General features: G+C 39.7%; 2 protein-coding genes across 2 annotated transcripts in view; both read right to left on the bottom strand.

Moving 5' to 3' along the window:
• Positions 1 to 47,938: 47,938 nt before the first annotated feature.
• On the bottom strand, positions 47,939 to 61,006 carry MAT2B (methionine adenosyltransferase 2 non-catalytic beta subunit). Its single transcript, XM_080353557.1, has 7 exons — positions 60,873 to 61,006; positions 56,838 to 57,032; positions 55,862 to 55,976; positions 55,422 to 55,574; positions 52,581 to 52,774; positions 51,501 to 51,614; positions 47,939 to 50,447 (listed from the first exon to the last, which is right to left on the bottom strand). The coding sequence occupies exons 1-7, from the start codon at positions 60,933 to 60,935 to the stop codon at positions 50,277 to 50,279; spliced, it is 1,005 nt and encodes a 334-aa protein (XP_080209683.1). The 5' UTR covers positions 60,936 to 61,006; the 3' UTR covers positions 47,939 to 50,276.
• A 5,183-nt stretch (positions 61,007 to 66,189) lies between these two features.
• HMMR (hyaluronan mediated motility receptor) overlaps positions 66,190 to 72,089 on the bottom strand; it is a 13,837-nt gene continuing 7,937 nt past the window's right edge. The window contains exons 11-18 of the mRNA XM_080353252.1: positions 71,587 to 71,801; positions 70,870 to 70,986; positions 69,954 to 70,112; positions 68,190 to 68,342; positions 67,986 to 68,085; positions 67,567 to 67,743; positions 66,879 to 67,041; positions 66,190 to 66,312 (exon numbers count right to left, since the gene is read on the bottom strand). Of these exons, the coding sequence (XP_080209378.1) occupies positions 66,293 to 66,312; positions 66,879 to 67,041; positions 67,567 to 67,743; positions 67,986 to 68,085; positions 68,190 to 68,342; positions 69,954 to 70,112; positions 70,870 to 70,986; positions 71,587 to 71,801 (1,104 nt within the window). The 3' untranslated portion in view covers positions 66,190 to 66,292. The remainder of the gene's footprint in view (positions 66,313 to 66,878; positions 67,042 to 67,566; positions 67,744 to 67,985; positions 68,086 to 68,189; positions 68,343 to 69,953; positions 70,113 to 70,869; positions 70,987 to 71,586; positions 71,802 to 72,089) is intronic.

The following is a 72,089-nucleotide window of genomic DNA, read 5'->3' as shown; positions in this document are numbered from 1 at the left end:
CTTTCATAATAAATAGAGTTCATAATAATCAGTGTTTATTTCATAAATAAAAACGAAACTTATTTTCCTTTTTTCAGTAATTCCTCTGAGTGAGCTAACATAGAGTACTGTATTTACACCCAAGAAAGCAATATGGTATTTCCCACAAAATGTACCCAGAAATAAACTACTGTCACAAGCAGAAAGCCTTGCACAAACCCTACGTTCTTAAAGTCTTCTTCAGTTAGCCCTCGACAGATGTCACCAGACATATTTCACACTGGCATCAGTGGCTCTGTTTGGCCAAGCTCCTCCTGCAGGCACAGAGCCCTGTGATCGATGCTCTGGGCACTGGACAGGACAACACACTCTTCACTCCCTTGCACAGATCCTGGCTGTTTCCCAGCTTCCCAGCACACCAATTGCACTTCAGCACTGGCAACATTTGGCTGTTCATGTAGCAAAACAAGCAGCTCTCTTGGGCCAAACACAATCAAATGCCTCCTGAACTAGCACCTTAGAAGACAAACTCTTATCAGTGCTGCCACTTGACAGTTACAGCAAGAAGCAAGGACCACAGTGACACCTCCGCTGCTCCCGTTCTTCTGGAGCAGTGAGATGGGCAAGGCTGACCATCAGGGCTTCCCTCATCTTCCCAGAACAAGCGTGTCTGTGTCCCATATCCTCTGTGTGTTGAGACAGACACAGTTACTGCTCAGCTGTGATTTGGCTCTGGGTTAACTCTTCTTGTACAAATGTATCTGGATGCAAATACCCGAGAAACACAAACTGCAAATAAATAACTCCCCCAAATGTTCATATGCAGTATGTTCCACTCTGCCTGTAAAGCACTGCTCCAGTAAAAGAAAGCACATCTTTTGATCGACAGCTGTACGTACAAGCAAGAAAAAAAAATCTCCATGAAAAGCAAAGCCATCTGTTCCTTTCAGAGGGACTTTACATTTGCTTTAAAAGGACAGAGATAATCTGTAATTTAGTAAAAGTTTAGTCGGTTGGGATTAAAAAAAAAAAAAATTTGGTTTTTAGAGAAGAATTAGAGGTAGTTTTATGTACTATATTTGCCCTTGGGTCTTCCTGATGGGTTCTCCATTCGCTGCTTTATATTTTTTTCTAAATATTTCTGACTCCCATGACACCATGTGAAAAATACATGAAAAAAATCACACCCAGGGCTTACTGACATAAAGGAGAAATAGCACCACTGCCTATGAACTGAATGCTGTCAAACACAAAAAGTGAAAATGTAGTAGAAAAAGTGTTTTCCAGATGCAATGAACCTCAAGCACTTCCTGATTAAGGAAGTGCACTACTTATAAATGTGGAAGTAGAACTGTTCAGAGATGGAGAGGTAAGAGGAAAAGTGGCAATGAACAAAGATAACACTCGGGGCAATTTAACTATTTTGGGTAGTAACTGCAGAAAAAAACAACATATCTATCTCACAATTTATAATATACAGACTCTCTCCCAAAATGCACAAGGTGTTTAAATATTTTGCAACATGAGAAATGCAGTTAGCAGAAGGGACTTGAAACAACCAAATGTCAGCTCTCATAAGACTTGAAAATATTTCCATTTTTAGTAGAAGCATTTGGAGACAAGGGAGTGGAAGTAGGTTTTTTTGGTGGAAAGAAATATGTGAAACAGAACACTTCACAATTGTTTTTGCTTTTCCAAACTGTTTTTACTCAAAACAATTTTTTCAGTCTGATTTTACAATTTAATCTCATTGATTTTAAGCTGAGTTTTAGAGCTCTTCCTTCTAGATTCCACCCTGTACCAGGAAAAGAGGCTGATCTGCATCAAGGTAACACTTAATCCCAGGTAAATGTTCTGTTTCCCCCAAAAGTCCCATTAAACAGAAAAAATATAGATCAACAAATGTAAGTGCTCTCCATAATGAAAAAGGATCACAAAATATAGCCTTGTGTGCAGAGGACCACACACAAAGTAATGGTACTGAAATTTTTTCAACTGTATTGATATCTATGCCACTTATAGCGATAAACTAAAAATTAAAAGAAAAAAAAAATGCTTTTCATATAGACTAAACATTAGGGTATATGCACCATAATGATGACATGAAACTCTTCCAGGGCTAAAAGGTTATGAAACCTCAAGGAAGGGGATTTCACAGGTGCTTTAAGAGAAGTGTCCTTGTTCTGTTGGTGCCCTGACTGCAAGACAACTCTCAAGTTCTAAATGCTGTAGCAGAGCTTGTTTGGACATCAACAAAAATAATCCACATGAAAAAGATGCATCTAAAAATACAATCACGTGAGAATATGTGTTTCTGCACTCCCACAGTTGCATCCCAAACTCATTTAATATCAGGTCTGCCAAGTGAGAAGAGGATTCAGTGAGCACCTGCTAATTGTAGGGCAGCCCAAGACCCTTCTCTTGGTACAGGCAAACAGCCCTCAGTGTTCTTTTCAGATGGATGCAACACAGCTAACAAGGAGCCTTGTCATCTTCTTCTGGAAGAAGATTTCCCTGGCATTTACAATCATTCATGTTTTGACCTACTAGAGTTCAGAAGACCTCCCTTCCTCCAGTGCTAAACAAATAATATTTTCTCCTATTAATTAATTAAAATTACATCAGAAAGATGAACCTCCTACAAGCGTTCTGTAATCTCTTAAGACAGACATAGTAACAAGGCAGTCTTAGTGAGGAAATGATCAACTAATGACTAAAGGCCACCTGCCCAGGACTCAGTGTAATATCTAGCATCTTTCTGTTCCTATCTTTAACTTCATTTAAATACAGCATTCATAGAATCACAGACTGTCCTGAGTTGGAAGGGATCCACAAGGATCATCCAGCCTGGCTCCTGCATAACTTCAAGCAAAACACTTAACCCTTCTTTGTCTCAGCTTCCCCATCTGTAAAATAGGAATATTAGTATACTTTGTAGTATACTTTAGTATGCTTTGAGGTGTTATACAGCTTATCTCATTAGCATCTGTGAAGTGCTTTTCACTTCCTTACTCTTTATCAGCTGAGAACAGAAAAAAAATTGTAGTGCAAAGATGAAGATATTTTTACTGACGTCTTTGGAGAGCGGGGACCATGAATGAAAAAAAAAAAAAAAAGCATAAATGTAGATTTAACATAAATTAAAGAATTAAATTAGCATAGATTGAAACACAAACACCTGCCAAATAGACAAATATAGTGTACAGTAGCTACTCAACTACCGCTATTTAAATTCTGCATCCCGGGCACTAGTAATCTACAAAAAACTCTCTCCAGTAAGTAAAAAACCCCACTAGACTCTTAAGGATCAGTCAAATTTTGAAGTCTACCATTTTTCTCAAAATCCTGGCAGTCAGTCTCCCAGTGCAGAAATGATGCATTCCTCAATTGTCTGCAAGTAAAAAGAGCTCTGATGTGGCAACCCATTTGCCAGCACTGCTGTTATTCCAAGTGAAGACAAGGCAAGTGGGACTTAGTGCAAATTGAACTAATCAGCAACACTTGATCAACTCAATTAGCTCAAATCAACTCAAGTGTTTCTCTGTCTACAGTTACAGCTCAACATGGATGCAGTCAGGCTACAACAGCAAATTACATGCAAAGAAATGCAGATTTGCTCTGCCTGCCCTCCAGGCTGGCCAGAGGTTACGTGGTGGGCAAGTTCCACAGCTGTGTTAGCAAAGCAGCTTGTACTGGTGAGGTGGCCTAGCTAAATTCTTGCCTAGGTCAACAGAAACTGGGAATATTTCCAAGGGATACATTTTGTTCATAATGAAACAAAAATGCAGGAAGAGCACAGTCAATAACAGTACTCTAGGAATAATTTCTGCATAAAACCAGAGTATGCATACCTTATATAGGTTTTAATTATTTTAATGCAACAAGATAGGACTGCTTTGTAGGATGAGACAATCATGTTTTAGGTGACTTTGTTGAATTAGTCCTGAGATTCCACGGTGCCTCCATTTAGAGGAAATGAGAAGAAACAAAAGGAAACCTAAACAGCGCTTGCCCACTTTGCTCTCCTTTCTCTTGGCTGCCAAAAAATCATGCTGCCAACTGAGACATGGACAGATGACTGCACTGAACAGTATTGGTGATTTTATTGATGAGTTTCCATAATAATTTCTAAAACAAAATAAGTTGTTCACTTCTCCTGCAAAAGTCAAATGGCCTGATGACTATTATCTCGAACATGGCTGATGATAAATGAGGCTCTCTTCCCTACTCACGTCCTTGACCCAAATTCACAGTTTGTCCAGTGACTTAGCCAAAACCTTTGAGATAACAGTGTCTAATGATGCTCTACACAACTTACTCCTTGCCAACTCTAGGTGCGCCTCATCCACCAAAACAGATACTCTTCAATAATCAACCCAGCTGCTGAGGCACTCTGGAAGTCAATACTTGCTCTTGCTCTCCTTTGTCTGTCCTCCATAGTTAACATAAAATTCTTTATAGTTCCACTAAGTGCCTCCAACTTTCCTTGTTCAGATGACAGGAAGACAAATTGTGCTACTTCACAGAAACTGTTAAAAAAATTGTTTCAGTTAATTGCTTATAAGAACAACCCAAATGCCTATCTGAAATTACAATTTTACAGTACAAGGCACTGTTCAAAAGTAGAGATGGCAAAAATTCAGATTTTAAAGACACACAAGTTGCACATAAAGCAGGCAAATCACTGCCATTTTTGAGGAGTGACATCAGGGAAACACCAGGAGAAGATTCCTGCCAAAGAGACAAGAGATCTTTATCTACAAAATAAAGTGCTTTCTAGATGTTAAGTCTGGGTACACTGTTGTTCCAGGAGGTAGGAATGTGGGTTTCTTTTTCTCTCTTTTTTTTTTTTTTTTGGTGTTTTGGTTGGTTGGGGCTGTTTTTTGTTGTCTTGGGCTGGTTTTTGGTGGTGATTTTGGTTTGGCTTGGGTTTTTTGTTCCTTTGACAATGAGGGAGGCTTTATGAGGATGTCAGTTCCTTAAAGAATATTTCCTTGTCCAGCTGTGACAGATTGACCTGTGCAGGATTACACACTTGCATAGAAGCACACTTGCGTTCAGCCATTATGGATGGAGACATCAAGTTCCCCTTTTTCCTAACAAAGAAAAACCCAGACAAACAAACCACAAAACAAACAACAAAACAAACAAACCGACCAACCCACAACAAAAACACCAAAACCAAAATATCCATCAGCCTCTAAAATTATATGTCCCTAATTTATAATAATGATCAGATTCCACAACTGCAGCATTTGCATTTTTTCCTTTCTTATTACTGGAGCAGTGCAAACAATCCCCCACCACTAGCAAAAAATTAAATCACATATATCTTCCAGAAGTTACATTTTGGCATTGCCTTTGACAGCAATCATTCAAACTAAACTAGAAACAAAGTTTAACAAAACAAGTTTGGTTAAAGAAAAAAAAAAATAAACAAAACAAACATCAATAACCCTCCACCCACACACAAAAAAACCCCAAAACCACAAAATAACACAAACCTTCAATTACAAATGCAGCATAGTGCTTTAATGTTTATTAATATTCAAGCCACATATTACTATTCTCCACACAGTCACCCAGGCAGAAACAAACAGATATACCTTACAGGGGTGTTATGAGATTAATTCGTTAATAACCATAAAACAATGTGAAGGTGTAAAGCCTTGTTACAGAAATGCTAAGTGCTGTAACATTAGATATGTAGAATGAAGGTGAGCTTGCCAGAAATTCTATGAGACTCACTGCATGCAGAGTAATTACAGGAGCAGTTCAAGTTATTTTCTTGCTTAATATAACAATCCATGTCCCAGCCCATCAAACCATTGTTTCAGAGGAGTGAATATTCAGTGGAATCAACAGCTCACAGTAATGGAACTGTTCTCCAGAGAACACAATACCTATCACTATCTCGTAAGAAATAAAACTGGAACAAAGCAGGCAAACTCAAGATGGGCACAGCAATCAGGCTGATGCCATTCTTTTATCCATGCGAGAACTAGAAGAGAAGCTTGAGAAAGAACATCCCCAAACCCATTTTTAATCCTATCTTCTGTGCCAATGTAGCATCTATTAACCTCACTTTACCTAGGGAGCACAGCACTAATAGTAATGCCCAAAGTGTTTTAGGAAAATCTGCTTATACGCACACAGATACACATGCACACAGTCTGTGACACCAGATTCAGGTCTCAGCTCCAGCAGATTTAACTCAAGGAATGACAGCAATTCCATAGAAGTGACTCCTCACTTGTCAAGAAATGAAACCATCTTCCAAACCACAGAGGTGCAATTCTGAGTTGGGCAGTCTTCGGAGCAGTAGGCATCCCCAGAGTGAGCCAATATTACTGCACCACAGCATTAACCGTCTATGGAGTAACATGCTTAGTTCACTTTACTAAGTGAAAAGTACAATGATGGGGTAAAGTAAAAATGCAAACAAACAAACAAAAAGTAAGTATACTGTCAGTGTTATTTTGAATCGTTGTCCAGCCATTTCTAAGTTACAGATTCCAACGAAGCTGTCCTCTGGTATGTTCCATGACACTACTGTGTAACTGGCCAGTGACATGCTACTTTCCAAATCTCCATACTTAATTAGTCACATTGATCAGCTATCTTACCTTCAAATGTATATATGTGTGTATATATATATATATATATATATGAATTCTTGAAATACTGAGTTTTTTGCCTCTATCAATTTCTCACATACTACAAACCTAAAGACAAGCCTCACAAAATGAGTGTAATTCTGCAAAGTACATGTATGTGAGAACAAACGCCTCACAAAATCAGGTCAGCATCTCCTATACTGAGAGGGTAGATGGTAACTGAATACTCTGTAATCCATCAAAGATGCTGCCTTGGCTCAGCCTTGCATTCGTATTGTTCTCACGTTCCAAGATTGCTGCAGGAAATGGTACAATATCATTTTGTCAAAAGAGATGCAAGAGCCACTGAGATCCAGTGAGATCAGGTCTAGGTGACAACCAGTACCCTACTGGCCACAGCTTTCTTTCTACTAGCCCCAAATTAAGTGTCCATAGAGATGTCTGTGCACATTTAGTCACCATTTCTAAAACTTCACCTGAAACCAATGCTGATTTAAGTGGCAGCAATAGATAAATATCCACACTATATTTTGTTTAGCTTTAACTTTCCTCCATGCCTTCTCAATTGCTTATCACTTGCCTTGCCATTCAGTTTACAGCACTAAGATCAGGGTATTTTCAAACAATCTTTGCAAAGCTTCCTCATATTAACCAGCTTTACCCAGTTCTGCTGCACTAATCTTTTGTCAACTTCATGACGAGTAAGGGAAATGTTCTCTTGAAGCCAAGGACAGCAGAAACTCAACCCATGAAAAAGTTATGGGCAGAAGACAATCTCTCAGAGATTACTTACCATAAAATTGAACATGCAACATCTGCTCAATCTACTGTAGATAAACAGTGAATTATTTTCCAACTCATTAACTCGGAGGATATGATATTAGGCAAACCCCAGGGGCCTCATGCTTTGTTATCACATTTAAGGCTTTTCCCAAGCTGAAATTAGTTGTTCTGTGCAAGAGAGAACCTAAGAATGGAGTTGCAGTTACATGGCTAACACATACCCATTTAAAGCCCTGGATCAACTTAAAAAAAAAAAATGTCCCTGCTTAATCTGACTGTGTTTCTAATTACTAGTCACTTAGCCTAAATTATTAACCGTGTCTTCAGCAGTGATGTATGGTACATGTAAATCTCCAAACAGGATTCTAATAGAATTATCTAATTCTATTAAACCACAAACAACTACCCATTAAATATTTATTAGAAAGCTCGCATTCACTTAAAATAGATTGGAATGTCAGCAAAACACTTTGCTAATCCTTTCTTCATTTCAGCCTTCTATGCTAAGGGTTCAAAATGAGCTAATCAGAATCACACTTACTGATTAAGTATAAACTAGTTGGCTAATCAAAATCAATAAAAATAAAGAGATCTGAAAATAATTTACAAAGCAGACTATGGATTTTTCTAGAAAATACACTCTTAAATAAACAAGTTTGTTAAATTCAAGATCATTTGATTATCTAAAGCTTTTTACCTTACTCTGCCAGAGGACAGAGGTGATAAATGCTAGCTAATTAAATTTTCTTCGTAGCATCAATGAGCTGCACTTCTTAGAGAGAATGGTTTTAAAGCACTTAAAAGATTCAATAGCATTTTAAGTTTTCAGAAGTTGTTAGTTTAGCTTTTTCTACAGTTTACAGACTAATCTGGCACCAGAACAAAAGCAGTATTTCAAAAAAATATAGTGACAAAAGTTCTGACATATTAAAAATCACGCACAACAACCATTCACCTTCCAAAAAAAAGAAGTGCCAAGGATAAGTAGAAAGAACATGACAGACATAACCAAATCCCACGTTCTCACTACTGTGGTTGTAGATGAGTCATGCAAAGCCAGCCCCTACATCTTGTGGTAGATCCCACCTTTGATCAGTGCAGTTTTACACAAATTCTCACACCAACAAAATCCAGGCTGCTTCCTCTTGAAGCACAACCAGCCATCTGTGACATGTCCTCTAGAGACAGCTCCTCAGAAAACACAAATCTACATTAGCTGGAAGAGTAAGGTTTGAAAAATCATCATGCCAGTACCACAAGGTCCCTGTCCCAAGAGCAGACACAACTATGTGCTCTTGAGCCCAGGAATCATATGAAAGAATCATATGAAAGAAGCCAGTCTCTTCTTCCTCTCGTATTTCCATGAAGAGATGTACTTTTCAATCCCTCCCATTCAATTCCTCAATTTTGAACTTTTATCTATATGAATCATCTCTGTGATCAACTCCAAACCACATCTGATGCAAGTGCTATAAGCCCTGCCACCATCCTGCTGGTGACACTGGACACTGCTCAGGATCCAAGTGACTGAGAATGTCAGCCTGAAGGCTCACAGCCCATCTGCACTGTACATCCCAAGTGTCCCGTGATAGTAAAGCAACCCACTGCTGTCTTCTCTTGGGCATTTTGGGACTTTGTTTTAGACACCTGCTCAATGTTCTTGCTGTTTTCACATAATTTTCTATGGGTCTTCGGTATGAAGTACAACTCTCTGGTGCAAAGAAAAGTGGGCCCAATTCTGCACTGCATGCTACTTTTTGAAGTCTTGTAGACAAGACACATGAGATAAAACTATCAGCTCATAAATAGCAGTGATTTACAATCACTTTGCACAGGTGTAATTGGCTGCAGAGAGCACAAAATGGGGAGAATCAGGGCTGATGAGATTTTACAAGTCGGCAAGTCAAGCAGAAATTGGCCTTAATTTTTGTACAATAACCAGCACTTTAGCTCTTCACTTGGAAACTTCACAGCTGTGAAACATTTACAGAAAGGGAAAGCAATTACAGAGCACTGCCACTGGAGGAGCTTAAATAATTTAAGGTTCGCCACATCTCTGATTCATTTTTCTAATTTTTTCCCTCAAGACCAGATGCTGCTCATTTTAATGCCCTTAATTTCTGCATATTGAGCTGAGGTCCTCTTTTCATCTAAATGTGTATAGACTACATATGTCTCCATGAAAATACAGGGTGAATATTTCCAGAATGGGAGGATGTGGATTGCCTTCCATATCTGAACCCTGGAATGAGAACCTTTTTGATATCCAAGCAAGATTTTCAGAACCCATAAACCTGCCCTGCTAGTTTATAGGGAGCTGTTGGCACACCTACGGAGAACTGCAACATCATAATAAAAGTTAAACTAATGCATGTAGGGAAACACACTGTCAACGTAACCTGACTTGAACATGTCTAAGTATGAATTGATGTCAGCCAGAGAGTGTGCAGCCTTTTGTTTGTGCTGTGTCATGCACTTTATGGTCTCATTTTATTAATAATTATAATTTTAAGAGGTAGAATTGGAAGAGACAATACATACGTTCTTTACTAGGCTCTGATCCTTAGAGTATATCCATTAGAACCTTATTCATCCGAACAGTTAAAAAAATCCATGTTATTGCAAGACTGAGATTTTCACCAAAAAGAAAATTTCAACATTAAAAAAAAAAAACCAACTAGCTAATCATACTTGTAAAATAGACTCATTAAAACCCAAGGTGACCAAAGCCAGTGTATGACTGGCCAAGTCGTTTGTGTTCACAAATGGTAAGGTAGCAAGGTTTTCTGTTCCAAAAATCTTTCTCTCCTCAGTTCTGCTCCGAGCCTACTCTCTGATGCAGAATTAGGCTATTAAATCCAGATCTCATTTCATATAAGGTCAGTGCACACAAGTACACAGAGAACTGTCAGCTTTAACAAAGATAAACCTGAAAGTCTAAGCTAAATAGGTGGGTTTGGGGGGGGGGGTTCATTGCTGTTTTTTGTTTTTAAATGTTGTTTGGTTTTAGTTCAAGTCCTTACCAGGGAAAGGGGTAATTTGGTTTGCAGGAGGTGAAAAAGAGTTCAGGGTTCATTTTGTTTTGGTTTGGTTTGGTTTTGTTAATTTGTTTGTTGTTTAATTGGGGGGGGGGGGGGCGGGGAGTGTTGATGTGGGGGGTTGTTTGGTTGGCTTGGGTTTTTTGTTGTTTGTTTGGGGTTTTTGTTGGGTTTTGTTTGTTTGTTTTTCTAAATATGTCAATATTATGTCATTGCTAATTCCAATCAATAATGATCGCAGTATCACAGTATCACAGTATGTTTGGGATTGGAAGGGACCTCAAAAGATCATCTAGTCCAATCCCACTGCTGGAGCAGGAACGCCTAGGTGAGGTTGCACAGGAACATGTCCAGGTGGGTCTTGAATGTCTCCAGAGAAGGAGACTTCACAGCCCCCCTGGGCAGCCTGTTCCAGTGCTCTGTCACCCTTACTGAGAAGAAGTTTTTTCTCAAATTTAAGTGGAACCTCTTGTGTTCCAGCTTGATCCCATTGCCCCTTGTCCTATCATTGTTTGCCAACAAGAAGAGCCTGGCTCCATCCTCATGGCACTCACCCTTTATATATTTATAAACATTAATAAGGTCACCCCTCAGTCTCCTCTTCTCCAAACTAAAGAGACCCAGCTCCCTCAGCCTTTCCTCATAAGGGAGGTGCTCCACTCCCTTAATCATCTTGGTTGCCCTACGCTGGACCCTCTCCAGCAGTTCCCTGTCCTTCTTGAACTGAGAGGCCCAGAACTGGACACAATATTCCAGATGGGGTCTCACCAGGGCAGAGTAGAGGGGAAGGAGGACCTCTCTTGATCTACTAACCACCCCCCTTCTAATACATCCCAGGATGCCATTGGCCTTCCTGGCCACAAGGGCACAGTGCTGGCTCATGGTCATCCTGTTGTCCACCAGGATCCCCAGGTCCCTTTCCCCTACACTGCTCTCTAATATGTAATTTCCCAATCGATACTGGAACCTGGGGTTGTTCCTGCCCAGATGCAGGACTCTACACCTTCCCTTGTTAAATTTCATTAGGTTATTCCCCGCCCAACTCTCCAGCCTGTCCAGGTCTCGCTGGATGGCAGCACAGCCTTCTGGCGTGTCAGCCACTCCTCCCAGCTTAGTGTCATCAGCAAACTTGCTGATAGTACACTCTATTCCCTCGTCTAAGTCGTTAATGAATATATTGAATAATACTGGCCCCAGTACTGACCCCTGAGGTACTCCACTAGATACTGGTCTCCAACTAGACTCCGCACCATTGACTACCACTCTCTGGCTTCTCTCCTTAAGCCAGTTTGTAACCCACCTCACTACTCTATTGTCTAGACCACATCTCTGCAACTTAGCAACTAGGATGCTGTGGGAGACTGTGTCAAAGGCTTTACTAAAGTCAAGGTAGACCACATCCACGGCTCTGCCATCATCCATCCACCTTGTAACATTCTCATAAAAGGCTATGAGGTTGGTCAAGCATGACCTACCCTTGGTAAAGCCATGCTGACTGTCCCTAATAACCTTCTTATCCTTGATATGCCTTGAGATAGCACCAAGGATAAGTTGTTACATTACTTTCCCAGGGACAGAGGTGAGGCTGACCGGTCTATAGTTACCCGGGTCCTCCTTCTTGCCCTTTTTGAAGATTGGAGTGACATTTGCTTTCCTCCAATCCTCGGGCACCTCTCCCGTTTCCCAAGACTTGGCAAAGACGATGGAGAGTGGTCCAGCAATGACCTCAGCCAGCTCCCTCAGCACTCGCGGATGCATCCCATCTGGACCCATGGATTTATGGATGTCCAGTCTATTTAATTGCTCCTTAACCCAGTCCTCATCAACTAAAGCAAGCTCCTCCATTGACCTGGCTTCATCTGGGGTCTCAGGGGTACAGGGCTCCCCAGGACAGCCTCCGGCAGAGTAGACAGAGACAAAGAAGGCATTCAGTAATTCTGCCTTCTCTGTATCTTCCGCCAACAGGGCACCCACCCCATTCCTCAGTGGGCCTACATTGCCTCTGGTATTAGTTTTATCCGCTATGTATTTGAAAAAGTTCTTTTTGCTGTCCTTGACCCCTCTCGCCAGCTGTAATTCTAAAGAGGCCTTGGCTATCCTAGCTGCCTTCCTACATCCTCTAACAGCAGCCTTATATTCTTCCCAAGTGGCCAGCCCCTGCTTCCATGACCTGTAAACTCTCCTCTTCTGCTTGAGCATACTCAATAGATTCCTATTCAACCACGCAGGCCTCCTGGCTTCCTTCCTTGACTTCCTACGTGTGGGGATGCTCTGATCCTGAGCGTGGAAGAAGCAATCTCTGAATGCAATCCAGCTCTCTTGGGCCCCTTTTCCTTCAAGCAGTCTTGCCCATGGGATTTCCCCCAGCAATTGCTTGAAAAGGCCAAAGTTAGCCCTGCTAAAGTCCAGGTTTGCAATTCTACTTGCTATTCTGTTCCTGCCACACAAGATGCTGAACTCCACCATCTCATGGTCACTGCAACCCAGGCAGCCCTCAACCTTTACTGCTTCAACCAGACCCTCCTTGTTAGTGAGGATGAGATCCAGCAGTGCACCTCTCCTAGTCGGCTCCTCCACCATCTGCATGAGAAAGTTATCATCAATGCACTGGAGGAACCTCCTGGACTGTGGCTGGCTGGCTGAATGGTCCTTCCAGCAAACATCAGGGAAGTTAAAGTCACCCACAACAACCAGGGCCTGTGACTGCGAGGCCACTCTCAGCTGCCCATAGAAGGCCTCATCAACTTCCTCAGCCTGATCTGGTGGCCTGTAACAGACGCCCACAACAGTGTCACCCCTGCCAGCCTGCCCCTTGATCCTGACCCATACACTCTCAACTCGCTCATCATCCACTCCTGGGCAGAATTTAGTACATTGTAGTTGCTCTCTCACATAGAGAGCAACTCCACCACCACGCCTGGCTGGCCTGTCTTTTCTGAAAAGGGCATAGCCATCCATGACCACATTCCAGTCATGTGAACTGTCCCACCATGTTTCTGTAATTGCCACCAGGTCATAATCTCCCAGCCGAACATAGGATTCTAACTCCTCCTGCTTATTCCCCATGCTGCGCGCATTGGTGTACAGGCATTTCAGGGAGCGAGCAGAGCACTCCCATTTCTCCCTAGGAGCATAGGAGGCCACCTGGTCCTCATCAGTTTTAGAATGCTGCCCCACTGGGACAAGCCCAGCTACAACCCCATCCCCCTTCGAGCCTAGTTTAAAGCTCTCCAAATGAGCCCAGCTAATTCCTGCCCCAGCATTCTTTTGCCCCTCTGAGATAAACCTTTCCCACGTGACATTGTCCGGACTGGTGTCTTATAGAACCAACCATTATCAAAAAATCCAAAGCCCTGCCTGTAGCACCACTCTTGGAGCCAACCATTTAGAGAATGAATTTTCCTATTCCATCCCACATCGTCACTTGAAGATGGAAGGAGTGAAGAAAAGATCACTTGAGCCCCTGAGTCTTTCACCATCCTTCCCAAGACCTTGAAATCATTCTTCATTGCCCTCAGACTACGGGAAGCAGCTTCCTCCCCATCTGTCTGGAAGACCAGCAGCGGGTAGTAGTCTGTCGGGTGCACCAGTCTTGGGAGCTCTCTAGCAATATCCTTGATTCAGGCTCCAGATAGACTACAAACTTCCCTAAGATGAGGGTCAACTCTGCATATTGGGCCCTCTGTTCCTTTCAGAAGGGAATTTCCTATTACTATCACCCTTCTCTCTTTCTTAACAGAGGCAGTCTTAAGTTGTGGAGTCAACCACCTCTTCCTATGTGATCTTGTAGGCAGGCTTGGCACTGCCTCCTCACCTACCTCTTCTTCAAGATCCAGGGCCTCAAACCTATTACGGAGGGGCACCTGGGGAGGCAAAGTAGGCAGGGAGGGGGGCTGCCTGTGACGCCGAATCGGAATACGCCTCCAACCCTCATCGTCTTTTAGGTCCCCTACCTCTGCCCGACAGCAACAAGGGTGGGGTCGTCTCAGTACTTCCACCTCTGTCCGAGAGGACAGGAGGTCCATCTCTTTTTGGGGGGTACCTCCCTGGGACTTTTCCGACTGGCACGTCAGGGTGTTACTCCACCAGTCAATCTCCCTTTCGCACTCGATGACAACCAAGGAGCAGAAACACAGATGCTGGCTTCTTATACAATATATTAGTTAACCAGTACATAGGCAGGCAACATGATGGTAACCATAAAGATGTTCTGCTGCTGACAATAACAACTACATTGTCTAAGCAACAATATTCATTATGAAAATATAGAGAGTAATGATTCAAGTAGACAGTTGTTGGCAAGATGGTTGAGCTTCTATACAGTCTGTCACTGTATTTCTGGTGCATTTCTCAATATTGTTTACCTGTGTGCCTTCATCAGCACTTTCTAGGGTGTCCTACTTGAGCACTGTAACTGTTTCCTGGATGAGTGTTGTGAAAACAAAAACAAAAACAAAAACAAACCCACACAGTAGCTTCAATAAGCTGATCAGACTCTTTGCTCCTTTTGTATGAAATAGTTGGAGACTTGTCTTTCTACTAAAGAGGACTGGTCTGTTTGAAATATTCTTCCATTTAATAGTTTGTCACAATGGTTCTGTTTTCAGACTGGTAATACGGTGCTCAAATGCTCAAGTATTTTACTGTATTCCCTTAGTCCATGCTATGTAAGCATTGAAGCAGAAAGATACCTAATTAGAGCTTCACAAAGGAAAACACTATAATTGTTCCGGGTGGTTTTGCTGCTAAGTACTTCAGTGTAATCACAGCAGGACCCAGCAGCAATGACACCACAAGCCTCAGACTGCACGCCCCCCTCGCTCACAGAGAAACCTGTCTTGACCAACCTATGGAACACTGCAATTGATCTCAGCTCTGACTCTTACTGATTTTTACTTAATATCAGAAGAGTTTCAGTGTTAACCCCCACCTTCTACCGACTCTTTTGTTAAGCCTCTTCTGGAAGATATTGCGTTACACACTTGCACTAGAGGAAGAGTGGCAAATAAGTCAGAAACGACTACACATATTGACATTAATTTGCCACTCCTATTTTCAAACAAGCAAATAAGCACAGACTTAAAAGAGCGCAACCATTTCAGATGTACAAAGAAAAGCTATTTTACTAATCAAATACTATAATACTACCAGAAATGCTTGCAGAAAAATGCCATAGTGCAAGAAAATTTCTTCAATTAAAGCACATCTTCCTAGCCACAGCTTTTCATAACAGCTGTATCATTACCATTGCAGGGCACAATGCAGACATGAACACTTTGTATTTCTCATTTGGCATAACTATATTATCTCATTTTCTCCTACTGTCTCCTATAGTCTGAGTAAGATCACGAAACTACAAAATTCCTCAGAGAAAAACCTACTTCTGGAAGAGGGGAAGGAAAGCCTGGGCCTTTGTGAGGAAATAAGTCCCATGGGCTCAGTAACGTGCAAATCTGACAGCACTAGGTACTAGCTGGAAGGAGTATTACAGTAAAGAAACAAAGAAAAAATACATAGAAAAATGGAACAAGTGCACTACTACATTTTCAAGTTCAATCCTCTGCAATCACACACAAACACAGGCCATAAAACAGCATCACAAAAAAAACCAAAACAAAACAAAATAACACATTAACCAACAGAACACCATATACACATCTAAGAAAGGCAGAAAGCTATATCCTGTAGTTCACATTCTCACTGTACCTTGTACCATATCCATCTGCTGATTCTTAGATCTCAGCTTTAGATAGCACAGCAAAGGAAGAAAAATCAAGGCTGGGATCCAAGAAGTAATCAACTTCCTTGTGAAATGCCACCTATGCCCTACAGATTAGTTACGGTTCTAACCTTTACTATACTAGCCAAAGTAGTAATAAAACACAGAGGAAATGTTTTTTACTTAAGACAAAGACAATGGTAAAGACAGATTAAAAACTCTGTAAACTGATCACCAAAATAGTTCCACCTGTGTAGCTGTATATACTAGCCAGATTTCAGACATATAGCTGCAGCAATAAGAAATTCCACAAAGAGCAAGCAGAATAATGAAACACGGAAGGACATGATAGAATTGCTGTCATGTCAGCGATAAATGCAAAAAGTATCAGCCACTGACTGCACAAAATTCCATCCTGAAGTATGAGGGCAGTCAAGGATTTGAGTTCTGGTGAGACATCAAAAACAAGTACTGCCAATTTGAATCACCACTTATCAAAAGCAGCTCCCTAATCTGTGAAGTATTCTACAAATTTACCACCTTCAAGAGCAACCTTGCCAACAAAAGCACCATGTTATGAGTTTCTACCAACAATCCTGCCAAAGAAAATGCTATGCAAAGGTCAAACAAACTGAACTGAGAAGACAGCTTGCTCATAAAGCATCATTAACACACTGCGAGCCTCTGTGTCTGAATGTGGTACATCACAGGAGACTTAAAAAGTCTGTAGAGTCATAACTTAAAGATTTTAAACTACAGATTTAAGTGATCCTAATCTGAGTAAAGATGGAAAATGGTTACATGTGATCTAAAAGCAGAAGTCTGGATTGCTCAAGCAAAATCTCCAGCCCCATACCTTCAGGGCCACACATTATCTGACTACTCGCGAGGAAAAGACTGAGACTGTAACTCCTATGAATCATTTGCATAATAAAAGGTACAGTTCTCAAATGTCAAAATCTGAACTATTGCCCGTTACATTTACAGAAGAAAGTTTGAAAAGGTGTAATGTTTTTTGAATGCTCTCTTTTTAAAGGTAGCAAGAACCCCAGATGTCCTAGGGAGCAATGATAAGCAATGCCTTGTACAAAGCCCACCAAGATAAGCAGAAGGGCTCCTAATGACCCACTGGTCACTGCATCCAACTTGTATATTTTTTTACTTCTACTTTATAACAAGATTTGGGTTATCAATGGTTAGCTTTAGCACAATTTTAAATGAGTAATGCGAAACATGCCCATTTCAATTTCTTAGGACATAAAATCATCCAAACATCTATTATCCAGACTGCCTACCCCAGCAACAACTCAGTTAACCCTCTAACACATATCAGCCATCTCACTATTTAAGAGACCTCAGAGGAATTCCATCCCAGTTTTCTTCTAAGGTTTCTTGCTTCTTTCATAAACACTAAAACACTTTCAGACTTAAGATATTCAGTCACCAAGAAAACCTGGTAAAAAGCAAAAGATTTCTATCACCATAAATTAATAATTTGAGAGTAACTGATAAAATAAGCATCATGTATTCCAAAGCACTAACATTTAAAAGGCCTCATGAAGCAGTGGTATATTCTTTAATGTAGCAGTAAGGAAAAGAGAATAATAAAGTATATATAAAGGTATTTAGTTCATTTTAGTAATTAATTTCACGTCACTAATTTCCAACATCCAAAAAACTAGCCCAGGCCCAGCAAAGGCAATCTTGCTCCAAGCAGAACCTAGGAGAGGAGACTCATATGATGATCTCTGTGAACCGAAATGTAATCAAACTCAAAACAGCAGTTGATTTGTCTGAATAAAGGGAAAATGTGCAATATCTTTAATATATGGCTGTTGGGTAGACTAAATGACTGTCACAAAGAAAGCTTATCTGTAAACACTGCAGAAAGCCTTACGATTTTACCACAATAAATGACCAGTTTCAATCAAATACTGCTAAAGCAAAAGACATGGCCCACAGGAGTAATTACCAGTCTCTTGACTGAAACAAAGGGCAATTACAACAAGCTGAAGTATGCTCACAATTGTTGAGTACTTGATTATAGAGTGCTGCAGCAATCAGCAAGAGAGGGATATTGGGGGAGGAGGAGTGGCCGCATGGGCATGTTGGATATTACTGTATAGTGAGGGATGGCCTGACATAGAGGTTAACTTAACTAAAGCTTAAATTTTTACTTTTAAAACATAAGTATTGTAAGCATTTTCAACGAATTTTAAGCATAGAAGAGGGGAAAAAAAACAAAAACAAAACAAAACCCAAAAAACACACATGAGGCAGGAGACTAGGGAGGGAACCCAGAGTGGTCTTGTTCACATGCAGCTGAGACTGTGTAAAAAAATACAGGATTCCTGCAGCAGACACTAATACAAGATTGCGGTATGGCAGCAAAAGCAGTACTCTGCCTACAGTCATTCTGTGCATTATCTTTAGGTTTGTCTCCATGTGACAGAGCTGAAGCAGGGCTAGGAGAACTGTATTTAATACACTGAACCACACAGCTCAACTGCCATGGTACTAAAAGTATTTTCATAAAAGGTAGCTCAGGCTACTTTTAAAGCCAAACAAGTTTTGGCATTGCTCCTTTCAGATTTCAAATCATGAACTCAAAAATTTCTGTCACCTCATTAAAATCTCCACTGAGGCAAGACTAACAGAGTCTAACTAACTTGGCCAACAGAAAAGAGCTCTCCTCTGGGTTGCGTAGTCTGCAATGCAGTACAGCTACCTGGGGAAAGAGACTTCTATTGGCACGTGCCATACACATAGTACAAGGCTTTCCTGGTTTCCCTGCATGCAGAAATGCATGAGTAGCACTATAAAAACAGATATCTCATGGATTTTCTACTTTTACTCCATCTCTTTGCGGTTTTTAGATGCTTCTAGACTCTAGAAAAACTAATGAAACACGGTGGATTCTCCCCAGCCAGAGTACAGGAGCAGAATGGGACAGCTTCCAAAAAAAAGTGATTTACCTTCGTACTTCCATTAGGTTCTAGCTGGATTTTCTGATCTCAGTGCCACAAAACCAGTATGGGAGAATAAGCATGATGTGGTGCAGATGGTTCAATAGGATGTGCACTCATCGTCAGTGATACATCGCAATGTGCCATATCACCACAGCGTTATTTTCACATTCAGCAAACAGACACTGCTGCACTGACATTGGTTTTAGGGATGCAGCAAGACCTCTGTCTTGTACATAGGCCAATGGCAGCTGCTTCTGCCAAGTACCTGCAGACAAGGTGAGGCATGTTTCCTTGGGATTCAAGGGTCCTGTTTGCTCCTCTGCAAAGGAATGACTGACTCTGATAGAAGTTCCATAGAAACTGCATGTTCTCATCTTACAGAGTGCCAAATGGAAGAATACTTCTCTATCCAGTGTATTGCCTATGGAACTAAAACAATTTGAGGAAAAAATCTGTGAAATTAGAGACAATTTAACTTCTACTCTATCTACAATAAAGCAAAGGGATCTGAAGAATTTCCTCACCCCTCATCCACAAATGGGTTTTCAGGTGCATCTCCTTAGCCACTCCCAGAAGCCCTGATGCACTATATAAAAAATATCAAAGCAACTGCATATAAACAACACTATCCCTGGCAATTAGAAGATGTATCTGGAAGAACAGGCTGTGGGGCATGCTCAGGAGTTTAGGCAAGTTGAGTAAAGTCAGTGGTGACCAAAACTCACCTTCCCAAACTCTCATGCTTGGTCAGCCCAGGACATTCTCTCACAAATGTGGGTTCTACTCCTGTGGCAGAGGATATTAATGTAACTCACTTCCCTCTCATATAGGGTGTGAAACACAGCACTCAGGTATTTTTCCCCTTGGCTTCCTCCAACTCCTGCTCATTTTATTTGAAATAACTTACTACGAGCAAGAAATTATTCCATCTCCACCAGAGCAAATGGAGCCACACAGACTGCAGTCCCCTACTCCATAAGCCACTGGCTTTAACTGAGAAACTTTGGGAAAAACAAGAAAAAAAAAAAATCTGATTTATTTATGGTTCCTGGCACGAGACATCAAGCCAATCAAACAAAGCCTACATGGCCAAATCAGGAGAGACCATTGTATTTGATATTATCAACCTCCACAACATTTCATATTTAGATATATTCCCCATAAATCCTATAGTAGTTTGAATTGGTTTAGTTAGTTAATTCATTTTGGAACAGTAACAAAAAATAAGTAGGAATAATTTAAAAAAATAGACAAAATTTAAAACATAGTCAAAGTTTGGTGCCTGTTTTTCCTGAAATTCACTTTGGCCCTGTGAAAAGTTATGGTCTATATTCTGGAAGTGATCCAATTCACATATTTTAGTGCTGTTTTTCTCATGCCATTAGATTTTCAGTGAGATGAGAAAGTGCAGCAAAAAACCCACCAAAGCTATTTTTCCATCAATTATTTAGTGTTAAATCCTACTGTATTAAGAATTTCTGTAATTCCTCCTGTCCCCCCACCTCCAAACAATAGGGTTTGGCTATCCTACCACTTGAGTTCTACATCATTCAGTTGGAATTAGTATAGTTAAAATTTCACAATTATAAAAAAAAAGAGATGTATAGGAGCCACGCTTAAATTAATAATAAGAACAAAATAAGAAAGTCAAGAGTCAAAAAAATAAAAACTCAAGGGAAAAAAGTAGTTTTGTGATGCTGAGTTCAGATTTGTTTATACTTAAGATTACAGAGCAATTAAGCATTGAGCAAGACAGAATATGGCACAATGCAAGTAGCATCCAAGTTGAAGATAAAAATAGCATTCTTCGTTAAACTGCATTATTGTCACTGCATGTGCTGCTCTTCAGCTCATCATCTTAAAAATCTACCCATGTAATCAATACATGCCAACACATCACAAAACAAAACAAGCTAAAAATAAAAGAGCAAGTTACTCACAGGTGGTTCTCAAGCTGTGGCCTATGTTTTTATTTTTCTTTCTTATTATAGACATGCAAATCAGTCACATCTTTTCAAAAGCCATACAAGATATGCACATACACAGCAAAACAACCCAAAATGTCAGCTTCTCAGCTCTTAAAAAAAATCAAACCTGGGCAATGACAGGGCACCTTCTCAGCTTTTTCACTTCACAAAATGCAGGTACACCAAACAAACTCTAGATATAGTTTCATACTGGTTATTTTCCTGAACTCAGTCTATATACTGAAGCTTTTCAGATTTGGTTATCATCTACCACCTTTTTTTTTTTTAATTTCAGTGATTTTCTTGTGCATCAATATAAAGACTTCTAAATTTCCATAAGCATACCATCAACTGGATGCAGCAGACATAGATTCCTTTCTATAATGGGGTAATATCTGTGTGGCTTGGTCACTTGATTGACTTATCTTTGTTTAAAAACACCCAACAGTAGGTTATCTGATCATACTGAACCTGTGACCTTAGTATACGAATGCAGAAGTTCCTGTGCCCAAATTGAGAGACCAGGACAGTTATTTTGAAGCAGTAATAGTCTCTTTCTGGAGTCCAGGAACAAGGTTAATATGGTTAATATGGGTCATATTTATTACGTGAGTAGAGCTGACATTTTCCAAGCTGCCTAAGAGATGTGAATGTCCAATTAATATAATGCAAATAACAATTTTAATAGTAATGCAACATCTGTAGGTTCAATCAATCTTGCTTATTCAGGCAAAACTCCCCATAAAAACAGGAAAACATGAACAGGTTTCCACACAAATCTATCTGTTGAATTAACCTCTGAATAACTTTCAGTGATCCAGCTGTTGATTCATTCTGGTCTTTCAAATGCTTTTGAGTGCTCTGCCTTTCATTTGCGGCTTAATGTCCACCATACCAACCCTTAAGCCAGGCTTACTCTTAACATTCATCTCTTCTTTGAGTACCACACTTCAGTAAGTTCCCCTTATATTTACTGTCACGATCTAGTCTTTCATTTGAACAACACTGTCCTACAGTATTATCATATCTGCATTAAACAGTGGTTCAATACCATTATTTGATCAATCATAGTGAGCTATGAGATAATATAAGTATGCTCTATAAGGTTTTTGGATTTTAAGTACTGGAAAAAAAATCAGGAGCAACAAGAAAAACTGAAATTTCTCCAGTACTCCACAAGATAGTTGCAGCATAGGCAAGGATGGTGTGAGCCTTCAGGTACTGCCCCATCAACAAGTATGGGTACCCAGCTGGATGGGCCACTTACGGAAGAGCAGAGGCTAGTTCAGCATCTGAGTATAGTCAGTTTGAGCTCTGAATCTGCAAACAATACTACTATACAGTATGGATCCAGGATTGGGCATGAATTAAATGTGCTTTTCTTGTGCAACAGAAGAACAGTAGGACAGGCAATATTATCTGGTCTTAATAACACTGACACTCAACTTTAAAGAACTTGACCAGTACTTCCAATTGCCTTCCTTAAGGCTTTTGCGCCTTTTCTCAACATATACAATTGTGTGTGTGTGTGCGTCATTCATGCCTTAGTTTGAAGAGTCACACAGTTTTACCAAGTACATGAGAGAGAGAAAGAGTAACGAACCTTTCACAGAGGAGGATGCTTTCAGGCTAGGGAAAGGGATTAGCTGTTATGGACCATAATTAAATGAAAGGGAGAGGGAGGAAGATATGTCTGGTTTTGTTTCCATCAGACAAGACAACATGCACAGGATTCCAACATCACACACAATTAGTATTGTCACTAGAGCACTAATTAATCACTTCAGACACTTTATCTGTCTCCGACACCTCCCTGTCTCAGTGTCATTTACATTGTATAATGTTACTAAGGGAAAACAACCTAGAGGTTTAATGGCCCACATTGCAAGAAGCTTTAAGTGTTAGTGTTGTTTCCCTGTCCCCTGCCTCTTTTAGGTAACATATAAATAAGGCTATTAAAACAACAAACACTTTGTATGGATTTGGCAGAGGTTTGTCATTCAAAGACACACAAACACACAAGTTGCCAGTTACAAAAGGAAGCCAGAAGAAAAGTAGTTAGTGATGCCTGCAGCTACTCCACACCAGAAAGGCCACCTCATGGCCTCTGCAGTAAGGCAGACAGAGATCCCCAAGCCAACTTGCCCCTAGGCTTCTGTCTGCAACTTTTAACAACACAAAGGCATCCATGATTGAAATGCCAATAGACAAGAAGCATATCTAGAGTTCTGCTGATGACAGGGGTGTAGAAACAAGATTCCCTTGAACTGACATTCTTCCAGTGGAAGCAACATTCAGTGGGAAATACCACAACCTACTGCAACTAAGAGATGGGTATTTGGTATTTTTATGCTCATCTCCATCAAAAATTTTTTTACACATCTGAATATAACCAATTTCAAAGGTAATGTGCAGAGCTTCCGTGGGTGTCTACCTCTAACATAACCAAAACCTTCATAAGGACACCTCAGTGACTTACGCAGGAGAAGAAGGAAAAAAACCAAACACACAACACACCAGCTAGGAAAGACTTTGTACATCAAAAAATAAAGCAATTAAGCCATAGGCACTGTCTCAAGTTTGGAGAATCATCTCAAAAAACCCCACTTCAGGTGGAACTGCTGAAAAATCATAAATCTAACCTCTCATATTAACATTTCCTGAAGAAACACACAATATTGCAAGTGAGGAAGGAAAAAGAAAACGCCTATCACAAGACAAGAATGTTCAGGTGTGTAATAGACACACGAATTTTAAACTAAATCCTACTGAAATCAGTAGTTTGCCTTAAAGTCCAAGCTGCTATGCTCCCTATCACATGAACAAGAGTTACACAATAGTTACACCAAAGACAAGCAAAGCACTGTAGGACCTCCAGCTTTGGTACATCATTCTCAACATCATTCTTTTGTTTCTTAACAACATATTTACTTCATTTTTTTGGGGGAGGTGGGTTGTTTTCTGGTTGGTTTGGTTTTGTTTCTTTTGGGGTTTTTTTGTGGTTTTTGTTTGTTTGGGTTTTTTAGATTTCTTTCATCATTTCAAACACAAATATTATTTTTAGAACACTATTTAGCACATTTAGTTGTCAGCTAAAGCTCCTTTTTAAATGCCCTAATAGCCTTGAAACTGCTACTAACACCATTCTGAAATTGATTGGTATGCAGGAGCAGAACAGATTCAGACAGGCAAGTTTCGTTGTAATCAAGCCATTAAGCTTTTACTTTCCATCTGCAGTTTGACAGCAACACTTCAAAACCCAAAGAGATGCCTCTTCTTCAAGATTAACAGAATTGTACAAGAGACTGATTCTTTTTCCTAGGTGATAGGAGTACCTCAGATACTGAAGGGGGCCCTTGCATGGACAGAATAAAGTGAACTGGAAATTTCTCAAAGGTCAGGTGTCCATTGACACTGCTAAGTATTTTAGAAATTAGATTGTTTGTTAAGATTTCTATCAACAAATACATAGGCCAAACAAAAATATGTCATCTAGCTACACAACATCATTAGTAATATGTTGGTAACAGTCACGCAGTACCCAAGTAGTAAGATGTCCAGAAATACAAGGATGAAAGAGCAAGATCCAGAGGAAAACAAAAACAAAACCACAACAAAAAAAAACCCCAAACAAACAAAAAAACCCAATGAAACAGAAAGCCCACCACCACCACCACATAACAAAAACCAAAGTACAACACACACAGAGTGAGAAAATTACTTCAACAAAAAGCAATTATATTTTGAAGACAGAAGGACATGTTCTTTGGAACACTGTCATGATGCTACATAAAAGATTCCCCCCTATTTAAAAAGGTTTCTGGGACTCAGGAAAAAAAAAAATGCTGTTCCAATTTTGATGTTAAATAAGTTTTTTCAATATACATTCCTCATTTAAAAAGAAAGAAATTGAAGAAAAACGTAGAGGGATAGAACAAGTAAGTTCACTCACAATTTAGATCGCAAGTCACTTTTATTTGTTGGTATCATAGAATCAGGGAGGCAATCACTTATCCACAGAATATAACTTTGGATTTCAAAGGCATTTCAGGAGCCTGTTTGCTAACAGACTCTAATGGCTATATGGCTCCTGTGTATCTTAATTCAAAACATTAAGAACTAATTCTCACTGAGGTCAAAAGGAACTCAATGTATAAATACCAATGGGAACTACTAACTTTGCAGCTGGCAGACAGTCACGAAAATCCTGAAGTCCCAATATCATTTAAGAAAAAAAAAACCAAAACAAACAAAGAAACAAACACCCCACAAAACCCCACAATCCCCCTCCTCTGCATACAAGAAAACACACCAACAACAAAAACAACACATTATACCATGCATGTGAAGAGCTACAAATAATCAATAAATGAATCCACAGTCCTATATTTTTATGAAAACACTGTCCAGTTGAGTGACCTAAATTGTGCCTTTGGATTGTCTCTCTCTGACTATTTGGCTGCAAAGTTCAGACTGACTAAAATACTTTAAGCTGCAGAGCCCAGACAGTGGAAGAACAGGAAGTATTCACATTGAATTATAACTTATTCACTGCCAAATCACACGCTATCAGTTCAACTCAAAGCAAAAACAATATTATGAAGAAAATAAAAACAGAAGTTTGTTTTGCTGTCATATGCCCCACACCAGGAGCTGTTTGGCCTGTCTAACTACAGGGGCAAATGTGAAGAAGGTATAAGTCCAGAGGCATTTGCATTCAGTTTGTTAGAAATGGGTTTAATCATTTACTTAATTAGTTATAAACCTAGTTCAGAGCTGCTGCTTTGGCATACAGCTGTAGGGGTAGGACTCAAGGTTACAGGATCTTAGCTTAAGACTACTCTTTCTCTGCTGAGCCCAAGCAGCCTAGGGCATGAAAATATTGACTCCACAAACTAGGATACTTGACTTACCACTGCTAGAAAGCATTACTACTGTAACACTGCGGAGCACAATGGATTACTTCTGCTCAGTCTAGTATCTAAACATTATGAGTCTGAAAGACTAAAAAAGAAGAAAGATTTTGAAATTTTTTTTTTTTTTTCCCCATGATCCTCAGCTAAAAAGTATTTGTATGGGTGAAACTGCTTAGGGTTTTCTTCAACAGAACCATCTTTGATTAATTTTTTTCGCTGTTCACCCTGTTCCAGCGATGACATCATTATGGTTCTGATAAGCCCATGTTAGATGGTATCTCACTTTACCATCCCACCTCAACTTGCAGTGATCATGGAAGGAATTTTTTTCCCCTTTGTTACACAAAATTGAGCTGTTGTATAAAATGCAAAGTCCAAAGAATTAAAAACCCATAGTGTACTGAGAAAACTACTTACGCAGCAGAATATATGTTTGCAGAAACTTCAAAGAGGAGAGTTCTAAAACAGTGGTGTTAATGCTTCTTGCTAACTAAAAGCAGTATTATTTTCTCCCATAATAATATCTGTCTTCCAGAAGAATATAATTTAGATGTTTCCATTCAGGATCATACACTCAAAAATGTCAAAAGCAATTACCTCCTATGGCCTTTACTATTTTCCTTTCCTTAGGCCCGGATTCCTAGTGGATTACGCTCTACTGAATAATTTAGCTATCGCAAGTAAAAGTATTTTTACCTCTTCTTTGGGAGCCTACCTAGGAACATCTTAATTGACAGGGTACTATTTTGATAGCCCATTTTCTTATGGTAATGACCAGATAATGATAGTTGCATGACAGAAGCTAAATCCTGATGTAAACTCTATCCAGTTGAGTGCCAAACAGTCTGTCTCTTACTACTTGCTTGATTTGTGTTTCCTTTTGCTTTCTTCACATCAGTTCTATTTTTTCCCTTTGAAAATGCCCCTCTGACACCTACTGTCTTACCTTCCATGCCTGTAGGTACAGACTGAGCAGGCTGCCCCATTGCAGCTCTGGCAGGACTGACAAGTAGTCCCTAATTTGCCTCTTTTGTAGGTTATTAACGTCATGATGCAGCTCTCTTTCCCCTTTTTCCCTACCAGTTAAACTGTATTTGCAGCCACAGTGCCAAGACAGGAGACCCAATGCCACCCAGCCATCTGTTCAGGGAAGTGAAGAATGAGCAGAATCAAAGCTGATCACTTGGGCTTATTGCAGAACATTCATGCTTTAGAAAGAGAAGTCCAAATTATTGATTTGAAGATTCCAGTACTATCACAGCAGAAGCAGGTAATAAATACAAAGTGTGGAGTCTACCTACTCAGGTCACAATTTAATGCTGAAATATCCTATCCAAATATATATTCCTGCATTCAGTCATACGGCACAGGATACTTCTAAGTGTTCGTAAGTGGTATACCCTCTCTAACAATTTTCACCAGCTTTTACTCAAAATTGAAACATCATGGTTAAAGGAATGAACCAAATGTGAGATCAGGTCTTACTGAGACTAAGTATGGATAACTGGATGCTTAATTAGACAGTTTAAGTAGTGATTCTCTTACTTGCTTGGTCTTTATTATTCGACATCTTTTTTTTCTCCTCTCATGATATTCCATTAACCTTGGATGTGAAGCATGCTCAAAATTGTGACATGTTTGTTTTGGGAGTTTTGTTTGTGGGGTGTGGTTTTTTGTTTGTTCGGTTTTTGTTGTTGGCGGGTTTTTTGGTTTTAATTAATAACCACAAGAGTAAAGCAATGGAACAGTACAACAATTCCCCAGAATGATTAAGTTATTGTCAATCATATGATATTTATAACCCATACCAATTAGTAATGGATAAACAAAAAACAAAAAACAAGCAGAAGAGTTCTTTATCTCTAAAGGTGTCTAATTAATTACTATACACAAAACAGTTTAACAAACTTCCAAGCAGCTCCGTGATTGTAAAGAAGAGATCAGGGGACTGTCCCACCTACTACTGAACTTCAGCAGTTTTGGAGGGGATAGTAAGAGCTGGTTAAACCACAACAGCACAGATGACAGGTGACAGAAGGAAGCTCTTCTCTCCCTCAAAAAAATGTTTTAACAGTCAAATAGTAACTTTGCATTTCTTTAAAACATCCAAAATTCCCAGCTTTGTGTCAGTGTTTCAAATCTCCATCTTCAAATCCATTTAATCAGATGACATTCCATAGCACTTCAGTTTTCCTTAAATACTCTCAGTCAAGCATTTGGAAACATGCTGGTTTGCATATGGGGCAATTGTGCCCTAAACCCCACATGCTCTTCCCAGCTGCCCCTCATACCATGTGTTCTCTCTAAAAATCACTTCAGGAGATCCTGCAGCATAGCACAAAGAACAGATAGAACTTGTTAGTCATGAAATAAATAACAGTCTGACCTATTTTTCTTTAAGATTGGTATGGGAGAGCACAAAACCATCTGGTTTTCCTCCTCCTTCTCACTATCCACTAGAACACTGGCTGTCGATCAGCTTTGCTGCACTACACCTCGGCCAACTGACCTCTAAATTCAAGTTTGGCTAGTCTTAACAAAAAGGCCTACCAATTAGCAAAAAAGTAATTTATAGCTATTCCTTTATTATTTGGAGTAGCTTGCCACTCCAAATGAAGCATGTTGGTAGAGTGATATTTTAAGAAGCCTGGAACATCACTGCTTGCTCCATGGCTAATTAAGCCATCCGCTCATATTGCTGTCAATCTAGGAACCTCCCACTAGAATCAAAAGGGAAAAGGATTGCCCATGGTTTAATGGCATTTCATTAATGCATATCTTTGGTCATAAATTACTGTTTACCTGTCAGCTGGGTTCAGAACACCCACAAGGTGTTCTTTGAAGTTAACCTCTTGGATTTAAAGATTTTTAAACAGCTGTTGAAGGACTGCTTGATCTGAAAAATCCGAGTCCTTTGAAGTTCAGAGCTAATGGAAGATTTTTTCTTTTGCAACAGTGATCAAGCAGTTAATAAGATAAAGTGATGGGAAGACAGGCTTAATAGAATAGGTGGATGCATCTCATGGGGGTTTTTTTGCTTTTGTTTGGTTTTTGTGGCTGTTGTTATTTGGTTGGTTGGGTTTTTTTTGTGAGGATTAAGAGGAAATCTAGATATAGTCAAGGCCACATGAGTTAAAATCATAACAAAGAAGAACATTAACTTTAGTCAGGCTTATCTCTTTACTGGAGTCAAAGCTATTTTGGGACTGTACTCTAAACCCCCATACCAACACATACAAAACAGAAAATTAAGCTATTAGGGATTTGGCCTATGCTGGTTTTGCCTGCTGAGAAAGCTTGTCCCCAACACATGGTTAATACACCAACAAAAGGCTAGAGCTGAACAAAATTAAGATCTGATATAAACCAACTATACACATGCTCTTAATGTTTTTAAAACCAATCCAGCACAGAGTTTTTATAATACCCCAGACATTGCAAGGAGTGAAGCTTTTGAACTTATTATTGAAATAAAGTGCCTCCTAACAGTAAAGCCAACTTTAAGGCATTAATATTTTGAGGTACAGAAATATCCTGCTCTTGTCAAACTAAGTACTCTGATGAAAGTGTTCCCTAGTGCCGTATACCAGTGGCATAAGTTGCCTGCTCTAGTTCACAGGGGATACAGCACCAGAAAAATCAAGACATAGGAAGATGAGTCAAGCAGCTCGAGGACAAATTTTAAGCTAAGTACAATAAGTCTAAGAGATTAAAAAAAAAAAAAAATAAAGGTAGTGGAATAATTGAATAATTTCCTTACATTAAAGCATAGTTTAATTTTCTACAAAATCAAATTAACCCACCTGCCAGTTATATCTGACTTGGCCTTCATTAGGTTTTGTACAAGTCATTTGCTTAAGTCAGAAAAAATGTTTAAAAAAATACAGAAAAGTATTTTTAACACATCTCTTTAAATAGGGTCACATTCTACAAAAGATGGGCAACAACATATATTTGTAGTGAAAAAAAAAAAAAGTTTTCCCCTTATTTCATGCTACTTTTGTAGAAGAACAGTAAGATTACTTTCAGCATTTAAAAAGAAAAACAAAACCACACACACAAAAAAAAACAGGCTACAAATATAACCTACATTTATGTGCCATTCTAGAGATCAAGCACAGCAACTCCCTTGAAATCCACATGTGAAGATGGTGAATCAGTCAAAACAGTTGGTGAGCAAATAAAATGTTGAAATGTAAAGAAAACAACCCCATGAAAGATCTCGCAATCTGGCTTGATAGCTCTGTGCACTCCACTTTAGCCTCCGTAAGTCACAGTAAAATGGCAGAGGATTTCAGTCCTGCATCCTCTAAGGCTGCAATATAACAGTGACAGAAATTGGAAATGGAAGCCACAGGAAAAAAAAAAAAAAATATATATATATATATATGTCACTGATAGACAGAGAGAGGACTCCACCATTCAAAGCAGCACCTTGATTTGTGTATTTTCTGGTTCATCAGTACTAGAAGATACGTCACATAAGGCCACCATGACCAATTGCAAAGCTTTGAAAGTCACATATAATATACAACCCTATGGACGTTAGCACAGGTCAGGCTCACATTATTGGACATACTAAGGCAGCAACAAGGACAGGACTGTGTGCTTATGTCAATATACCAATCCCCAGGAATAAAGGCTCTACAGGGAGAGCCAGCTAGACTGACTGATGTTATCAGTGTCTTCACCATGACTTCTTTTCAAAGTATCACTACCACACATCAGATTGTATCATTGTTCTTTGAATTAATAGGTCCTGTGATACTGAGAGAAAAATAAATAGAGCAGTGCTTCATGTAAAACTAGTCCACCACTTCATGTTAAATCCTATATATATGCTGATGACACAGTAAGGAAGCATCAGAGCCCCGGCCAAAACATGAAAATCTTGATCTCTTAGAATTCTAAGTGATTTAGCACTAGCATAAGATACCCACACTGCTAAAAACTACTTAGCACCAAGCTTGCATGGTCTACAAACCAGCAATTTGAACAATTTTACCCTTCATTTCGGGTAAAGTACACCACAGTGCAGAAAACCAATTTGAGCCCTATACACGCTCAAGTCTCACTCCAGTGTACAGCATTTCAGAGTTTTGAGTGAGACACAGACCTTGTATGCAAACCAAATTAAGAGTCACTGAATCCCAGTTTATGGTCAAATATAGTTTTTCTTACTATTACCCATTTTAGCTTTGCATTTCATCTTAATCAGATTATCTGGAGAAGCCTTCTACATAGTTATCTGCAAACTAAATTGGCTGGGAAGGAATATTTACTTCTCTTACAGAAGCTAATTTTGAGAAATTCAACTGGAACTAACCACAGTTACAGAAGCCAATATTATAGAAAGGGGTTCGTTTTTTTTCAGCTTCTTTTGTATGCAAGGAGTATATACAGCCTTCTCAGAAAGAAAAAAAGATGCCCAAAACAATGAAATAAGATAATCCACTCCAGTGTTTCAGAATCAAAAGGCAGAGCACAACACTTATGAAATAGCTCATAAACAGGGAGAGATGCCCTGGCTTAAGTCCAGATGTTTAAATACAGCACGATGCTATTCTATGTCCCCAAAGCCAAGAATGGGACTCCAGCCATGTATTTTGAGGAAATGGATGCTCAGACTTCAAGTCAACAGTTCTTGCAAATACTAGCCACAAAAATGAATTTCAATACTAAATAGCAGGTAACAACAAACTAGAAAATTTATTTTAGCTCAGTGCTGATTTGTCAGCATCCAAGACTACATCTTACAGCCACATCTTCCTGCAAATTCTTCCTAGATAGGTCACAAAATTAACTTTTAAGATCCTCATTTTAAAACAACTCTCTTCAGCCTTGCCCTAACATGTGCATTGCAGGTCATTTTAGAAGACCCAAAACTCAAAGAAAAAAAAAAAATCCCTGAAGTATAGCAAGGATAAGTACTGTGACAATAACCATGAATTACGACACAAAGGCTGGAAGCCAATAAAGCTAGTCTGCTTCCTTCCCAGTGTATCACTGAAGCAATTCTGTTAGTTCAAATTTTTAAGGCATATTTTCTATCTTTCCCAAATTACATCCTGAATTCAAACCAGCTTCCTTCAAGTTCATAGCAAAAACTGGTAAAAGTTGGCCAGACTTAGCTGCTTCGCATGCCTGCAAGATCTGGTACCACACTGAACTTTGGCAACTCAATTACACTCACACAAGTTGTCAGTGAGAGCAGTAGTGGTGGGAAGCATTCATGAATATGCATGCAAACTAAAGCTGAATTTTGATTTGGCTGCATTCATAACCCATTTACATTCATTTCTGCGGATGATCAGATGCTAGAGATTTATTCATGAAAATGAACTGAGCACTCAGTCACCAAAAGGGAATTCTGAGCAGCATTTTCAATGGCAAGGTCTGCCAGTGCTGGTGAGCAACACAAGTCACCTAATCAGACAAGGGAAATAAGTAAAAAGAAAAAAAAAAAAAAAGAAAGAAAAAAAAAGGAAAAAAGTAATATATGTAAATCTAGCACAAATTACAAATATACACAGTGAGGTGTTCACAGATGAGCTGCTAATCAGTACCAATTCATTGACTGGAGGTTCAGTGGTCTGGGTTCTGCCCTGTATCTGTCTGCAGCCAATGTGAAGTGGTAATAACCATTTCTGTAACAAAGCATTTGGAAAGCTATAAGTAAGAGGCATGAGATAGAAGAGCTAACCATCAGGAACAGAGCAGGGAACTGTACCACTGTTTGCTGTCCTTTCACAAATGAAAGGGTGGGAAGAAGAAGAAGAAGAAAAAAATAAGAACAGATACACAGTTGATTATTTTAACAACAACTTTCACAACCCTACATGACAACCTAGACAAGGACTCAAATTAAGCCCACTATGATTTCAGGTGTACTGAAAATCTTCTCAGTGCTAAGGCACAGCCTAAGTGTCCTAAATGAAGAGATTATTTCACCTGTTCTCTCATATAAAGACCCACTTTGCCCACTAGACAGCCCTCTAAAGCTATATAGTGCATCACAGTTCAGGAGGGCAAATGGTAACCTGTCTAAATCTGAAACCATTGGGAGAACTGCACCACACCATTTTCTTCTTCAGATTACAAGAAGAATCCAAGAACTGTGCTACAGGAGATTTAAGTTAGAGCAGCACAGAGCTTCAACTGTAAGACTCTCTTACATTTTGGACTTCCAAATTCTTAAATTTGCCCTTTAGTTAAAAAAGTCAATGATTTCACCAAGAAAGTTTGATTAGTTTCTTTTACTTTCTGTAATGAAGTGCCATCCTTTTTACACTTGAAAGGATCTTTGTAATAATGCAACATTGATCTTTTGAATACAGATGAGGTAACCTAGATAATAGGATTTGGTACCCGAAAGGGCTTCTGAGCATAGATATCTAAGGCTCCAGTGCCATCAAGAGGATTTTGAAAATAAAGCCCCTATTCAGGAACAAATGTTTAGATTGGCATTGGAACAATACTATTTCACTTCTGTTATACATGTGGGTGATATATCAATGCAAATAAAAATTCTTTGACATAACTAAGAATGTAATATGCACACACAAGCAAATGATGATGCAGAAGCAGCTGTAAAGAAGCAACACAAAGAAACAAGCACCATCAGTAGCTTCCGTGGATAAGAATTTTGGAGCTTTTGTTCTTTTTGGTAGCCCTCACCGCTACTTTATTAACTGTTATAACACCTTCCAGAAAGAGGGAACAGTTTGAGAAAAATGTTAATGGCATCTTCCTAGACAGAAAAGGAAATAAAGAATTTTTCTTTCTTTTTAATATATCCGTTTCTATAGCTAAAACGGAATTTCACACCAGAAAATGTGCAAACAACAGAGCCAAGCGGAAAACTGACAAGTTAACTGCTTTCCTAACAAATAACCACCACTTACCATTTCATTAGAGCACCTAAATACAAATCCATCATTTCCAGCAAACAGAGCATGGAATTTGGTATCAAAATACTTGGGAATTTTCTTCACCACTGTACTACAAGTGTGTTGCATTCACCTTCTAGTCAGTGTAACAAATCTGCTTCTTTATTCCTCCATCACCTCCTTCCTTCTATTCATTTACTTTCACAACCACCATGTGACAGCAGCAATTTCTTATGGGTTTATAACACACCTCTATTCCTAGGTCTGCTTCATAATATGTTATAATTTCATTTAACTGCCCCTGCAAATACAGGTAGGGTCTATTCTGAGAAGTCATGCTGAAAACAGTCTCAAAAGCAATTCAACATCATCCATGACCTGTAACACAGAAAAATGTTGAACACAAAACCAGCCATATTAAAAAAAAAAAAAAAACACCACAAAAAAACCCAAAAACCAGACAACACTTTGTTTAAATATAACAAAAGTAAAACCCTTCCCCTCTTCCTCCAAGGGAAGAAACATAGCTTCTAATGTCTCATCCAAGCTAGGCTGCCAAATCTTTGTCGTAATAGAACAGTGAGAGCTAAACTCAAACTGTGCCTCAACACCATTTTCAAACACAACTCTTTTCCAAGCATAGGCAGAGTCTTGGAGGAAAATAACATAGAGTAATTTCAAGAGACCTTTTTGAAATCTTTTTAAGATATAGCCCATTAATAGTGTTATTGAAAATGCCTTTTGCACCAGAGAGATTTGTATTGCTCTGGATAACTTCAACTGGACTTTTCCTATGCATCGCAATCAGATTTTGCTGGTGACAGCACATGTGTGCCATCATTTCAGCTCCAGCTCTCCAGGCTTTCAGACTACTGAGACACAATCATTGTATATTCAGAACATCAGGCGCTTCTGTTAGACCATGATAGCAGCAGGATATCTCCCGATTTTTTTCTCCAAGTGCCTTCAGGCAGCACCTATAGATTGGTAGTTTAAGAAGAAAGACAGACTGAGTTATGGCTTTAACTTGTAAACAGGGTCTTTGAAAGAGCAAAGGTGTGAGTTTGTCTCCAGTAAAGCAAACTTACTTTGCTGTTTGCTTTAGGCATTTCTGTGATAAATCTACAGAGTAGGCATGGATTTCCTGTCTGTCTCTGCAAACTTGCCTTTTACTGAACCAAGCAAAATTGTCAGTATTTTATTGCCAATGCCAACATGTGTTTCAGGGTCAAAGACAAGGGGTCAAAAGTGCATTTCGGGATTAGGTGGAATTCTTTTCAATGCTTATGCAATCTGCCGTAGTAAGTGAAAATTAAACACCAGGATTTCCAGGGTGTCAATAGGCAGAATAAGACAGCTCTAGTGTTTTGTTCCTGGCTTCTTTACTGATGCACTTCTGTCATGATGAGTAACTGACATTTCCAAATGAAATAGATGAACATTGCATTTAAAACTGAGAGTTTTCAGACATTATTAGGTTGTTCATATTTTAATTAGATAAATTACACTAAATCCTGTGTATTCTTTTCCACCCCAAGATCTCAGTATGTTTTACAAGAAAAATCCCAAACCAATTGTTCTCATGATGTTCTTACAATTAGTTGAGAAAAGTACAGTGCAACAACTCACTTGAAGCCAAGCAAATCTTCAGAGGTTGTGCAACCATTATTGCTTCTCATCCATCCTGCACAAAAGGAACAAGCACACACATTTCCACACACACATCTCAAAAACGATCCTGTTGCATCCAAGAATCCTAACCTCCCTGTAGAAAAATACACCTGGAATCTTAATGACAGGCTTGGTAGGTAACGTCCAGCAAGTGAGGTGCACACAATACCAACTAAATATCATCTATTCTACAAGTGTTACATCAGAGGGGAAATGAACATCCTACTCACACCATTAGCATGTGTCCATCACACTGACAAATGAAGATAAATCAGCTACTTGGCTGCTTCCACCAATATAAATACATAAAGAAATAATAAACATTATAAATTTTTAACCACCTATCTGCTTCTACCTGCAAACATGAAATTCCCTTATGCTTCAATAAACAAAAAAATATACTCAATGAAGTCTAACAAATGTGCCATCTGTTCGAAGAAAGCTGATTACCAAAGGGACGGTTAAATGGGACAATACTGACCTCCTGTGGCAGCTTTGCAGAGAAACAGCTCCAGCCGCAAATGGCTCATTCCTGAACACGCGGGAATTTTCCTACACCCTACCCTTAGCATCTACTGCTGTTGTTGAAGGGACACCAGAAAGCCCCAGTCCCAGACAGGGACTCAGCTCAGACACACGCCTCAAAGTCAAAGCAAACACAGCAGCTCCAAGGACAAACAGAGCAAGTCAGTAACACTCAACGAGGAAAGGCTGTTGTAAATCATCTTTGCTGCCTTGCTTCTGTTTAAGTCTATTACATTTCTTTTCACTTTGGCAGCACAGAGATTCAAATGAAACAAGACGACGACCCCCCCTTAAAAAAAACTTTAAACAACAACAACAACAAAGGCAAATTAAAAACAAACACACCACGACAAACACAAAACCACCATGTTTCTCACAATAGAATGGTTAAGCATGAGAACAGATCGTTTAACAAGATGGTGAGCTTTCCAGAACCGGCTGGTCTCAAGAACAAGCTCAGTGAACTCATCCAGGAAAGCTGGGCTTGCTCTTGCACTGGGCTCAGGCTTTTTCCCAATCCAGCATCTGTAGCTCCCTTGTCCTGCAAAACACTGGCTTGACACAAATTCCATCCTGCTGGAGTTCTCAGGCTGTTCACATCATTACCACATGTTGAGATACATTAGTTAAGGCATTATTAGAATCCATTAGCAACTATTCTGCATTGCTTGTTCCTTTGTAGAGAAAAGATCATGCTGAAAGAGGAGCTATTGTTTTGTAGGCATTGAGATGATTGCTACTGCACTTACCTTAGGAAACAAGGCCAAGAAAAAGAGACATTTTCTTTTTTTCCCCCACCTGAATGAGGAGTTGGAGGAGTTCATAACTCTCCATTCTATAACCCCTTCCGGGAAAAAAAAGCAAAAACAAAAACCAACAACATTGTATTTTGAAGTCTTGCCCTTAATCTCCAAGAAGAGTGTAAATACCGCCTAGAAACTTGGCCCCAGTTTCCAGACACATCACCCACAGCACTCAGCACTGGGTACCGGGGACAGGCCTTTGGGCGCTGCCATGTGGATACAAATGGTGACCTTGAACCTCACTTGAAGTCTTGAGAAATCTGTTTCTTTTCATTCAACTGATGTAAATAAAGGAAAATACAGGGAGCAAGCAGGGCATAAAGATATGCTAACGCAAAATACCTGTGAGCAGTGGTACAGTAACCCACTACCCACAGAAACAGTTGCTCCAAATAGAAACCATGATAAAGACACATTTGTAGCCATAAAAGACACCAACTAGGAAGAGCACATGCATTACCTCCAATACCTGTAAGAGTCATTCTTTTTATAGCAAACATGGCACATTAAACATTTAGAGGCACCTCTAAGTCTACCCAGAGCTCTCACTGCCCCAGCGCTCACTGAGGTTACAACAACAAAAACACCAAAACAAAGCAAAAATAATTCAATATTCCTTTTAAGTAAGCAGCTTAAACCACTAGACTTAAAAAAAAAAAAAAAAAAAAAAAAGGCAGAAAGAAACAAAATTAAATTAAAAAAGGGCAAGCCCATAGTATCTCAATAAACACAGCAGCTTCTCCTTCAGCTTTCTCAAGACAGGATAACTTAAAGCAAAGGAAAGAACAAAACAGTAACTCTGAACATAAGCAAAAAAACAAAGGAAAGAAAAACAAACAAAGGAAGGAAAAACAAACAAAGGAAGGAAAAACAAACAAATGACAAACAAACCTGCAGCTGCTCTCTCCAGCCCGCGAAGCGCCACCACGTGTCCTCTCCCCTCAGCCGCGCGGCGCCATTTTGGGTTCCAGAACCGTCCCAGAAAAATGGAGAAAAAACAAATCTTGCAGAGTTAATCCTTTTAAACTAAGTGCTGCTGCTCAAGATGACTTAGGCCTCAGGCTCAAGGATTGGTTTGTCCAAAAAAGTAGCTTCAAATCGTTGTAAAGTACAACTTAAATAGAAATGCTTACAACATTAATATCTGGCCAGCAAGAGGCAGGTGGTGTGTTTATTTAAACATTTTCTCATCATACTGGAAGCCCCCATGAAACACCTTGTGCCTGAGAACTAGAAAATTAGTCTGTCAGCTCTGAAAATTGCTCTGACCAATTTAATTTCCCTATGTAAACTGGGTGAAACCTTCACTGCAGTATTAAAACGAGCTTTTGGAGCTATTTTGGTTTCAAAGGTGCAGCTGCTGGGGTGACAGGAGCCCCTGTGGGGCTGGGCCCGGCTCTGGGGCGGCACTGCCGGCGTCTGGCCCTGAACAGACACGGACTGCAAGCACAGCTCAAGAGGTGGAAACACAGTGGGCTCCAACTTGGAGGAGTTTTCCAACCCAAAGTACTCTAAGGTGAAAATGTCCCTGCTGTGCTCCCAGCTAAGTTCTGATTTATGTAGAATAAAAGCAAAATCATAACTGGCTGCTGGAGATGGAAGTGAAAACAAAGACGGAGGCCCGGAGAGTTGTCCTGCCTCCAGTGGTTTCCATCCCTGAGTTAATGCAACTTGTGGTCTTATCACATTCCACCACATCCTAAAATGGGTGACGTAATTGCTAGCAGGGTCTTTGATGCCAGGTTGGAGCCCTTCCTCTGTTCCTAACTTCTCTGAAAGTAGATATTCATAAGTGAACACAGGATCAAGCTTCCACTATAGAAACTGCTGCAGTTACTTGGGTTATATTAGGTCAGTACTAAAGTCAGTAGGGGTTACTTACGTGCAATAGAGAGAAACACAGAGCCTCAGGGGTCCACTAAGCAGTCTCTGAAAATCAGATGGAAGATATTTGTAACAGAAGTGTTACATGATATTTATGCCTGTTGTCTCTACCTGCCATAATCCAGTCCACTAGCTATCTTTTCTCAATTTATGTTATGGACTGTGAAAAAGAGTTATCTTTTGGTTTATGTAGGATTAAGAAAGTTTCCCCTCCATCCCCATAATCCAGATAAATTATATCCACTCTGTCCTGCCTACTCAGAGCTACCAAGCACATTCATCTTGCCTAATCTTCTTTTCCAGGATCCATGCTGACTACCCCTTAAGCAATTACATATATCTAAATGTTCTGTGTACATAATTGCTCTCCATGTATTTTCTGCCACTGAGATCAGATTTACAAGCCTGCAGTGTTCTCAATCTTCTTCTAGTCATTCTGCTTCTATTAGATGCTCACTGGTGCCTAATGCTGTACTTTGTCCTTTAATAAATTATCAGTAAAATGCACACTTTTTGTGAAGAGAAAGTAAAAATGGCCACCACTAAGGCTCAAGAAGGAAAACTTTCTAAACAATGTGTATCTACTCCCACCCAGCCTAGAGGCTTTTCCTTTCATACAGGCCTGACAATTTGGAAAAGCCAGGTTGACAGAGCCTTTCTCAGTAGTTCCCTGGCCAGGGGGCAGCCGGAGGGGCCGCCCAGGGGGCAGTTGAGCAGCTCCTGACCTGCTGGCCATGGCATCTCCACACCTGGCTGGGGAGGGGGTGCTGGAGGAGTTGCAGGCAGCCCTGGGGCAGAGAACCGGGGAGGCTTCCCCAGAGCTCTCTGCAGAGCCTCTCTGGCCACTGGACCCCAGAGCATTCTGCCCTGTGTCAGGGCTGGCCCCACACTGCAGCCAAACCCAGCCAGCACCAGGGAAAAGGGGCTGCAGCACCGGTGGCACTTCAGGGCCCTGGCATCTGCCTGCAGTGTAGTCTGATGATCCAAATCTGTGTCTCTGAGCCTATCACTCCACTATTAAATACATTCCCTTGCATTTTTCATATCTGTTGAGTATTTGTGCTGTTTCCTATATTGTACCTAGTAGTTCTTGACCTGCTCTTTGCCTTCTGCATTATATCTCTCCTTTCCCTACTGGAAGTCCTCTGCAAAATCAAGCAGAAGAGTTTGCTGACCTTCCATCCAACTCCACACGTGTTGCCCCAGAGAGAGGAAGAAGTAAGAGTCCTTGCTCTGTCCTTCCAGATTTCCCCTCCTTTGTCTGGACTTCTTGTTTCTACCTCACTCTCTTCCCTTCCTCTGTGTTAGTTTAACATTGACTTTCATAAGTGAAGCCTCTAGATATGTGGAGTATGCAGGCACTTACTGGGAATGACCCCATGGTCACAGTTTGATGAATCAGGTTTCTAGAAGCTGAAGAAGCTGCCTGTAATTTTCTCTCCATAGAATAAACTAGAACAGTTCTCAGCAGGAGGGAGGAGGACGTTGTGCAAAGCTCCCCACTTAAATACAATGAGTAGATAATGTAGAGAGGGGATGTCAAAAGTGCAAGTAAAGTTTCAAATAAGTATTTTGCATCCAGTTCACATTGGCTGGATTCATCATATTCTGTGCTTTTAAAAGCCAGGTTAAAATGAACAGTACCGTTATGATGTATGCAGGCTATGTGTAAATTAGAGACAAGCACTGCCTGCTGCAGAATGCTTAGGGACTTAGTGTGTATGATGTGTATTTGTGTGTTCTACTCCGTGCCTGGCTCCCAAACAGCCCTGAAATGCCTTTGTAAAATAAAATTGGATAACATATTGAACATTGCTAACATCTCAGTATGATGAAATATGTCTGTGAGACAGATGTTTGCTCTTATGGTATTGTTATTTACATTTCATTTGCATGAAGACATAAGATGAATATTACACTTGTTAATAGTTTAGTTATTCAGTTAAGTATATCTTCATTTACACTAATGTTATTTAACTTGTTTTCAGATAGAGGACTTTGTTTATGGATACTGGTTATCTTATACTTTCACTGTGTCTCTTTATGCTTTTTTTTGTTGTTAGTATCTGTTTCCTTTGCGTATCACTACCATCAGTGTACACAGTTGCATTTATACTGGAGCTAACTACCCACTAAAGACTTGAAACAGTCATGTACAAGACTTGGTTCCTCTTTTATTGCCTGTTCTTGCACAGAACACTAAAACCATTCCAAGATTGTTGATTTGCAATTTATATTAATTATTTTGAGAAAATATACAGAACTTCATGCAGAGGAAAATGTTTTGCTTTCATTTGGACAGTTCTTTTCACAAACTCAAGTCTTCCTACTGTCTTCCTGTGAAAACTGAACTTCGGCAAAGTTTACTTTACATGCCTAAGGCACGTTTGTTCATTTTCAGTTCTTCAGACCTACACCATCTTTTGAAGCTCCACTGTTGCAAAGCATGTGCTGCTCAAAATATTTCTCTTCCCGCTCCTGCTAGAATACTGAAATATATAATTCATCTTGACCTTGTGCCTTGTCAGCCTTTAATACTTCTAATTGCCTGTCTGCTCCAGCATAACCATAAAACCTTTTAACATCTCACTCCAGTTTCCAGAATTTGACCTTCTTCAGTCTTTCTCATGAATAATGGGCCAAATAAATTCGTTTAGACTACTGACAGTGCCAGCATCATTCATCTTCATAATTTCTTACTGGATTTTCCCCCTGCCTATTTGCTGCTTATAAATATAAAAAAATGTTTGACTTATTTCTACATGTTCTTAATTCACTTAACGTTTTTCTCTCATAGGATTGTATGATAATCCAGGTCAGAAGGGACCACAGGAGTTCTCTAACCTGACCTCCTGCACTAAGAAGGGTCAGCTCTGTGGTAAGGACAGGTGGCTTTATTCCATCTAGTCTTGAAAATCTCCAAGAACAGAGACTGCTCAGCATCTCTGGGCAACTTGTTCCAGTGCCCGACTGTCTTCATGGTGTGAAAGGCTTTCTTTATGTCCAGTCTGAACCACTCATGTTTCAGTTTATGTCCATTGTCTCTTGTTCCACAGCTCTTCAACAGCTCCCCGTCTGCCAGAACCCCAGAGCCTTTCCTGCAGAGCTGCACCTCAGCCTGGTTCAACTGCAAAACGTTCTTCCTTCCCAGGTACAGCATTTGGCATTTGTCCTTGTTGAATTTCCTAAGGTCTCAGTTGTCCACTCCTGCAGCCTGTTTAGACCCATCTGACTGGCAGCCTTGCCCTTCTGCATACCAGCTGCTCCCTACAATTTGATGTCATCTGCAACCTTGCTGAACACACACTCCATTGCCTCCCCCAGCTCGTAGATTCAACTCGTTTGTTTCTTCCAGCTGTTACAGAGAAGGAGACCATTTCCTTCACAGTAGAAATGGTGCGGTTGGCATTGTCCTTCCTATATTTGTCTGAGGGCTGGTGTTTGCCTCAGAGATGAGTTCTCCAGGGTTGAGCTAATATAAACTTCAATTGTTGAACTGGTTAAACTTACATGGGATATTTGTCCTACCTCTTTATATCTCCTGAGCCTACAGAACTAAGTGACTAAGACTGCAATACAAATCCAAGCTTCTTTTTTATTGATTCTTTTCCCTTTGCTCCACTGAAGTTTTTTATTCCCATACTTTATTTTCCCAGCCATCGTTCAGGACTTTCCAAAACTATTGTCCTGATTTTCCTATATTCTAATGACTCATAACTGGCAAGCTACTCACTATTAGATGATGATCAGTAATTCTGAAAATTAGACTATTTGCTTGTTGAGTTGAAAATAGACTGGTTGAATCAACAGGGAAGAACATAACCTGGTATTTGAAATTGTAAAGAACATGGCTGTTTTGGAAACTTCCCACACAGGCAACAGCAACAAGCACAAGAAGCTGTGCATCTTGTGGTAACAGAAAATAATACATATATATTAATATATAAAATTAGGACTAGAAACTCCAGGCATTTTAATAGTCCCTACTGATGTCTAAAGTGATTTATGTGCTGGAATACCAGTGGAGGGAGGCAGAAGATAGCAGGACATCAGAAGATGTTTTTATGTATAACCAGGCATTCAAAATACATCACCCTTGAAGGTTCAGAGAGGCTTTTCGTGGACAAACACGCCAATTGTCTTTTCTATCTTCTGGCAGTGGGCCACCCTGAAAGACCAAGAGCCTTTTACCACAACTGTGAACCATGTAAGCTGTTCCCTTAGCTCAAATGGTAGAGGCCTGTGCTTTGGTATAAGAGGACATTCTCCTATAAAATGCTTCCCTAATTTCTCTTCTCTACTACTAAGTAGTTTGTGAGTTTTCCCAGATTTCTTTGAAGTAAAATATACAAGATATTTAGCTCCTCCTTTGCCTTTTATGAACAAAACAAGCCCATTAAATGCAGTGTGAGCCTTATCTGCACATATTCTTACTAGTACAGAATTGTCACTGGGGCTGAGTAGAAGCAGTGGCTTTGGTGATATGATCAGGTCCCTCCCCCTGTGATGGCACTCACTGCCATAACCACCAGTTCCTAGACTGCAATAAAAAGATTTGGAACTTAACTGCTCCACTCTTTGATGCTGTTATGAATTGCAGTAGCCCCAACAGGGTACTATCGGAGCTTAAAAATACACATAAGGGGATAATCTATATCCTTACCTCTCATCAAGGTGCTCCCAGGCATCGATGCTTTGAAGTTTTATGCCTGTGTTTAAATGTAAGCATGGTAAGGAACGCTACTGAAATCAGTGGAACATGAAGCACAGACAGAAATATTTTCTGTAACAGTTTTCTTAAGGAAATTCCTAATCCCTGCTGTCTACACACTCTTGCTTTCTCTGTAACTATTAAGGACAATTTTTCATGCTGGCAAATGCCCTATAACATTACACGACAGTCATTATTTTGGACGCTAGTGTCACAAAACAGCCAATCCTCCTCAGGAGCCCTTCTCAGGTTATAAAGAAGCCATTTCAGACAGAAGTCTCATTTCTCTAAGGTTTAATTAAATACTAATTCAGGCAAATTAGAGTTACAAAGTAAATAAACAACACTGCAAAGCCACAGGTCCCCTGAGCTCAAAGCTACAACTCCAGGTCCCTCAGGACAGTGCTAAGCTTACCATTCAATTTATCTCTGAACTCCAAAATCTCACCAAAATAGTGTATATTGTAGGAGGCTGTATATTTCTATCTTATTATACAGTTTATCTAAGCTCCTGTTACAATGTAATCTCTAGATTCTCGAGCATTTTTATATGTGACTGGTTGTAAAGTAACACATTAAACCAACAGCTTAAAGAAAGATGTGCCACTTAAAAAGAATATCCAGTTTTGATTTAATTATTGAGCATGTGGGAAAGGAATGGTTGAAAAACTTGCATAATTTGTGTCATTAGTAAGTTAGTGTAAATCAGCCTCACATAAATTAGGTCAGAAATCACTGATATGATTTGAAATTAAGTTATCTGACGGGTATGCACAGGTCTGTCACAGTTCACTAGTGTGTCCTCTATTTTTATTTAGGAAGTAAATTAGATTTAAATTTGGATTGTCCATTTTGGCATGTTATTGGAGCCAATAATCAGAGAGAAAAATTCTAAACCAAAACGAAACACTGTTTTGAAACTTGGGTTCCTGCCCCCAACATACACAGAGAACACCTCAATCCTCATGGCCCTGCACCTTTCAGCCCTGTGACCAGCCTGCGCACAGCAGCACCCTTGTGATCCTCCACCTCTGCCCTCATACCCCACTAACTGCATCTGCTGCATCCTGCCTGCTCTCACAGATGCCACACAGGCACACGTCACCATGGAGCTCTTGCAGGTACCTCCTGAAGGTACATTGGGCGGTTTGGAGCAAGAGTTCGCCTGTTGCCGCCATGCTTTCCATGCACTGAGTACTTCCTCGGCCTCCTGAATGGATGTGCAGGTCTCCCAAAGCACATACTGGGAACAGGGGAGGAATCCTTCTAAACAGACTTAGTTATTTCTTGTGATATTAATCACTGAAAAATTGGCTTCAGCCAACTCTCCTAATTCAGATAATCATACTCAACTATGTAGAGAAAAGATTTGAATGCAATGACTTCAGACATACGCTTGTCCGTGTGGTTGTGTTACAGGTGGGTGGTGCCAGGCAGGGTTGAGTGAATTATTTGAGCCATTTTTAAGAGCTTGAGCACACAGAAGAACTTCATTAATAGGAATTATTTTTTTATTGAAGTTTTTCTGTGTATCTGTATTAAGAATTGAACTAACACATTACACAAATACTGAAGCAAAATAAAAAAAAGCCTGGACAACAAGATGACTGGAATCTATAGTCTGCTCACCGTATTTCACAGAATTTGAGATGTTCTGAGTGGTATCCTTCTCATTGTAAAATAAACTCAGGAAAATCCCCAACACCACCGCTTCAATTGTCCCCATGTTTCACAACAGCCTTTTAAATGCATCTTCTCAAAAGCCTGTAATGTGTATGAGAGGGGAAGCTACTGATGTAGTTGCAGCTGAAGCCAGTTGTAACTTGACAAATCAGTCTATTAATTATGAGCAGACTGCAGAACAACTGTAGCCTTGTGGGGTGATCTGGATATCAGAATGCTGTTGCTTCTTTGCTCAGGGATTTTGCTAATTTAGTTTTACTTTCATTTTGTTTAGGGACAAATCTGGATGGTCTTTATCTGATATTTATGTAGAAATAAATCAGAAGAGACTAGATGATATAAGAAACCATATTAATGAAAATCAGTTCTTTGGGTTTAGAAGGCTTGGAAGATAAAAAGTGAAGTGCATATTTGCAGTCTGAACAGAAAATGAGATTTTAAAACCAGTGACTTTTAGCTGACAGAGAGCAAAGAATACATGAATGTAAAGATCAAATAGCCCTAGAATGAGGATTCAAGCAGGACTGACTCTGTATTGCCGTACTTTCACAATCACTAAGCTGGCAGAAATCGGCACTGCATCTGAAAAAAGCATCCATTCTCTCCTCTGCATACAAAGATCGTGTCTCATGCGCTCACAAACATTTTGACCCCGAACAGTTCCCAGGCTCTTGTTGACCAACACAAATACATACAGAGCCGCGGAGCCCGAAAGACAAAGCCGGGGAAGACAAGACCAGTTCTTTCAACAGCAACATAGCTTCAAAGTGATTGGACAATTCCGGTACTAGTTCCACTGTCTTGCAATATCAACAGTGCTCTTAGGTATCTACAGGCAAAGGAGGGAAACGTCATGAGGGGTGTCTGTCTAGTAAATAAAGCATCTTGCAGACTACATTCTCCAGGGCAACTTCAGCTATGCTTTGGGGGGATGGGGGGATGCTGAGGACACAGGTCCCCTTTCGGAAGTTAAAACTGACTGTAGTATTTTCTTCACAGAAATGACAGATATAACTACAAAATTTTCATTTGCTGCTGGGACCCTTGATATAATGATTGCTCATCCTTGACTTGGTACGGAAAAGGTAAGAGGAACTGTTGTTTCGCCTTTTGGTTTAGACATTTAAGTCAAAGATGACAGACTGTTACTGATTTTGTAATTTTTACAAGCTATGATTTTCACCTTTTAAGCAACACGAACATTTTTTTTTTTTGTCAGGAAAACTATGTACTGAACAGACATGACATTTAAGAACATACTTGCCTTTGGAATGTCTCACAGCCTTCAGATTACGGTAATACAATTAAAAAAATGATAGTCGGATGGAGTTTGGTGTTTATTTTTCAAAGACTACATATGGAGCAAGACGGAAAATACAGTGCTAAATATAGACTGCTAAATTTTATCATTAGCATGCTGAAATAGGGTCTGTATTTATCTGAACAGAATCCATATCTTAACACACATTTATACAAAAGAATTTCATATCTCAGCTTGGGATGTCATCCATTGAATTATGACAGCTTGATGTTCATGATCACTTTCCCAGAATTTAGGCAGAATTACCCCCAAACTCCTGGTTAAGAGGATTAACAAAGTGAAGCTTCAATCTAGGTTATACTTTTGAGCCATGCTGTACAAGTTAATGCATGAAAGGAGCTGCTCATTTAATCCAGTTATAGTCAGTGTGACTTACTTCAAAACCTTTTAGGTTGGTTTTCCTTCCACTTCAAAATAATTTTTGAATTGTCAAAGCTGGACCCAAGACATTTTTTAAAAGCACTAGTAAGTAAACCTTGGACTGCAGTCGAGCTGGGAATATAGTTTTCATTGAACATAGCCTTTAAATATATCTAAACAATTTTTTGTGCAAGGGATGCAGTAGGAGGTGGGAAAACTCATATTGCCTTAACGTCTGATTTTTATGCATCTTGGGTCATCCAACTATTCAAGCATGCAATCACATTTTTTGATAACTCTCTTGTCATCTTTGTATCTTCCAGTCATACTTTGAAACTTCAGAGTTACAACACTTCAGTGCAACTAGTTCCAGAACCTTCTTTTTCAACTGAATATAGTGTCCCTATATAGTGTTTTGAAGTGGAAAAATTAAGTATTGGCCTAGGTAACAACATATACAAGGTGCAATACGTACATATTGCCAACATCTTATAAAGAAACATCTGGAATGCTGCTTTGGAAGCAAGAGTTCTCCAAACACCCCTTCCTGTTTGAACTGTAAATTTTACAAAACGTAAAAGCAACTCATCAAATGTATAATAACTTAGGGAAAAAAAAATTGCCCACGTATTTTTTCTTTTAGCCTGGAAAGTTCTGTGTACCTAGGATGAAATGTAAAGGTTAATCCAATTCACAAGTGGGCAAAGTTGAACCACCCCATTTAAGAATCAAAAGCACTTAGAAATTTGGATAGTTCTCTCCTATATTTCAGTTTTCAGTGCTCAAAAAAAAAAAACCCAACTGATTAACTGCCATTTGTTTTCAGTTTCAAGAGTATCCATCAGCCCTGCAAGATAAGTGAACAGTTATTTGCCTGGCCATGTTGCCTGCAGCAGTTGCAGTGGTCTTGAGAGACCACTGGCTGCTGTACAAACCAGGGCAGGTGGAGGGGCAAATGACACTTTTATTTGGCATTTCAATGTTAAAAGGGCTAAGACTGGGAGTCACTTACTTGCTCAGCATGAGAGAAATTCAAAATTGCAATTCTCTCCTCCCAGTAAAATGCCCAATTCATCCCTATTAGGTGCTTTACATTTGGGAAACAAGTCGTCCTTTTTCCTTCTTGGTCAAACTGCTCCATTGACAATGATGGATGCAGCGCCAATTAACTTATGAATGGAATGGATAGTTAGAGCACTCTCCTGTAGGGGGAAGAGACAATCTTGCATCATCTTGGGGTTAAAAAAAACCAAACAAGGGCACTTTCATTAAAATAAAAAAAAAAAAAAATAATTGGATAGTGCCCCAATTGGTATTGCAACATCCACATTTTTTTGTGGATCTAGCAGAACAAGCAACATGAGAACAGTTTAACAAAAATCATCAGTAAGTCCAGAATTGCTTTCCAAGTAGTAAAGTACTTTGCCATGTTTTTAAAATGGAAACGAAATAAAGAGAACCACTTAAAGAATTACTTAGCTACTTGACTTTAATCAAATACTGTAGATTTCTGATTATGTATGCCAAGGAAAACAAAACCAAACCAAACGCAATAGCAAGTCTACTGTCCACACCTCAGTGTTCCTCAGTTTTTTGCTTCTTGCAGCTTTTAGTCCCATCTCAAGTTTTTCATATGAGTTTTAAATTTACTGTGATTTTTGAAAAAACATGATGTCAAATTTAATAAAAACTGAGCTGCCTGCAAGTGGAGGAGATGCACTCAGAATCTCCCTCATCAAGCACTGAGGCCCAGAATGTTTCAGGCTCTACTTTCAAAACCTTCTGTACCTTTTTGTGTGTGTGCACATTTATCACATCCCAAGGCAGCAGCACAGGGACAGCAAAACACTAATCTAAGCCAATCTAACTTAACTCTGGAAATAGTTCCTTGAATTAAGGATGATAAAAGAAACAACACCAAAACCCATCTCTGAAAGGGCACACAAATTTCAAGAATTGCAAATATTTATGATTCAGATAAACAAACCCTGATGACAAAGAAAGAATCAACAACTGTTTCTCATGCTGGCAATAGATATTTATTGTCATTTTGGAGATTGGTTACCATGTGTATATCAGGACTTCAGACTAAAAACAGATTTGGATTATCAAGTCTTAGCATTTGCCAGTTGGAAATTAAAGAACTCAATGTAAAGCTGACCTTTAGAAGATCTTCAGTTGCTCTGTGTCCCAGCCCACTTTTCTTTTTGTGATAAATTAAACATCTCTCTCCCACCCCCATCTTCATTTCAACCTCAGAAAAATAAATTATCATCCAAATGCATCTTTTTCTAGTTTTACTAGTAATCTGCTGGCAATCTCAGAATATTTGATTCTATAGCTTGAACAGGAAGCTAACCTGTACATCATCCACTTTATCGGGCTACCAAGTCCAACTTTCAGGACTAGAGTTAAGCAGATTAAAGATTTGCTTATATTGGACTATTGTGCTTCCATTATTATGGTATAAACCTTCAACACACGTGCTTTGCTGTTCCAGGACAAGCTACATCAGTGCAAGATCTGACAGTCTGTGCAAAAGAAGCCGCAGTGCTACAAATTCTTAAAATACCTTTCCTCTCCAACCTCACGTGTATTGACTAACAAACATCTCCCTCCCACTAATTTCCACAATCCCAAATACTGCCCCAAAAAAGAGATAGATGAAGACATTTCATGCTTTTATACAAAAAGCAAACAATCTTCAACTCCAATCTCCCCACCCAAAAAAATAACCCAGGGCAAAACTATTTGTTCCCACCCTCCCAACCCCTTTCTAGCTTTTGAATGTCACCAATAAAACAAACGAATACAACTTACTGTACAAATATGAAGCTGCAAGCATTCAAGTTACAGAACATTCTGAAGATATTTCAAGCATAAAAAGTACACTTGATAATTGCAAAAATAAAGTTTCACTTTTTTAAAAAACATTTTGATCAGAGCTCAAGCAAAACAAACATTTAGCAATACCTAATTCAGTTGAACTTCATAAGAACACCATCTTCAGAAGTCAAACACAAACAAACTCAGATTTTTGGTAATAAAGTAACTGAATATGTCTTTTAATGAAGAGAAATGGTATATACAACAATGGCACAGACCTTAAGCATCAACAACAGAATTCAGCCAAGAGTGAGTCTACAAGTGAACGGAGTCATTCTTAGCATCAAATGGTACTGATTACTGAGAACCATAATCTGCCAGGAACAGATGTTAAGTTAGATTGGTATGAATGGAAAGAAAGATCCATGACATCAAATAGGCTCAGTTTTTGACACTGAACTTTTTTTAGGCTAACAGTTTCACTAGTGCAAGACCATATGTTTACCTGATTAAATGAAAACTCATAAATGTCACAATTTAAGAACACTCATACAAAACTATTTTTTTCTTTTAAAAAAGTGCCACATACCATACTTTTACTAAAAAAGTTACAAACTAATGGAAGACTGTCTGCCTCCATCTCTTGTCAACAAGGAAAGGCCAAAGCGATTCCTTGATCCCAGCTCGAAATGGTGTTCTCTGACCTATCCCCAGCATCTCCAACCTGGAGCAGTCTAGCTGAGCATTCCTTGGACGAAGAGCACCCACAACGGGACAATCAGTAATCTAGAAAATAAACAGAAAAAACCCAACACACCAACGAGTAATCAGAAATGACAGAAAAACATTTATTCTTATATATGCTCATTTAGAAGTTTCCCTTCATAGCTTTCTATACAGGTGCATTCCTCTCCTCCCCTCCAGCTATGTTGTGTGTTGCATATTTTTTGTGTGTGCTAGTTTTTTGTTTGGTTGCAGAGAGGATTCTTTGTTTGCTTGTTTTATGGTTAACTTCATTTCAACGTCAGAGATATCAGGTAGAGCGACATGACATGTCTAAATTTGAGTTCTTCTCACTCAGTTGCTGCTCACCATTTATGCTTTTCCATGTTTTATTCCTATTTTCACCCTGTGACTACAATCACAAGGTAAAAAATGCTCTAAAATGTTGACGGAACCATGTCCTGATCAATATACTTGAAGAGAAGTACATTTGGGCAGAAAAAATTCAGACTAACTTAGTGTTCTCCATTCCTTTTTTTCTCCATCTTCCAAGCCACATTCCAGTTCCAAAATCCTTGGAATTTATTTTGGATATAAATAAAATCTTATACATGACAGTCTCACAACATTGCAAGTATGTCTTTTAAGAGCAGTCTCTGAAGTGTCAAAAAAACCTGCAGAATGGGTGTTTTAAGCAAAGCAAAAATTATTTGAACTTAAGTGAATGTTTTCAGAAATAAATTTGGACATTGAAAAGTTCTTACAGATTCCTACCTTCAAGTTAATGTTTTGTCAATCCGTAGGCTTTTTCAAGGACAAAAATACAACAAAAAATATGGATTTACTTGTGACTAAGGGTAATCGTTCTGCAGAAATACTGTTACGCTACAGACTGCAAAACTGGTTGCCGACTGACCGGGGAATTTTCATCTTTCAGCAAGTCAAAGCAGCTGTTGTTTTTCCCAGTTAGGTACCAGACAGTGTCCTTGGCAATACATCTGCTGTGCCAGACATACACAGATCGTCCTGAAGAGGAAGCTTATTTCTATAGCTAGTGTGAGACCTACTACTTAAAGTACAACCATCTTTCTACGGGTCAAACAACACATCACTTACTGGTCTCAAGTGGCTGCTGGGGAGGTTGAAAGCATCGGCAATTGCACATGCCATTTCATACTTAGTCATCTGTTCATTGCCAGACCAGTGAAATGTTCCTTTTACTGATGGATCCTACAAAAGAAACAGAAAGCATAGGTGAAAAAAAAAAGCAGCTAGCAAGCTGTCAGACTCATTCCCAAGCAAAAATTGTACAGAATAACCTTGCAGCAAGATCCTATTGTGAAAGGAATGTTACAGCACCTCACTGATGTTCTAGAAATGTCTTGTGCATTTTGAGAGAACCTGACTAGGGACTGAGACTGAAAACTGGTGTTACATATACCTGACCTGACTTTTCAAACACCTTAGAGTCTGTAGAATTAACAGAAGGGAAAGGAGCAAGTCAACCAACCAAATACTCAACCAAGGCAAGTAGCTGGGAAGAAGGAACGCGGCTCTTCTGTACAAATCACTCCAAAACGCAAAATTCAGCATCCACATTCTGAACGTCAAACTGCAAACTATGTGGAAGTCCTGTCAAACAAACTGATTGCACCACATCCATTGTATGTGCATGGTCCATTTTTTTCCAAGTTATATGTATGAAAAATAAAGGTGGCTGGTTGGGTTTGTTACCTTGCAAAGGTTCTAATCTGAAGATGCTGCTGAGAATAAACACACTCAAATCTTTGAATGGAGTGGCTTGTTTTCAAGTGTTCTTAATACAATATGCAAAGGCATCTTTGAGAATTACATTCAACCACCACGTTTGTTTGTTGTTTTTAACCCCAAATGGCAATTTGTAAAAGGCGTATTAGAATAAGTTAGCTGTTTGCACTTCTCTCCTGAACACTAGAAGACACATGACAATTTTCAGGTCATCTGTCCCATCAGTTCAATCACTTACGTTTCCAACATCAGAATATCCACATACACACATAACGATACTGTAGTATTATACTAGTTCTTTCCTCTCTCATAGTGTTCCAGAAATGCAAAGAATAATGCAGGTTATATGCAGTTCTCAGTTGTTCAGAAGCGAAGCCAAGATCTCCAGCTGGTTTTAGTCTGAAAAGGCTTGATAGCTTAAATTCTTACCAGCATTCTCTTCTCCGCTAGTTGTCTGCAAACAGCTGCCACATCCTTCACGTTAGTAGGAAATCTTTGTTGCCAGTGGTCCATGTTGGCAGATTTATTACTGAACTGAACTTTGTCAAACATGACAGTCACAGCACTTTCCTCCAGTCTCTCTACCTCTCCATACAGGATGGGAATCCTAAGTACTGCAGCACCTGAAAGAAAGGGTATTTTTAAAGTACTAACATTGTTATGAATAGGTATGAATGCTGTAGCATAACATGAAAAGTGTTAAGAAATATGTTGGTGATATTAAGCATTAACAAAACCCAAAGAAAATACAATTAATGCGTTTGCTCTCAGAATATCATTTTCATTTATATCAACTAAAACCTTTTACAAACACTAAGTTCATATAAACTTATTGCCATTTATGCCACTGATTTCCAGAAAGTTAGCAAGCTTTCATGAATGCTGCAAGAGAAAAAAGAAGGCCTGTTTTGGTTAGAACAAAAAATGACAACATTTTAAAACCAACTGTAAGTATGTGGCTACTTCAGCACTCCACATCCCCCCTGGGTAAGAGCACCAACAAAAATTCCCACCAATCACCATATTCAGGCATCAATTACAGGATTTTTTTTGCCCGAATGCATAATGGAGGACATTATTGACCAGAAAACCAGACATGAACCTTGGAATTAATAGAAAGCTTGACAAATAAGGAATAGCTTCACCCAATACAGTAGTGAAGAGTATCAGACTTCAAGACAGTGATATGAGACCAGTGAAGAAGTGCACATCACACTAGTCTGTCTCAGTACGAAGACTCAAAAGGCCTTTTTCAGGGAAAAGCGAAGGCTATGAAAATTAAAAGTAATACAGATATTTTTGCTTCAAGAAAAAAATAAAATCAGTCCTGAAATTACAAGCGTAAGTCACCAAATCATTGCAATTCTTCAAGATTTGTAGGAAAATGCTATTAGAAAGACCAAAAGAAAAAGCTAATACACAGATTATTCTCACAGAAAAGTGAACTGGAATAAGTCCTTAACACAAGAAAAACAAATACAAAAAACCCTCCAACATGATGCTGATTTCCTGCTGTTCTAAAAACAGTTATTTTGTCACTCAGCAAATTTGTTCTTCCTCTCTTAAAACACAGGGTGACATGTCTCTTATTTAATATCTTCAGAAGTACTCAGCAGTTGAGGGAAACACTGCCCTCCTGGTGTTCTCAGGAGCTGAGCCCTGGAGCGCATTAGCTTCAGCCCAACGCTTCTGAGGACCTACTGAAACTTGATTTTTATAAGCATGAGTACTAGATAGAACTTGTATCCCCTCTTAACCAAAAGTAAAATACATTTTCTAAAAATACACAGAAACCCCCAAATTATTAGTGGAGATTGTTGCATTATGCAACAGAAATGGATATGGAAGTTCTTCACGCAACTACAGACATCTGACAGCCTGAATTCCACCCATACAGTATTAGCAAATTAGCAGTTGGAAGATTAATATGTGTAAAATATTGATATCTGTATGAAACAATAAAATTGACATTTTCAAGCATCTTACTCAGCACCATCTCCCAATTCGCTCTGCTAATAATGGCACTGCTGCAGCCCACGGCTGCCTGACAGATCACGCTCAAAAAGGTTATGAAACCCCAGTGAAGCGCTGAGCTGGAGGAAGGATCTAGCAAGATACCCACACGTACTTGAGTGTGCTGCAGCCCTATCTTCAGTAGCAATCTCGAAGAGGGAGCAAACAGCATCACAGTCAAATTCAGAGATGATGAATTAAGAGGCGGCGTGAATAATTCTCTATTTAAATTGGTTTTTACTTAAATAAGATTTATCCTATCAAAGTATTTTTAGAAGTATATTTCTTAGTAGTAATGACAAATCTATATTAAAAAGCCTACCATTTTCAAATATAGTATATATTTACTTATTGAAAAGACTATCAAATTATTTTATCAATGGCTCAATTCTCTGGTTAAGCAGAGCTGAATCACAGTGCTTCTCTACTTAGAATCTGCGAATGGAAGCTGACTGCACACCAACTAGGAACAAGCAAGCCTCTCTTTTATACAAGAAATAAGTTTTAAATGGAAGGGAATATGTTCAGTCCCAAACTTTTTCCCTTCTTAAGTACAATTTTTTAAAATTATGTTTGTATGTTTTGAATATCAATTTTCATTAAGAAAATATTTAAATAATAAATTTTAAAAATTAGTTGCTTAACACCAGAAATATGTTACTAACCCTTTAGGAAGTGTTACAAGCAGGAATCTGATGTGTGTGGTAAGATAAGTGGGTAAAAATAAAATGGATGGTTTGAAGGCTTATGTAATGAGAGCAAAACAGGAGACCAGCAAGAAAACCACAAGAGTGACAATAAACACTTACATTGATTTTATCTGCATAATTACTGAATCTCAAGTCTGATTTTCCCTTGAAGTAAACATACCTTTAGAAGAATTGCAATACACCCCCCTAAATAACAACAGCTAGAGATTAAGTGTGGTAGAGCTTGTGCCATTACAAACATATGATGATGTAATTTTTATCTTTCCTTAGGAATAGTTGATTCACAGTAGACAAAGGCTTGTGGATGTCTGTCAGTAGAGACGAGTAACACAATGAAGATCAGAACAAGTAAGAAATAAAGCTTTAACCAACTGATGAGCAATAGAAATTGTTTAAGAGCAAGGAGACTGATTCCTAATCACATTCTTTTCTAAATCTCTTTTCCATGTTTTTGCAACTTTACCACTGACTTATGAGCCTATTAAGCTAATACACAACAAAGTAAAAACAGAAAGCCTCTATTCAAAATGTGCAAGTGTATTCTTACCTTCATTATTTTCCAGGACTGCTTTTTCACCTTCCAGTTTGGTTTTACCATATAAATTCAGGGGATTTGGTACATCGGACTCTTTATAAGGAGGGCTTGTTCCATCAAATACATAGTCTGTACTAATGTAGATCAGAAACGCTCCAACTCCAGCTAGGAAGAAAATGTTTATACATAGTCTATTTTAATTCATGCCTTGTTTGAAATCTCAATCAACCTTTAAAGGACTTCATCTTCTAGCCTCATTCCTTCCCGCTGCTTGGTCTGTTCACTGAGCCTTCATGTAGACACACACGCTATTCTTATAAAAAATGGAGCAATGGCATACTGATGGCAGAAATTACATTCAGCACTTACAGTAACTTAGTTGTATTTATGTCCCTGGATAAATAAATGCAATATTTTAACAAGAAATCAAATCCACGAGGTGGTCTCCTTACCTGCCTCTTTCGCCAAGTTCCCTGAAGCAGCCACATTGAGCTGAGAAGCAGCATCTGGATGACTTTCTACAACATCTGGCCTTCTCTCAGCAGCACAATGCACTATAACATGAGGCTGGAAATTAAATACTAATTTTAAACAACAAACATTATCAAGAGATTGCAGTTGCACCCGAACTCCAGCAATTAACTCCCCCAAGCAAAGAGGCGTTTCACTAAGTTGTGAGAAGCAATAAAGGCAGTAGCCGTATTTTCAATCGTGACATTCCGAGGAGCAGGTTTTCCTTAAGAAGTAGAATAGAACCATGTTGCTTCAAGATACAAAAAACCTGATGATTAATTTTGCAGTTACGATCTTCAGTAGCTTTGCTTTTACAGCAAGTTTTTTTTCCTTTTAATTCAGTGTAGTACTATAAAATGCAATAATAATATTTATCTCACACACATAATGGCACTTAAAAAAACATCCACCAAACTATTTTTAGATAAACCATTTACACATGGCTTATTTGACATAGGCAGACTAATAAGATACTTAAAGTCATCTAATAGAATGGCATCCTGTATAACGTATTTCAGGTTTTATTTATTCCTCTTGCAAATTAGATTGGAAAAAGAGTGAACTTACTGCACACTAAATGTACAGTTACTGCTGTTGGATTCAAGTATTCCTCAGCTTGAAAAGAACTGCCTCATATTACTATGTCAGTAACTCACAGCTATTTTTTTAACTATTTACATGTACACCGGTTACTTGCAATCTGCCTATGGTGATGACAGCAAAGTTCAGAACTACTGTATCTACAGAGCAAACCCACGCTCCAGATGTGCAGAGAAGGCAGCCATCCACTGTTGAGCTCTGCCAGAGCATTAGCCTCTCCAAAGCTACAGGAACTCCGCATCAGAACAGTACTACCAACTGATTACCAGACGTATAAAGTACCCGATCCATCTACTTCATACTCCAGAAACTTACCTGAAAATCATGGATAATGTCATGAACTGCGATAGAGTCCAGAAGATTAATCTGTTCAAATCTGGGCTGAGCTCTCCTGTATCCACAGCCAACTGCATTCCAATTATTTTCATTGAATTCTTTGAAAACAGCTCTGCCAAGAAGTCCGGTGGCACCGGTAACCAAAACTCGCCTACTGGGAATATCAACATCTTCCTAGAGAAATGAGAACAGGAAAAGCTGTGTGTCTACTATTATTTATTGCTGGTTTTTTTTCTTAAAAAGTACACAAGGCTGCAATCAGTGCTACTGTATTAAATAGCTTTCCTTGTCACATGAGTGCTTTGGGACATCTCATGGAACACAAACAACTAGAAGCACCAATACTGTACCTAGCCAAGCATTTAAACATATTTTTGAGGATAAGGTAAACAAAAACGTACATGGGAAAGTCAATTACTTCCACAACAAGAGGGGAAAACCAACCACTAACAAAGACAGAATTTTAAGTTCACTCAAAATCTGCTAACTTTGTGCAATTTGAAATGATGGAAAAAACTTCTTTTGAAAATGGACCCCAACTATTTAACATCTAGAGTGCACCGCCCACAACAAATAAATGTGCACAGACTGTGCCTGCTAGAGGCTGCAGCAGCACCACACAGCTCGCTATGGGGCTGCCCACAACAACTGTAGCAACTGAAGACTTCAATTTTATCATTTAATAGACCAGTAATTCATCATTATTCAACCCAAGTGTCTAATAATGAGTAAAACCAAGACACAGCTCTCTCTTCCCGGTTTTACAGAATGCATCTGAAAGTGATTTGGTAACTTTAACTCAATCTACACAACACACTAAAGCTTTACTTCAGCTACCACACACTTCAGTACTGGAGACAGCTGTGTACATCAATGCACACAAAGTTTGTTCTTCTCCACTGCTCACTAGACCATCAAGTTTTCAAGACAGCAAACCTAAGATTCATGTCTGTTTATGTGTTCTTTATTTTCCTTTCCTGCTTTTGTTTTGCACTTATCATGGAAAAAAAGCCCATTAAAAAGAAAAATAAAAGCATGTGCTCACATGCCCATACAGAGCTGCAGGTGTGTAGAATCCATAAATCTTGGATTTCCTGACACTCTGTCCACAAGTACCCTTTGTGACAATTGATTTTGATTTTGTAAATGCTCTCTACTGTGCAAATCAATGAGCCCCGTCACTTGGAAGCGTTCTTACGTTTTCAACATTGTGACAGACGGTTACTTTTTGATCGAGGCACAGGAAGCAACAGAAATCACTTTCAAATAACCACCTGTGTTTTACCCTGTAAGTTAAAAAGCTTTTGTTCTATTAAGGTATACGCAGAGGTGCGTTACAGAAACAGCCTTTCCCAAAACAACTGCTTAAAGCTCCCAGCACACTGCATGTGTTTTCCTCAACTCCAAATCTTCAGGCAAAGGATGACTTGTTCCCATCAGTACTGGATGAAAAATAACAACTTATGTCTAGACAGTTTCCTGAAAACGACAAACTACAGCAAGTCATGTTTTAAAAAAGTTACCTTTATCTTTGCAGTCAATTTGACCTCATAACACAAGTTTATTTACAATTTTTTAAGCCTGCCCATGCTTGTCTGAAAAGCATAAGCGAGAACATACAAGTACTGTTTTCTGTGTTTTTTATACACTTTTTATCTTAGCAAAACGTGAATAGAGCATCATAGAACAGATAATTAGCACTTCTATAGCCAGAGGAGAACTGCTAATAAAGGTCAAAGACTTCTTGAAGAAAAGAGAGTTGAAAACTTTTCTAAAAATGTCAGACTATCTTGAACAAGTAGAAAGTGCCCAACATACAAACATGTAATTTGTAAAATCTGTCATTTTTAACCATCATTCATCCAAGTTTGTTTATTTTACACACCACAAAGAGGACACTGCGTCAGTAGCACAGCTTGAACTGAATGATCACAGCTTTCACCCAGTTAAGTATAGCTTGCGACCTGTTGCTCTTGTCTGCAAGACAAACTGCTTTCAGTAACTTGTCTCTGAGAAACCGAGAGAAGCAATAGATGTTTCCCCTAAATTCAACACAAAGCAACTACCACTTTCACCATGCTTCACCTTGCTTGAAGTTAAATATCCTCGTAATACAAAACCTGCCCAGATTAACTCTTTGCCTACACGCTCCCTTGCTCCTGTGCCAAATGCAGCCAGCTGCAAGAGTATTGCTGTCTCAGACGTGGTAACTGCAGACAGCAGAGCCTGGGAGGTTCTGTCAAGGACCTCAGGGGTTTCCTGTTCCCACCTCTGCCGGTTGCTGATGCTCTCCCAGGCTGCGGAAGCTGCTGCTGCTGCCTCTCAGCCACCCACAGGCACACAAGTCACTCTGGATGAACAGCACCATTTACTTCAGGGCAGCAACCACACTGTCCTTAACAGCGAGCAGAGCTAAAAACTTCAGTCCTGTTACTGCCTTTGCCTAGCAATAAATTAATTGTGGTCCTCTAGAAGACAAGACGACAAAAATCTGTAACTACTATCTAGATGAATCAGTACTTAACTGAAGCCACATATGGCAGAGCATCTCCTTTTTAACTTCTGTCATTGTACATATTTTTTTCTTAAATATGGCTGGAATATTAATAACATAATGCAACTAAAAGACAAGACTGCTCTTAACTTATCCTGATGAGCTAAAAAGTACATTTAGAATTTGCAGTAATTTAGTAGGTACTCTATGTAAAGAACAAACAACATCATACAATTAATATGTCATTCTTTTGCCTGCAAGTTTTATAGGCTTAAATACAGGTTCTTGTTCAGGTTAGCCCACCTGCTAACAAATCTTTTACACATTTCTCAACTAAGCAGCAACCATTTTCAGTTATCCGTTATTCAAAAAGTTCTCCTAGCAATTCATTTTGAAGGCCACCTAACTGCACAATTTTGAGCTTTACAATAAAGCATCCAATGTCTTTTTTTTAATCTGATATTCAACGCTCACTAAAAATTTATGTTATAAAAAGCATTGCACTCGGCAGTCACATTCACACAGAAATATACAAACCACACCGTATGACTAAAAAATGGCATTTATGAGAAGATTACTTTGCAGACACTACCAAAACACAAAATAAGAGTGTAATTTATGAAAACAGTAAAACGTGAAGGCACAAGGGTTTTTAAGCTTTATAGAAACTGAGCTTGACAAAATCATGATGAACTCGAAAATATGAACTTTAAGAAACACCCACTAAAACCAGAAGCTGCTGGGATAACACAGATTTGAGACATAAAATGACAAAAACGTCTGGACAGGGCAGTCACTCCAAAAGCGGCCTCTATTCAGCTTTGACGCCACCTACAGAAACAAGAGGCAAAACTAAAGCCCACAGGCCCCGAAATCCCGGCCCGGCGGGCGAACAGAAGTGAACGGTGGCAGAAAGTCCCCCCGGGTGTACGTCGCTCCTCAAACGGCACCTGCTCGGCGGTACGAGCGCAGAACGCGACCGGAGAAAACAAGTCGATGTACAATCACCGCACGGCGCTCCCCTTACAAATACATCTTCCCTATGCCATAAGGCCGCTAGGATTAAGCGGTTTAACAATTAAGTGAGGTTAACAAACCCAACTTCTTCTTACAAAATAAAAAACAACGGCAACTAACATAAAGATAACGTAAGAAGAGAGAAAACTCCTCAGGTTTCTCGAGCTCGCGAGTGACGCCCGTGCGGGCGCGGCGGGAACTGACACAGCGGGAACGGACACAGCGGGAACTGACACAGCGGGAACTGACAGACACAGCGGGGCCGAGGCCGCCGCACTCCCGACCCCGCCCGCGGGTGCGGAACCGGCCCCGCCGCACTGCGCCTCCCGCGCCGCCCCAGCGCTCCCCGCCCGGCCCGGCCCGGCCCAGCCCCGCCCGCAGCGGCGGCCCTGCCCGGGCTGTGCGAGGGCCGGGCGGCCGAGCCGCGGCGGAAAGCCCCCACCCGCCACTGTTGCGCACCGGGCCAAAACGGCCTCGACGCGGGCTCCTAGGGCGCCACCCACCTCCACCAGCTCGCAACGCCCCGGCACGAAGCGAATCTTGAGCTCCTTCTCCCGGCCCACCATGGCGGCGGCGCGGGGGCCGCCGGGGCCGTAGCCTGTGCCTCCTCGCCGCAGGGCGCACCGGCTGCGGGAGGGCGGACCGACCGCTCGCCACGCACGCTCATTGGGCCGCGGGGACACAGCCGGCGCAGGCGCCTCCCGCTGCCGCGCGCCCATTGGCTGAGGAGCGCTACAGTGGGCGGGGCCCGAGCGGCGCCTTAAAGCGGCGGTGGCGGCCGCGGCGTTCCCGGGCCGGCCTGGGCGGGGCAGCGCGGCCTGCGGGGTCTGCGCGCCGGGAGCGGGTCCACCCCGGGCCGGGGCCGCAGCCCCGCGGGGACTGCGCCGCTGATGCCGAGGCCCAGGGCTGGGGGCGGCTGGGACGGACCGGCCTCGCCCCGGGGGAAGCCAGGGCGGCTGTGGAAAGTTTGTCATCCCCCAGAGCAGGCTGGGGCCACCGGCCTGAAACCAACCCTCGGTGTAAGAGCCTTTTATATGAAACAGGTGACCTATGGAACAGCCTTCCCAGCACCCCCGTCCTCAAAAAATAATTCGAAATTACAGTTGCAACAGGGCTTCCTTTTAGAAAGAACAGATACTTCTTACTAGTTTCTTTTCCTCAGGGGTGAGAGGGGAACGAGTCACCCTTAGCCCGAAGCCTTAGGGCATCTCCGGAGTGTTGGAGAGCTGGAGGGGCAGCTCCTGCCCCTTCCTGCAGCACAAGCCCCAGCGCAGCCAAACATCCCAGCCTCCAGGGCTGGTTCCTGCCACATCGCTGCATTTGAACATGGTTGTGCTGCTCTCGAGAGTAAGGGTAGGTACTCTGCGCCCTCAAGCGCCTTTCAGCGTTCTCACATGACCAGGCTTGCAGATTGGAACTGCGATCCTGCATTGGTATGAAAGGAAGGACCAGGTCCTGCCCTTTAAAGTGAAAGTCCATGCTTACACTACTACACTTTCGCTCTTGAGAGACATTATTAGTACAGCTCTGGCACACCTTCAATAGAAATTATTTCACTTGCCTTCTAAAATGTAGGGAAATAATGCATATTTTTCGAATTGCCTTTATCCACACCTTTATATAAAATCAACTGCTAACCCCCACTGTAAAGGTGCTTATAGTACTAATGCTATATACAGAACTTTATGCTTACAAGATAACCAAGTTTATTATTTAAATGTAAGTCCTTGAAGTAACACGAATCTGGATACAGAGCTGTTTATCCTCACAAGGCAGAGGCTGTGTGCATAACATCATTTTAAGAATAGGACTAAAGTTAAAGAGACATAAGAACAAGTAGCCAAGACTCAGTTCAGGTATGTTCACACTTAGGTCTTCACCTGGTGAATTTATGTCAGCTTCATTAAAACACTATTGAATTAAGGGAGAAAACCAGCTGATAACTGCAGGAGTTAACACACAGTTAAAGAGAAATCAGAAAAATCTACTAAGAATTGAATGGGGTCATATTATAAATGACCTTTAAGACAAATAACTGACATTTATAGGTCAAAGTACACATAAACCACTTTAGCCAGTTTCTGCCTTCTTGGAGTACAGACACCTTATTTTTCCTTTTAATAAGGTATGCACATTTAATTCTCTCTCATTAATCTTGGAATTCTATTAAAAAGATCAGTAATTCATAACTTGAAATTAAGAAAAATCTACAAATACATATTGAACTGCTGAGCAGCACTGAGGTAACCACTGAACACTGCTCATGTCACACCTCTGCATCCCAACAGGCTGACACAGCTCACAAAACACCTCAGCAGGAACAATGAACTAGAAGTTTGCCTTCCAGACTGACAGCAAGAGGCAAATCAGGAAAGCATTAGCACTGGAGTTGTAAGTAGGAACCATAAATTGCCCTGTGAAATATCTGCACGTTTTTGTCACCAGTATTAGTTTCAAAAATTCTGTGTAACATTTTATTTTCATAACAGAATATAGTCTATTTCTTCCCTTAAATATCTACATTGAATTCAGTACCATTCTAGCTTACATTTTAAATCTATTATTATGTTCACTTTATGAAACACTATGATTTCATGGAATAAACAAAAATTTTATTGCAGTCCATATCACAGCCATTTAAGCATAATGCATAAGTGGGTGAGTAAATGCAATACTCATTAAATTAACACCACAGACTGCAATTCACAGAGGCTAAAGTGTCTCCTTCTGTTTGCTTTTCCCCAGATTCTGTAATCAAAGTGCAGCAGCAATCCATTAATGCAAATATCCAGAGCCTTACCTGCTCCTTTGCCACCAGCATTTCAGGCATTGCCTCAAACTGTGGAAGGAATTATCAGCCTAGGAAGTTACTGCACTCCAGCTCTGCATTTGTCCTTTTGCCTGCAGAGAGCACATGGACTGGAAGCAGCAGCAGCTTGGTTGACCTTTCAAACCAAAATGCTAATCCAAGCTCTGTATCACACGTGGCTCTGAATCCTGTTAAATATCCCTTTTTTCACAGTGGTACCATTTAAGCAGCTCAGTATTAACTTAAATTTTTACTTCATAACAGCTGGCATGAACAAGCACAGCCATTGTGTGTCTAAAATCTATCCAAAGCACTGGCACCGAGTCTTCAGCAGCTTTCCTTCCATGGAAACAGGAGGAGGGCTATAACTAGGTCAGCCAGGTTGAGGATTCCAGCAGCTCTGCCTTTCACATCTACATTAAGTACAACCCCGAACTTACTACAGTACAGCAAGGTGGATGATCAGAAAAATAATTTCTTGTTAAATTATATACTTTTTCAACAAAAAAAAAAGATAGTTCCACAACACAGAAGTAATTGATTCCTGCAGTGAATACTCAAGTCCACTAAGCTACCAGTGTCAATGTTCCAGTTTTTAATACCTATTGCATAGAAGTTGACACAAAGTTTCCCCTTCCACTCTTCTCTCCTCAATCTGCTCTGCATTACTTATAAAGTTAAAACAAAAATCACTGTCATAAGGCTTGCATAGTTATTTGTGAGAGTTTCTCTATTCTTTTTGTCAATATACACTCCTGATAAGTCTCTAAAAAGGATTTAAAATGACATCTAAGCAAAACTGTCAATGAAGCTAGCAAGCTTTAAGAATTAAGGCTATACAAAAAAAACCCCAAAGTTATGTAGCCATCATAAAAGCACAGTCATGTAATACCTGCAATATTTGCTTCACTTAGTGTACTTTCATCCTTCCACAAACTTGCTTATTTGATGTGGGACATGTAGAACACCAAAAGTGAGGTTCAGTTAAAAATATACCTTAACTCAGTGTCCCTATTTCCATGTTTGAGTTCTAGGGAACTTTCTGTTAACATTCACTTGCCTTAATCTCTTGAAATAAAAGGATCATTTACTTCTTATAAAACACATTAAACTTCCATTTTTCTGAAGGCTTCTCATCCAATGTTGACATTCTGACTTATGAATAGTGATTTTGCCTTTAAAAATCACCCTAGGAGTAGAACATCAGAGAAAATGAACAACTTTCAGCAATGCTGCATGAAAAAATAACCCCATCTTATGATAAAGTCTCCAGTGTAATAGCTGTGGAGTGGTACTTGTTTTGTTGGTTTGGGTTGTGTGTAGGTTTCCCCTCCACCAACCAGCCCATGGCTCTGTCCCTGCTGCTCACTAGATGGACTCTGGTTCAACCACCTGCTCACTTCACATCCACTGACTGGTGGATATACAGGCTGGGTAACACTAGGATCAAACCCATGCTCTCATCAAATGAGTCTGACTAATGCACAATTTTCTTTTACCCCATTTAAATATTTTAGACAAAAGTTTCATCATTTTCTCCACAAGGAGAACTCCAGTGTGAAATTATTTCAGCAACTTCCTGATTAAAATATGCCTCTCTACACTCCAGGCCAACTGCTAAATGAACACTGACCATTTCTCAGTTTGAACACCTGAAGTTAATCCTCATCCTCCAACTTCACAAGTTCAAGTAATCCAGCAAATACGCAAAGATGGCATTAACAGACAAGACATAGCAGTTTATTTCCTTAGACTTAATGCTTAGGAGATACCAAAAAATGCATATTATCAGTTCTCTGTAAGCTTGTAATATCAGTACAAATGGCAATATATCCAACATACTAATCTTTGTGTACTGTCTCTCTGCAGCACATACACAGGGTATTAGTGGACACAATAACAAGACAGTTCTTCCTTTCACTTAAATTCCAATATTTACTTACATAAAGATAATTTTACAGGAAATTATAAGATAAGGAAATTATAGGTTGTACATAATATACAGTTCAGCTTAAAATTATTTCTTCTTGAAGACTAGAGAATACGTAGGCTTAGAGGCAAGAATGACACTGGACTTTGTTATGAAGATTTATGACCAGAGAAAAGAACACTAAGTCAATTACACAATGTCATTAGATTCTGGGCTGTATCTCTGGTTTGTGAAGGAAATAGACAAATTATTTCACTTAAAATATTTATTGGGATTAAAAAAAGCTCTTAATTTTAGATGCAGTTAAACGGGTTCTTTCCACCTTGCCAAAATTGAATTCTGTACAATTGGAGCATGTACAGTGGATTCCTCCAATCCAATTAAAACAAGTTCTGTTGTTATTCCCCCTCATGTAGCATTGATCAATTAAAACAGCTGCCTACAAAAATATTACAACAATTTAAGAGTCCAGTGAGCAAAGCATTTGTAAAATAGACATTTCTGTTAAGACACTGATCTTAGCCACAGTATGCCAACCTGCAGGAAAATGCAGTCAATTTGAGTCTGACCTGAAAATCCTCTCCTGAAGATCAACAGTTGCAAAAATATCTAGCCCCTGGATTTCAATGAGCATGTCCTGGATATAGAGCCTATTAATACCAAAACTAACTGTACAGTGCAATTTTCTACATTCATTCTTTATTATGTAGACCACAGAAGACGGGTCTTGGCAGCATTCCTGCCAGTGGTATTAAACCAGACATAAATGGCAAAAGTAATTTAACATAAAATTGCAAACATGAGATAGATGCAAAAAAACATCTTTCATTAAATCAGATTTCATTTGTCATCCTCATTCTCCAGTGCTTATTCACCTTTTCTGGACTGAAGCTGCTCTGAAAACAAACTAAGAAGTTTCAAGATGCAAAAAAAGAGTGGGACAGTGAACAGTTCTCAGTTCAAGAGCGCAGTGATGTTACCAGGAGTCTGGAACAGTCACCTATGGCTTCTCAGTATCACTGCAACCATAGTTTTCTAACAATATATCATTTTACACCATTTCTCTAGTACTCCTAATTGGCAGTGTATACAGCATCCAAGTTCACCTTGAACAAGTAGTCTGTTGAAGTCTTCTGTAGTACATGGATTTAAGAAAAATATCACAAATTTCCAATAACAAGAGATTAACTTCTGATTTTATTACCTGAAATAGAAAAAAATTACTAAGTCTGGGTTTTTCCACTGTTGTTCCCACCATATCAAATCATTGCTTGCTGTGGGGGAAGAAAGCATCACATTCCACATAAACATGCAAGTCAGAATTTCAGACCCTGAAATATACTGTGAAATGAAGGTCTGGCTGAGATCTATACCTTTGCACACTCTGTGCTGCACCGCTTCCCTTTGTGCATCCCTATGCTTTTGCCACCTTTCACTCCACATCCACCTGCAGGCCTTCTGCATCTTTTCCACCTATGGAGTATAAGGTCCTGCTAGGCAGCAGCTCAAGAACCAGGGCTTGGACCTCTGGAGTCACTTCACCCCCACCAGCCACACAGGAGACCCTGCTCAGGGCAGGGGACAAGGACCCATGCTGGTAAACACAGCAGCACACTGGAAGCGCCCTACGGATGTGGCCTTCTCACATCTGCCAGGAAACACATGAAATGGCACTCTCTTCCCCAAATGCAGCACTCTGCAAGTCTGCCATACAACCTTCCATTAGGTTTAAGAGGTACAAGAACATGGGCAGGTGAATATTAAGCTTACCTTCTTTAAAAGGAGTTTTTGGAGGAACGTTTTCCTTGCTGTCATTCTGGAAAGCTTTGGAAGGATCAAAACGCTTAATACCCTGAATTGTACATAGTTGCTGCTGAAGATTCCTGTTGGTTTGCTTTTCTTTAGCTAGCAGTGCACGCAGTTTAGAAACGTCCTGAAGAAAACATAAGATTTGGAAGTGAATTTAATAACAGGAGGAAAGGCTGTTTCATCATCTACTGCAGTGGCCTTTTTGACTAATGCTAAACACACACATACCCAATTATTGGGAACATACACCAAACATATAGGCGTAGAGAACCCAGCGACATTGTACAATTGCTGTGTAACAAACACCACTAAGTAGTACGGTGGCCTGAAACTTTGAGGTGCTGCTTTCAGTTTTTAGCTTACTACTCTAGAATATCCAAAAGAGACAAGAAAAAAAATCAAGCAAGCTAAGACTAGGGGTAGTTATTTGCACTTGTGATCTCTCCGCATACAATACAGTCAGCTGAAACTACAACAGATTCTCTTGCTGCTTCTGGAGGCAGGTGGTTTGTTCTCATCTAGCTTTTGCAGGGAATTTAAGAACCCTAGAAAGGAAGTAGTTTGCAGTTATATTAGTGTATAAATATTTAGAGCAAAGGAATCGGGCAAATGAATAACTTATAAATGTTTCACTTTTCATTTCACAAACCTGCTTCAGGTGGGTGTTCTCTTCCTTCAACTTCATAACATGCTTGATTTTTTGCTTCTGGTTCTGGTGGCCAAGTAGTTTAGCATATGCGTCACTTAGTTTACTCAGTTCTTCTTGGGCTGCACCATGCTCATTTAAGAGTGCGTTCTTCTCTGCTTCAAATGCATCTAGTTGTTGCTGCAATATATATTGAATCCTTAATCTTCAAATTAAACATAGCTTGTTACTTAACTGAAATCTACAAAAAATGATTGGTTTGGGAAGGGGAATAGCTGGCTTGCGGCAGAGTAACTTAGGAAACCATTGCAGGATAAACACCTTAGAACAGGAAAAAGCACAATTACTTGTCAAGAACAGAACTTGAGCCAGCTGCACAAGTCTCAAATCAGATACACATAAATATCTACTCTATAACACACCTGAAAAGGTTTAGTTTTGTTATGCAAGTCTTCATAGAGATTACGCCAAGTCTTTATCTCTTCTTTTAAGCTAGAGGTTACATCTTCATTTATGGTTTTCCTAAAAAGAAAGTGGAGTTTCATTACGTAAATTGTTAGCTCTCAGCACTTCACACTAAAACTTTGATGTGCTATAATATGCAGGTTTAGCTTGATAAAAGTCACCTGGATCTTTCTGCTTCAAGTTCTCTTTTCAGATCTTCAGTTTGCTCTTCCAGCTTTTCCTGAAGTTTAGCCACTTGTGCAAGGCAAGACTCTCTTGTTCTCTCCATTTCTGCTTCTTTCAGTGCAAGCTTTGTCTGGACCTCTAAAAGCATCCTGAGGAAAATGTAACCCATCCTTAAGAACCCTGATTTATTTTTTTTTAAACACTACTCTAAATCTGGAACCACAAGTAACCATGATTGAAAATGTATCGATAGAAGAAGTGAAATAAAGGGTTGCATAAACAGTGCTACACAAGAAGAACAATACAAAAAGCAATCAAGTTCAAGACACAGTATTTTAAATTTCTCCTACAAGGAAGCAAGCAGTGCTTTTGAAGAACACAAAGATGGGGTTTTTTTATGACTGTTTAATGCAGCAGCTTTCAGTGGAAGACACCGCAGTAGTTAGACTTCACATGCAGAGATTTGCTCAATCAGAAACTAGTCAAGATTGTTCAGTGCGGATGTACTCAAGGGTTCCAAAACTCTACACGTAAAGCATTGTCTCCCTTCTTTAACGTCAGCTGTTTGTTATATCATCTAGGTGGAGACCAAGAATCCCTTCCCTGCCACACTCAACCAGCAAATTGAACAGGAAAAAACACTCCCCAGCTGTTTCTCTTTTACCAGCTCTAATGGAAACTGGCAATATTAAGTAGGTGGGAAAGAAAGAATGGGCAAATTCTTAAGCAGCACAGGTGTTTCAAAATAAGCTGGGGTACACTGTAATTGCCCTTCAGACCATCTTAATGTACTGGCTATGGGTGAAGACAGCAGAAGCATTACAAAACTTTACAGACGCATTTTATAAATCAGTAAAGAGTAGCAAAGATGATAAATGCCCAACTCAGTACGGCCAAAACACCATTTTAATGCAGTTGAGTTATTTGTCCACATACAAGAGTTAAAAAGATTAGAGCACACTTGTTGACTTAAAGCCAGCTTCAACTTCAGAAGCCAGCTAGGAATCACCTTGTAACAAGTGGGGAGGGAAATCTTCCAGCACATATACACTGTGTTCCACAACGCAACTCACACCCAGACAGTAACTGTGGTTGCCTAGGACAGCTGATCACACACCAGGACCTCCCGCACTGCCTCAAATAGTTGTGACTTGCCCAGAGCAAGGAACTTGCTCATGTGCTATGCAGTGGACTGGGAGGAGAACACAGACCACTAAACTGCTGCCAGACAGGCACAGAAACTTGTCTTCAGCTGGCAGACTACAACAACTGCTTGGCTGTCACTGCTTAGCAGCTGCACTGCTGTGCTTTCTCTTCGGCAGAGAGAAGACCTTAGTTTACCTCCCTGCAGTGTGGTAATTCATGGGTAGTTAATTGGCACCTGCTCGTGAGCAGAATTTGGGTGACCTCTGCATTAAGTATTTGTTTTTCTGCCCTTGTGGATCTTATTTGTGGAACAGCGACTGTTACTTATATTTCTGATTAAGACAATATCCCAACATATTTCAGTTAAATATTTTCCTTTTCCTGTATGTTGCACATAAAGGAAAAATTAAAAACCACTGGCCAGTTTTCTAGTGCATATAAAGGTGATCAATTTTACCAATCGATATTTTCAACCCTCACCACTGGGAAAGGAAGAAACTTCAGCTTACACCAAATATTGATTTCATTTGGTAGAGCACCATGTTAAGTTCTAGTTAGAATACAAGCCTTAGTTGGCATTCTTTAGCTTAGGGGAAAGTTAGTCTGTCTACTACCTTGCACATTCTTCTTTTGCTTTGTTTTTGGTGTTCTCAGCTTCCTGAAGCAGCTGCAGATTATCTTGGCCTATTTTTTTTAGGTTGGTAACTTCTTCTTGCAGAGAGGTGTTCTGCAGTTTAAGACTGCGTATTTCTTCAGCTATTGTCTTCTTGTAGCTGGTATTCCAATGCAAATAAGAAAAATCTTGTTACTTTAGACAAAATAAAGATTAACATGGTCAAGCCTTAAAAGAGTAACTCAAGGTCATGCTAAAACAAGATTTTATGATCTGGAGATATGGCAGTGTTCTGGCACTGATAAATCCTGAGTTAAAACAACCCACATTTCCATAAAGCCAAAAGCAGTAACACTATGACAAATTCTGTGATACAGATATTTTCACATTTTGGTAGATATTTTAAGACACAAAACACCTATCTGCAGCTTACAGTAGCAAATAACCCACTGGATCATTCCTGAATGCCTTGCATACTTAGCAATAACAGTATCACTTCTACAACTTGAATATTTTGGGAGGAAAGATCTGAAGAAGTGTAGGAAAATCCTCTCAATCCAGTGCAAGTTTTGAGTCTACACAAGGTCTTCTTGCAAGAGATTATAGTGCAAAGAGAAAACCATCATAGTTGCAACTCTCACAGAGATTCAAGAGCATTCAAGTATTCTAATTGGTTATACTTCAGAAGAAGAAACATCCGGTTTCCTGAACTAGATCCTGAGCACGTCATTACACCTGACTAGTACTCAAAAGGAATAAGTGAATTTCTTCATGTCAAATAGTCCATCACAAAATCCTCTGCTCTAATGCTGTACCAAAACTCATACATGGTTTTAAGTACCAAGGCACATGAACAAACAGCATATTCTATTGTAATCCTTGAGACAATCCTTATCCTAGGTCTTAAACTTAAATACCTTTCAAACTCAGCAATGGTCTCTCCAAGTTTACGCAATGTATTGCTGTGCTCTTCCTGGACTTGCAAAACAGCATTGCTCTGCGTTTCTTTGATTTGCTCCAGCTCAGCATTCTTCCTGAAATAAAAATGCAGCATTCCACTCTGGAGATAACTATGTCTCAAGACACTCCCAAATACTATTACCAGTTACAGAAGTCTTGCAGTGGCAGCAATAAGTTGTGACAAATCAGTTACTTCTCTGCCACAACTTGTCACGTATTAGAGCACAATCATCACAGCAGATTTCACTAAGCATTTCCCCTTCCCTTATTTTCAAATTTAGCTATAGAACAGATCAGACACCTAACAGGAAACTTCCAATAAGTGACAGGAAGAAACAACTTGCTTGTAAGTCTTTCCTAGTCATTGACCTCTGCAGGGCAGTAACACCCAGTACAACACAGATACGGCTTACCCTTCACAGCAATATCATATTACCACAGTCCTGGCACTTCAAGCAACTCTCAGCTCACTAATGAAACAGTTTTAAGACAATATTAAACTTATTTGAGTCAATCAGATGGATTAGGTCCTATCAACAATGAATAACCAGCAAGAAATAAATTTAGATCTGTTCAGGTCTCTAAAACCTGAATTAGGCTGAAAAGCCTTGTTGGTGCTACTGGTGTAACATTTTCCCTTTGAAAGCTTTAGAATCAAAGTTTATTTCACAAACCGTTTCAGCTTCACTTCCATCTGCGCAAGTTCAAGAGCTTGAGATTTGATTTCTTGTTCCAACTGCTTCACCAGCTTCTCAGCTTTCTTCTCCTTAGCATGCAATTTATTCAGCTCATTCATTGTATCATTCAGCTCTTCTTCCAGAAGATGTCTCTCACGTGTTATCTCATCTTGAATCTCTTGTAACTTCTTGTGCAATGATGCAGATGACTCCTGCAAGCCCGAGTGTCAGATTTTAAAACTACCCGTACTTTTCTAGATATTAAAGACTCATTTGGAGTGTTCTAACTTTAAAGCAAAAGAATAAGGTCAAACCTACAGGAAAAAACAAAACACACGTCCTACCAGTTGCAATTCTTCAAGGTACTGGACCACACACAGTTTCTGCTGGCCAGCACCCACTTGTGCATTCCACAGGTAAGACCATTATTAATACAGCAGTCTCGTGCATACTGAAATCAGAGCCTTCAGTGCCAGTCAGTGTGGTCAGAGTCTATTTTT

Source organism: Nesoenas mayeri (assembly GCF_963082525.1).
Source record: "Nesoenas mayeri genome assembly, chromosome: 14".
Classification (NCBI taxonomy): Eukaryota; Metazoa; Chordata; class Aves; order Columbiformes; family Columbidae; genus Nesoenas; species Nesoenas mayeri.
The sequence above is the reverse complement of the archived record's forward strand: the minus strand, read 5'-3'. Positions and strand labels throughout refer to the sequence as shown.

Bases quoted from the DNA above. Each gene is read 5' to 3' on its own strand.
- MAT2B (XM_080353557.1), bottom strand. From the start codon at position 60,935: ATGGTGGGCCGGGAGAAGGAGCTCAAGATTCGCTTCGTGCCGGGGCGT. The intron at 52,775-55,421 runs GTAAGAATACAC...CCTTTCTTTCAG, and splicing joins AGTCCTGGAAAATAATGAAG to GTGCTGCAGTACTTAGGATT. The intron at 51,615-52,580 runs GTAAGAATTTAA...TTTCTTTTGTAG, and splicing joins TAGCGGAGAAGAGAATGCTG to GATCCATCAGTAAAAGGAAC.